A 72089-nucleotide genomic window follows, 5' to 3' on the forward strand; every position below is an offset into this window, starting at 1 on the left:
ACGGTCATAAAATAATGACAATAAAAACAAGCGAGTTTTTTCTGGTAGAAAGCTTTAGTCACACACGTGTACACACACATTTCGTACTGATAATGACATACATTTCGTACGATGTCGCATTGAAACCCATTAGTTTAATCGGTTTAATATAAATGGTTAATTAACTGTAACATCTTTTGACACCAGGTTTCGTTGTAGTGAAGGGATACCTATGGACAAAATGACAAAAGTGAAAAAGGGCATGAAAGTCTGCAGACTAACGGACGTTAGGGTTCCAAGGTGCTGGTGTCCCAGAGCAAAAAGGCGTAGCGTTAGTAGACCCCCTTTATCCAGGCGTGCATAGAGGGTATGCACAGGGTATGCAGATGATATAAAATTAAGAAAATCTCCAGTACAAGTTATAAATACTTTAGGGCAGGCTTTTTATAACTCTTACTATGCCTATCCATAGGTTTTTTTAAACTCACACTCTGGAGACTTTTTTTATCTACTTGACATTTTATATCAACTGCATACCCTGTGCATACCCTCTATGCACGCCACTGAGGTGAGATGATCATGATGTGAGAATGAACAATGGCCTTTATTAAACATGGACTGGACGTCTTTTAACAAATGACAGATTAACTTCTGCTCATATCTAACTAATAATACAGTGTTTCAGATAAGCTAATAATAAGTTCCTGGGATACCAGTATTACCTTAGAGCAATGCACAACAAACATCAGCGATAAAAGAGTGTCAATCGCTTGGAGTCAAAAAAAGAGACAGCAGCGTGTCAAATGGTAATAATAGAGGTGGAGACGTGGAGTTTGTGATAACTAGAGTGTATATAGTGTCTCTATGTTGCATTTTTTTTAATCTACACCAACTTAGCCCTTGACTGCAATCTCACCTGGTCGTAAGTGTTCATGCAATGCACGCCTGGTAGCTTATCTTTTTCGGTAGGGTGGTAACTGTACACGGTCGAAGCCTCCCACCATACCAACTAGGTGAAATAAAAAAAGGAATTGATTCCAAAAGTGGCCCTGCTGGGGGTTTAACCTAGTATCTCTACTCATATGACACAGCGCTAACCACTGCGCCAAGAAGGTCGTCAAAAAGATCGCTTTTTTGTATGGTATTCCATATAAATTTGTAAATATGCCAATCGGTGGATTCCATAGCTTGAGTTATTACTCTCTCATACGAGAGTGGGATTAAGATATTTGTTACTCAATTTTATTATTATTCGATATGTGACGTTTCTGTAGCGGTGATAGCCCAGTGGGTAGGACTTCGACTTCACGTTCAAACCGCAGCAAACACCTCCAACTTATCTAAGTTATGGGCGTTTTAAGCAATTGTCACTTGTTTCAATGTTCAAGGAAACCAACGTGAGGAAACCTTCATGCCCGAGAGTTCTCGACGATGTTTTCAAATGTGTGTGGAGTCCACCAATGTACACTGGGCCCAGATGAAATATACACCACGCATCAAATGAAAAATCGAACACTTAACAATTTTCGATTCGACCTGGGAATCAAACTAAGGAACTCGTTATGACCGTGGCCAGAAATTACCATAAGATCGAGGCATAACTTTACCATGAAATTACTGTCTAATATTACGAGTATGTAGATATTTTTATATATCGGATTTGAATGCTGAAATCCGCATTACAACAGCGCGTATAACAAAAAGACCGTTCAAGGAATCGGATTTAGGAAATAGGTGCTACTATACTTTATTTTTTAGTACACACTTTTATTCTGTACAACACCTTCCTTGTATAGAATTCCTGAAAAAGGTGTTAACTATTAAACCCTAGCAAAGCTACGGGCGAAATGTTACCAGGACACCAGATAGGCGCGGACTTGCGTCGAGTGTGCACGCGTTCTCAAACCGTGGATCAGTCGACCAACCGATCGGGCAACGGGTCCGGGAAAGCGTTCTGTGGTTTTTTTTCTGTGGACTGAAATGTTTAGTTAACTTGTGCTTTGTGGATTGTGAATGGAAAAGAGTAAGTAGTTTTATCAACTTTGTTTGTTGCTTGCGTCGCCATGAAATAGAAATTGGAATTGAATTTGTTTTCAGCTTAACGTTTATTTGTGAAGCTTGATTTGAATATCGAACTGGATATACGAGTTCAAACAGTTTTATTAGAATTCGTTATTTTAAGTATTCAAATTACTTAAATTAGATCGAACTTATAATGTAATACCTACTCATTTAAACAATTGCATTGATTAATTTTAATAATTAAATTATAAGATTTTTTTTACTAAAACTCTTTAATACGTTCTAAAGTCAAATCTAGCATTTTCTTCAGTGGAGTAGAAATGTTTTACAGGAGTGTAAACATTTCTTCTGTTATAGTATTATTGTTTACCCGAATAAAAAAATAATTAAAATACATACTACGACCAACACACACATCGCCATCTAGCCCCAATTTAAGTAAAGCTTGTGTTATGGGTACTAAGATGACTGATTAATATTGTAATAAAAAATATAAATAAATACTTATAATATACATATAAACACCCAGCCGATGAAAAATATTCGTGTTCATCAAGCAAAGATTTTCGAGTTGTGGGAATCGAACTCACGTCCTTATACTTAAGCTGGGACGCTGCCCACTGAGCCAATCAGCCGTCCAATAGATACCCATTCGTTTATATTTATGTGATTCCATTAGAAAAAAAGTTCATTCATTGTTCAAGTTGTTTATTTTATTTATATTTGAAATATACTAATATTATATTTTGATTATAAAGGTATATTTTATGAACGTTAGGTAGCTTTCTTAGTCAACTTAGTTTTTTTAACTTGGTATTATGACTAACTATTGCTCATCAAGAATAGTTTTTGCAGTTAAAAAAGGAGCTCATTATCATGATAAAAGCAAGAAACATTCGCAACAAGAATTCATAATAAGCCTGGAATTTCTCAAGCGGGCTGAGAATACTTGAGACGAAGTATTTTTATATAGAATAGGTTAAGAGATCTCAACAGTGGGTATAATTAATTCACTCAGCTTGGATAATGTATTCTCAAAGTGGAATTAAAATTCTTTGATATCCTTCTTGTTATCTACTCTAGCGGTAGCCTGCGAATTTGTCCGCGTACAACTTCTGAGAAGTTAATATCTAAACAATATATCCCGACCTATAGCCGCACAACACCCCCTGCCCTTTTATCCGGTATTCGGCTAACATTCTTCTTGACTCTTCTTACTTTTGCTCGACTACAGTTTGTATAACGTTATGTTACAAACCTCCCCTGGTGGATTTTAAACATAAACATCAGACTTTAAAATTTAACACCAGCTGCGATTTGGAGAATGCGTATTGCAGGAAACGTCATCGATTAATGTTCCCTGCTGGGCGCAGGAGAGCTACATATTGGACATAGGCGACGGCCGATTGGCGCAGTGGGCAGCCCTGCTTTCTTAGTCCAAGGCCGTGGGTTCGATTCCCACAACTGGAAAATGTTTGTGTGATGAACATTAACGTTTTTCAGTGTATGGGTGTTTATCTTTATATTATAAGTATTTGTGTATATTATTCATAAAAAATATTTATCCACCCATAACACAAGCTCTGTGTTATGATCCGTGTTATCTCCATTACTCTTTGCTATTTTTATTAATTCAATTTCCAAACGTATCTCTTCTCTCTATCACATGTATGCAGATGATATCCAAATCTATCGCCATTCAACCCTTGGTAACCTTGGTTCTACTGTTGCTGCTATTAACACCGATCTTAATGAAATTTTTGAGTGGAGCAGGCAGTATGGACTTAAGGTTAATCCAGCAAAATCTCAGGCTTTTATTATTGGAAGCCCTGGTATGCGGTCAAGGGTTGATTGGGGAAATCTACCTAGTGTTGATTTTAATGGTGTCACAATTCCGTTTTGTGCCTCTGTAAAGGATCTTGGCTTGCATCTTGATAAAGAGTTATCGTGGTCTGTGCAAGTCAGGGATTTGAGTAGAAGGACTTTTGGCACTTTTAGGTCGCTGTGCCGTCTGCGACCCATTCTTCCAATCCCGACTAAAGTTATGTTAGCACATTCTCTTTTTCTCTCTATTCTCGACTATGCGGACGCTAGCTATCTTAATTTGACCGAGGACTATCTTAACAAACTTGAGCGTCTTCAAAATCTAGCTATTCGGTTCATATTTGGATTACGCAAATATGACCAAGTATCTGAATTTCGTCAGAAGCTTAAGTGGCTCCCTATCCGCCGTCGCCGGGATCTTCATGTACTTTCACTTCTGTACTGTGTGTTATTTAATCCTAAGACTCCTTCTTATCTTAAGGAGAAGTTTAAATTTCTTGGAGTGCAGTCGGAACTTAGATCGAGTCGTGCGCTGACTTTGAGCATGCCGTTCCACAAAACGAAGTTTTATAAGCATTCATTCACTGTCAAAGCTACTGAATTGTGGAATGCACTCCCATTGATCATAAGACAGTCGAAGTCATTGGGCATATTTAAAAATGCTGTTAAGGCTCATTAGCTAGTCGCTCAGTAAAGACGACTATTATTATTTATTTATCTACTCAAACTCATATTTAAGTATTTATGGTATATTAGGATATGTATAAGTATATTTATTTTTTTATATTTATCAATAGTATTTTTAATTTTTTTTTATTTGTGTAGTCTGGTTTATGTATTAGTATGTAGATATTTGTATGTATGTACTAAATATTGTACCCCACCTATTTGTTTTCTTTTTAGTTTTCCTAATCCTAAGGTTGCCTGGCAGAGATCGCTACTTAGCGATAAGGCCGCCTTTTGTATCCTGCTTCATTCTTCATGTGTTTGTTCTTTTTTTGTCTTGTTTCGTTGCTTGAGTGGTGTACAAATAAAGAGTATAAATAAATAAAATAAATAAATAAAGCTCCGCTTACTTTGGGGCTAGATGGCGATGTGTGTATTGTCGTAGTATATTTATTTATTTATAGGACTTTATGGCATAGACCCCTGCTGCTCAATTGTGGGCTGGTGGGCTAAGGCGACTATCACACAATAACAATAATCGGGACGGAGACGATGGTTAAACGTGCACTCCAATGTACGAGGGTGGTCGGACAATTTCCTAATACCTTGTACAAAGAACTTATTATTACAAAACAAAATACATACTTAACAATAGTGTTGGCTCTATCTAGAAATCAGGACCATGTGTTTCATCAAGAAATGCGAACCGCATGCCACCCACTAGTACCTAGCTAAAACAACAAGCAAACGAACAAACCGAAACTTCGGCATTTATAATAATAATATAAATTCAACGATTGCTACTACATTCTGGTATAACATATTACCTAAAAAAGTACCCAGAAGTTATACGTACGCAATGCAGTTTTACCATTTTAGAGTCAGCTGTTCAGGGCAGACACTTCAGGATATTTTTTAAAGCCATAATAAGCCACCAGAGGTCGCCGTGGACGTTTGTTTTCAGGGTGGGTTTTAAAGATTATCATTTAATAATAGATATAAGTTTTTTTTTAAATCATACTGGGATTACTGCTTAGTTGTTTAATCGTCATTAACAACTTTTCACTGGCCCCACCCTTGTGACAGTGCTCGGCCGGGGAAGTGCTACAGCCAAGTGTATTTATATCTTTGTAACTGCTTTTTTTTCTTTGGTGTACAATAAAAGTAAGTGTATTCATTCATTCAAATAATTGTATTTCCAGTATTACGAAGATAGGTAGAATTTTTTTTTTAATTCACGAGGAATTGTTTTTCATCGAATAGAAAAGATGCAATGAAAAAGCGCTTCAAATCATTAATCTCGTATCGATTGCGCCCAAGTTTCTTAATTATACTCTTAATCGGTGCAAACTTCTACGAGTATAACTTACTTCAGAAGGCACGTACTTCGAAAGACAAAGGAGGGGAAAACGACAGTTATGGCTTTTACTATAAATCACTACCTACCTACCGGTAGCCTTAGTACATGATCGAGCAGTCGTTTTCGAATATTAAAACTCTGCATTGTCAAAGTACAATGGACCTAAGGTTACTCGTTTTAGAGTCGCAAATGTGCCTGTACTGCCTGTACTTCCGATATTTTTTTACAAACAGTTTGCCATAGCCCAAGCTAAAGATTTTTATGCAAATTTGAGCTTTAACTAAGTGCAAATAAGAGCATTTTACACCGACTTTCAAGTATTTTCGTAGTCGAAAAGGACTCCTCGATTTCGAGCGAGCAATCTTGTGTTAAGGCTACGAGTTACAAGGCTAAAATGGGCGGGGACATAGCTCTAAGGACTGATAGTGGGATTCAAAAGTTCTAGAGTGGCGACACCGAAACACGTAATTAGGTACCGCTATAGTTTTAGCGCTGTGGTTTAATAAATGAAAGTCCCGAGTTAGATCTACGGCAGGGCCTATTTGGGAATCCACAAATTCAGAATTTACTCTAGTCTGGGCTTTGGCCGTAGCTAGTTACCACTCTACGGACGAGGAGGTGCCGCGAAGTAATTTATCGTTCCGGTACGATGCTGCTTAAGAACTGATTAGGGGTATAGCAAGCGAGTCGCTTTTGTATATAAGTCCGGGACAGTAGAAAATATATGACCATTATTTTTTTCGCAATTAGTATTTGTATTTATTTATTATAATACCAATCTAAAAATAATAATTTGACAAAAATAATAATTATAAACTTACATTAATATTTAAAAAAAATATAAGCCGTCTAATGTGTGATTTATTGTCTAACATTTAATATATATAATAGAAGCGTTGATAGCGCATTTGGTGCGAACTCGATTTCACTTTCGGGGGGCCGAGTTCGAATCAGCACACACACCTCTAATTTTTCTAAGTTACGTGCACTTTAAGTAATTAAAATATCACTTGCTTCAACGGTGAAGGAAAACATCATCGTGAAGAAACCTGCATGCCTGAGAGTTCTATATAATGTTCTCAAAGGTGTGTGGAGTACACCAATCCGAACTAGGCCAGCGTGGTGGACTATGGCCTCACCCATTCTAACTGTGGGAGGCGACCCGTGCTCTGTAGTGGGCCGTTAATGGGTTGATCATTATGATTATGATTCATTATGAATATCCATTTATTGAGATGATCATGGTAATGATAATTTTTTTTTTTTCTATTTCGCTACAAGTTAGCTCTTGACTGCAATCTCACCTGCTGCTAAGTGATGATGTAGTATAAGATGGTAACGGGCTAACCAGTAAAGGGTATGGCTATTATATTTAACCCCTAATGGGTTACTACGCGACATCGTACCGAAACGCTTTCATTTTCGGTAGAGTGGTAAAAAAGCTTTATGCAAACTCCGTGCGAAGTTTTTGGTTCCGTCCAGCGTAGTTCAAATTATATTTTCGTCAAGCTCTGGCCGCCGCTTATTTACATGTCAGTTAACTAGTTTTTTTAGTTACTTCTCCAGAGAGTTAAGCGTCGGTCCTGGTTATATATATATATAACTCCACGCTCACGCAATCTCTCTCTTACGAAGTAGGACGACTGCAACCAGCACTAGGATTCTTAAAGGCTGATGATGGTGATGAAGATTATAAGAGTTATCACCTTTATGTTAAAAATCAAACAAAATGTTATAAAAAATTTATAACCATGTTTTAAACACAAATTTAAATATTCCACGATAAAGAAAAAAAACTCAAGAATGAAAGTACTTTCAAAGTCAAAGAAGGGTATAACGAGCGGTTACGGCTTTCGCCTCCATTACAATAAATCACAACCATAACCCCATTACGGAGTCAAAATGCGATTGTTAATTGCGACGGTTAATTATAAAAAGGATTTAAATTCCAGCTGAAGTCGCGAGCTATTGTCCTTTGGGTAAACGATCACACCGACAGAGGCCTTTTATTCAGCTGGGTTTTATACTATTTTTAATTGAAACAAACTGAACCCTGCATTGGTCTTCTTATTTTCCGCGATACTTTAATGCAATGCAAATAAAATATATTTCACTGTGATATTCAAGAATTTCCATATTTAAAAACGACTCCTCGGTAGGCATGATGACTAATTTTGAATCAATGCCCCTGAGGTTCGGAAGTATCTACTATATCCAATACTAAAATGTGGTTAGATGAGTGCATCTCTTCATTGACTATTTTCACAGCTTCTTCTTCTTATTCTTTCTCTGGGCTTGTCTCTGTACTTGGTCGGCCGGAACCTTCCGTTGTACGTAGTGCCACTAGTACACTGGTATTTTCACAGCTATAAACATAAATTACTTTATGAAACTAACTTTTCCATGCTCTAATTTGAGTGGAGTTTAGCGAAGGCCTTATCGTTAATTATTCAATATGATAACTATGTTTCTGCTGAATTTTACCAAGTGTTATAATTAATTAATTAAAAACGGCGAAACTCAACATCTCTTAGGGATAAAAAAAATAGGTGGAACATGAATTTGTAGGTTTTATGATGATACCTAAATTATTTCATACAATTAATCATAACAGGACTTTTATATGAACTTGCATACCCCATTTTATAATGCATACCCAAATATCTTCTTTAGTTAAAACCTTTTATACAGAAGTAGCTTTAAAAATAAGTTTTTCAAATTCTGATTACCGATTATAATTACATTCTAGTACTCTCCAGGCTGGTATCAGAAGAACTAATTTTGACTTCCAAGCCATTCAAACCAAGTACCTCGTGATCACTAATAAGTCAGAAAGACTGGATAACAAAATGTCTTTTAGAAAAGGAATACTAAGACACACAAAGTACGAGTACCATTACCACTCGATATTGATAACTCATTCTAATTTCAAAAAAAATTATATTAATAGTTTTTTTTTTTTTTATAACCCTAAAAAATGCTGTCGGCTTGTGTGTGTTTTGTTTTTATTTTTTTACACATCAATTATTTCTTACCGTAAACCGTAATCTTTTGTATAACGTAAACACAGCTGATGTTACGTAGGTTATACCATCGTGTTTTTTTATTAAAACTTTGATCCCGCCAAAAAATTTTTTCGCAAAAAAACTTTTTCACTATCCTGAACACTGTAAGTACTCTTTGTATATAATGCATATTATAGCTCCTAAATAGAAGCGTCAGCCTTCGCCCTGGATGGCGACAGTCTAATTAGAAGATGTCAGATCTCCAGCACGTCAGCGTAATGGATATAGCATTATATTAGTTTCTCAAGGCTAAATAATGGTTGTATAACATCTACGTTGAGGGCGATCTACACTAATATTTCATTAATACACTATACAATAATAATGCAAAAGTGTAACAGTTTGTTTCTTCATTAAAGCTTCGTTCAAAGCTTAAGAATTTGGCACTTATATACCTTGCATCCTGAAGATGGATAAAGGATACTTGTCTATCCAAAACATTTTTATGCCTGAAAAAAATATTTTTTTAGGCATAAAAATGTTTTGGACCCCTATTTTGACAAAGCTTTGAATAGTATGCCTTGTGAAGATGGAAATTTGTAAAGTGTTTTTTTCTTCCTCATAAGGTAGGTATAAAACATTGGCCCACCAAATTGCTGGTTGGTGAGCCTTAGGGATTATTATCACATGTAAGTGCCCGAAAACACCGACCCGGTTTCGAACCCAAGACTTCATGATCTGTAGACGCGCGCACGCTAAGCTAGATAGATCAGCAAAGCAGTAGGTTAACTATTAATAAGCTTAATTTTAAGCTCAGTTTTAAGATTTTGTTATCACCATCATCTCATAATGATATCGAAACATCTATGTATGAACGCTTTATAAGTAGGTACCTGTGGTAGACATGAATAACGATCTTTATTTTGAGATAAGCCATTCCATATAGATGATGCTAACTGAGATGGGTGGAGCAAACTAAACTTTGTACTACTTTAATGTCTCTACAGGTAACGTTTTAATATTAAGTGAGAGGCGTTGTATAAGAACACTTCAAGCAACAGCATAATTGCAAAATCTGACCTGCAGTTAATTTATGTAGAACTGTCCACCCCTTTAATGAAATTCACAAGCAGCTTTGAAACTTCATGGTAACTTTTTTAACTGAGATTATGCTATAAAGTTCATTAACTGTACGTAACTAAAAACTAAAATTAGTTTAGCTTGGATCACATTAGCTGCGAGAACTAACTAAAGTTAGTTAACGTTGTGTGTAAGTGAGTTTTGAATGAACGCTTTTTGTTTTGATAATAACATTATGTGGTTAGATTATTTTCATAAGCAAATAATCCTACACAGGGCTAACTTTTGAACCCTAAACGGATTACAATTTTTTTTTTACTGACCATATAAAAGCACAAACGTTATTGATTGCATGGCCCATGCCATGAGGTAGTTAATAAGGACTAACTTAGAAAAAGGAATTGTTACTAGCACACAACGTTTACTAACATACTCGTATTTTAATAAGTTAATCGTTAACTAATTTAAGACGGCCGATTGGCGCAGTGGGCACTGACCCTGCATTTTGAGTCCAAGGCAGAGGGTTCGATTCCCGCAACTGGAAAATGTTTGTGTCATGAGCATGAATCTTTTTCAGTTTCTGGTTGTTCATCTGTATTTTATAAGTATTTATGTATATTACTCATAAAAACAAGCATCAAGCATCTTAGTACCACACAAGCTACACTTACTTTGGGGCTAGATGGTGATGTGTATATTGTCATAGGATATTTTTTTATGTATTTGTATGATTAATATTTATTAAATGGAAGAATGTTGATGTTGAAAAAGAGCAACTGCTGAGTCTCATGCCAGCTTGTCCTTGGTAGAGTCTGAATGAATGAATGAATGAATATACTTTTATTGCACACCACAAAAAGTACATAAAAAAGAAAAGTATAACAAAACAATGTATACAATTTTTGCCTACCGAACCGGTTTTAGAATCGCCACAAGTAGACAGACTTGACGTTTCAAAAGTTATTTTATATTAGACCTACCCGAAATAAATGAATATATATTGTTTTGATAGAAGTGAGTGAGTGTCTTTGAGTTCACTTCAATGAAAACTCATTTTGACCCTCAAACTTTGCTTTTTAATTAATTAGGTTACTCGTAATTAACAGACATGTAAATTTGCCTTGTTTTTCTATCCCTAAGCTGGTGGTATATTATCATTGAAAAGGCTTTATAATCGACTTAAAAACGAAGAAGGCTATCAACTCGGATTATGAAAAGCTTATTGTGCTATACTCCGCGAAAAGCTGGAGAATCTGTATGGTTCAATAATTTTTAATTTCAACTTACTCCACACCAAACAAATAACAATGTAGGGTACATAGGCACGTTTCACTCCGACACCGAAGCATCCTCAGCAGATGTTGATTTTCCAATGAATAATTGTTATGAACAATTATTCATTGATAGAGTCTTGTAAAAGAGGCTTAATTTTCATAATATATAATGAAGGTGCATAACCCCTGCTTCTATCCAATATCCACTCAGATGTTTTTTTACCTCACTTATGTTTGGGTTTATACAGAATGTATTTACCTTTTAGTTTTAAATTAATTTTCTCAGCCTTTTACTATAAAACAACATAAGCATTGGTAATAGGCTTATGTCGTTAAGTTGAAAGAAGTTTACTTATTTGCCTCACTAAGTTTGGGGTTGGTCTTAGTTCGGAGCAAACACAGAAAATCACATGGTGTCAGTACTGTAATGTGTGTATAGCAAAGAATCCATTACAACGACCTCTAAGCACGCGCTTGCCGGGCACTCAGTCAAGAGCCTTTGAGGATGTACACTTTAAACATGATCTCGAAAGTTGCAACACGTAGAGAGTATCACTTTCAGCGTAAATCTATCCATCCTGACATTATAAAAGCGATTTGGGTTCGATTCCCACAACTGGAAAATGTTTGTGTGATGAACATGAACGTCTTTCAGTATCTAGGTGTTTATCTGTGCGTTATAAGCATTTATACATATTATTCATAAAAAAATTCGTTAGTCGTCTTAGTACCCATAACGTAAGCTACTCTTATTATGTTGTTAGCTGGCGATGCGTGTTTTGTCATATCATATTTACTCATTGGACTACCTGATGTTAAGAGGTAAACCATCATCTATAAACAGAGCAATACTTCGCAGGATATACCAGGAACACATAATTCAAAGTGTCATCTACACCAACATGAGGTGTAAATGCTCAGTCTCGTGTGTCTGTAAGTACACCGGCAACCACGCCCGTAAGACCGGAGTGCTGATTATGTGTCATACAGACAAAATACGATGGCAAAAATCGTACCGGAATACAACTTTGCAACAATGCTGAAAGGTAGCTGCATTGTTCGTATATTGGTATAGCCCTAATGCTATTATAGCTAGAATTGATCGTTTACCGTATCCAATTAGCAAACACTACCCCAGTGTAACTCGATACAGTATTATTGAATAGTCTTGAGACTTGAGCCCTACACCCGCCTTGTAGGTCAGTACCTACGAACTGTATATTGGGCACAAGTGGAGATTATTGAACGAGTATTGTAATACAGTTTAATTTATGTAAGTACTGCCTCGTTGGTTAAGAGGTAACCAGGTTTAACTAAAGGTCGGGAGGTCCCGTGTTTTATTTTTATAAGAACAAAACTTTGTTAGGTATTGTGTCGAGAAACTCTCAGTACCAACCAGATAGGTAATTTGATGACCTTTCTGGTTCAGTTGTTCCACTCAAGTATTATGAATGGAGGTCCCGAGTTCAATAAGCTAACATCCACTCTCCTATTAAAGAGGAGGATGTGCCCAGACGTTATTCAACTAATATATCGAATGTAGGACGGACATCAAATGACAAAAACGTTAGAATTTAACAATCTTTATTAAAAAATTCTTCAAATTAAGAAAACACCTTTACATTGATGCCACCCTTCGATGTCACAGACAAACTTTTAAACTTTTAACACCCTTCTTCTTCTTCTTTTAACGGCTTTCTTATAGCCGCCGGCTAATAAAAACAGTCCAATTACATATTATGAGTATATAAATAGGAAATGCCATTATCGGGTAAAATAGCGTCGACTTTTTAATATGGAGTACAGGCTTGGCGACGAGGGCCCCTTCAACTTCAACCGCGTAGGCGCTTTATATCGCGCGTCATCGGTCACGTTGTTCTGCTTTGTGGCGCTCAATTTGCTTAAATTACTTATTTCTTTAATGGAATCATGATAGGGCGAGAATTTTTCCTACATATATGCATAGACCTTCCAATGCATAATTTTATATACCGTCATAACTTATTTATAACATACTAACTGATGCCCGCGGCTTCGTCTGCGTTTACCCTTTGTGAACTCTTTATTTTCTCGGGATAAAATGTATATTAAATTTTACCAAGATAAGATACTTAAGAGCCATGCATATATAAAAAATGCTATTAATGAAATTGACTAACTGATTATCATGTGTTACAGTAAGTTTGTTGAGGTGGTTAAATATTTCAACTTTTAATCTAAACTTGACATGTGCCAGTTATTTCATTAAAATTATTAATATTTTTGCAAATATGACAAATAAGCAAATAATTATAATATCACTGATTGAATTGTTTTCAATAAATAAATAACTAAAATTGTAATTTATTCATAGCGCATTTTCACATTGTGTCTGTGGGTGGTGGGATATAGGTAAATACGGATGCATTAGCTTTACATTTCAGTCTTGTATTGAGCCTCACGAGGCACTAAGATACCTCCTGGAATTCCTTGTCGTTATCATATGGCAACAGTGAAATTTAAATATAAAAATAATAATATATAAATATATTAAGACAAAGCGCACATCTCTGATCTCCTTAAAGCCATAAAGTAAGCATAGTTTGTGTTATGGGTACTAAAATTACGGGTGAATATTTATGAATAATATACATAAATACTGATAATATACAGATAAACACCCAGACATTCATCAACATTCCACACAAACAATTTTCATGCTGTGGGAATCGAACCCACAGTCTTAGATTTAGAAAGCAGGGTCTCTGCCCTCTGCGCCATTCGGACGTCAAATATTAACGCTCCAAGACAATATTAAAACATAAATAATTCGCACACTCTTCAATACACACTCATACACAAGATTAGTTTTAGTTTATAACTTTAAATAGTAAATAGGTAGAAATCACTTTTGAAAACAGTATCTATACCACAAAGCAAGTAGAAACTATCACGATTAAATCGCTCTTTCCCATTTTATCTCTGTTCACAGTAAGTGAAAGAAGTCTTAATGCGGCGAAACGTGATCAACGAGGTCGCAGCGAAGTGCGTTCGTGATTGAAAGTTGAAGTGGCCTTTATAGCTGAGGGAGTCCTTTATATTGCAATGGCGACGAGACTTTGTGTAGAGCAAAATAAATACTTTTACTAGCCTTAGCCTATGAAAATAATACGGTTAGTTATAAACCTAAATTGTGTTGCGTATTATATGTCAAATACCGGATAAGAAATCCATCCTGATGTAAAAGTACCCACCTATATGCAAATTTGAAATTCCAAGGTGTATAAGTAAAAAGTTAGTTAGAAAGCCTAAAATAAAAAGCTTGGACCTCCAAAACTGCACCTCGAAGTCAAGAAGTTGTTTGTTGTGTTTTGCTCATTAGAATGGTCACAATGAGACGGTCTCATACCTCAAAGATAAATTATCATAATAAATAATAGCTTAATAGCGGTGACCAATTATAACTCATGTCAGGGATAATTGAAATTCTTTTTTTTTAATGATATGGTATTTTACAAATCTAGACGACTTATTTCCAGATAATGAACAAATAATTCGCAATAAAATAATATTGCAAATATAAATTGAGATAGGATATCTATCTCTTAAGTTGGAACACTTCGCAGGGCATATAAGGAGCACGTCAATCTGAGGTGAACCTGGGCTTAAGCCCACGTGCGTGTAATTTTTTTTTTAACGACAATACACACATTGCCATCTAGCCCCAAAGTAAGCGTAGCTTGTGTAATGGGTACTAAGCTGACTGATATATATTTTTATGAATAATAAACATAAATACTCATAAAATACAGAAAAAACACCCAGACACTAATAACATTCATGTTCATCCCAGAAACATTTTCCAGTTGTGGGAATCGAACCCACGGAGTTGGTCTCAGAAAGCAGGGTCGCTGACCACTGCGCCAATCGGCCGTCAGGACTACATTTCAGCCGTCAGAACTACACTAAAATCTTTTTTTTAATTAAATTTTATTTATTAGACAACATCTATTGTTATCAAGGCTCATGGCCCAATGGGCTTGCGGAAGTCTAAAACAATAATAATGTAGAAGCAGGACTCGCGCTTGGCGTGTCGCCAGCCGCACTGCCGTATCGGCGCCGCTTGATTTAATTCCGGAAATTCCGTAAGTGGTTTTGAAGAATCCGTAATTCAATTAAAAAGGTTACGGAAAATATGTAATGGTGCTCATTTGGTTCCACACAAATCGTGAACATAATGGACAGCTCTTGCTATCCTTTTTACTATTGTTACTTTTGCTTTTATTAGCTTGACTAGGTTGTAATAATGTATGAATACACTTTTATTGTACATCAACAGAAATAGAGAAATCAGAAAAACAATCACAACAGAGCGTATACAATTTAGCTACTTTACCGCTATATAGAGATTTGTTCCCCGCAGCCAATGGTTTAAGAGGCACAGAAAATAAGGAGGAGCATATGTAGCAATGACAATAAAAATACTAAACTAACATATATTACATATATTATACATGTTATAAATTTAATTACACTCACTTTTAGAATTCTCAATAATTTTGCACACGTAATTAATAGACGACTTCAATAATAAATTATCGTTACATCATGTTTTTTATTAAACGACTTCAAAACGTGGTTGTAGTTTTTTTATACTTGTTACCTCAGAACTCCATGTTTTTTTTAAAATGCGCTAATCTCTGGAACTGCAAGTCCGATCTTAAAAATCTATTTGGCATTTAATGATTTGACGAAGTTTATAAGCTGCGTGCCTGAGAGTTCTCCATAATGTGCTCAAAGGCGTGAGAAGTATACAAATTCGCAATTCGGCAGCGTTGTGGAGTACTGCCTAAATTCTCCACATTCTAAGAGGAGACAATTCATTACGCATTAAATTCATTTTGAATTAAATCCATTACGCATACAAGGCACGGGGCCTTGTATGCGTAATGGATTGATGATGATGATTACCATCTACACCCCTTAGAAGTCGAGTAATAAGTAAATAGAGAGAACGCCTAGTGTAACCAAATAGCACAAGCGTGCGGGCGAAGAATAGCAGATATAAAGTTCCATAGTAAAGTCAATTATAACCATAAAGTAAAGTTATAGCGTGTGTAACTTTTGACTTATACAGTAAATAAATCTGGCAAACGTTATGCGTGCAGTTGAGGAGATAAGCTCAACTGACAAAACAATATCTGTGCTCATTTATCATACTTGTGTGTGCGTACAATTGTACAGAGTAGGTAGTTGTGTATGTAAATCATAGACTAGCTAGACTCTGCAGAGTTACGAGTTTAATATAAGGGTTTATTATTGTTGTTCTGGTGGTTAGTGTGTTTAATGACGGTTAATGTTTCTTAGTTCAATTCGCTGTTAGGGTAAAAAGTATTTTATTACTCTAAAATATATCCCTTTACTGCAATTACACCTTTTGGTAAAGTACGTAATTATATCTGAGATGGGAACGGAGATTATAGCGTAACACTTCAGGTTATTTTTTCTAATAGTTATACTTGACGGGTCAAGCGGGGCCCATGTTAATGGTTTTGCTATGCGTAATGAGATAAAGGCCAGACCATCGCCGGCCATATATTACAATATAATTGGTGGAGTAATGACGTGCTGTCAATGTGATCGCACATTTAAAACAAAGAATGATTATGCCAGTCACTTGAGAGCACATCAGGTACGCTCATAATAGCTAGAAAGAGTCGCTGTGGTCGGATACGGCCAGTAGGTAGATATATATATATTGGTAAAAATGCAACCAATAAAACAGCAACACTTTACACAGAATGAAAAGAACACGTCCTAAAACATGCTTTCCTTTGTCGATCAACACCAGCCTAATGTGACTGTAATTGCACCCTTCAGACCAGAATACAGGAAATCTGCTTGATGGCAGAAATAAATATAGCAGTAGTACTTCGCTGGACGAGCTCTTGGACTAAAAACTACTACTGAACTGCAGATTATAAGTTTAGAAAAAGATGCCCCATGACGTAGGAGAATGTATATTTTATCAAAAATATTCAAAATTCAAAATTAATTTATTTCAAGTAGGCCTAATATTAGCACTTTTGAAACGTCAAGTCTGTCCGTGTGTAGTGTGTACTCTACCACCGGTTCGGTTCGGTATCATGACATAAAATGCAATTTTGCTGCTTATATTGATTCTATATTCTTTTGTAGAAGAGGATCGTTCATGCAATATGTAAATTGTGTTCGAGAGATGAATTTAAATCTTGTAAAGTATAAATCAGTAGTACAATGTGTATAACTTTAAAATGAGTTGCGCTAGTTCCATTTTACTCTAACGTTACATTGTTTCGACACAAAAACAAGTCTAGGATTGCAAGCTAGTAATATTTTGGAATGCAGAAGGGTTTATGGAATAAAATAACGACTTATTTTATCCCATCCAATTTGTTTTATGAATTACATTTAGAATATAAAATTACAATTTGCCAAGGTTATTAATCTAAGGTCATATCTAATTCTTATAATATTATCTACATCGTAAAACTGAACCACGTTCGGTCCGGTTGGTGGCACAAACTCTCCTATTTAAATCCTATAATTAATAGGGTAGGCGATCGCTGCATGCCTATTTAACAGTTTCCTCGTATTACAAATACATAAGCGCCCTGCCGGCAGAACAGACTGCAATTGTCACGAACCCTCTTCTCCCCACGGGTGTGATACGAGGCGAATTAGGCAATATAACGGAAAACGGGCAGCACCGTCCCTTACGCTTCTACTTCTATCTACTGCGTCCACAACCCGTCTTCCCATCGGCAGGGCTTTCGTCCAGCAATAGAATGTTATAGCCTATTGATTGAAGCTCCTTTGGCTTCATGTTTTTGTGGAAGTAGTACTTCGCGCAGTCACACTTGTGTATAACCGCTGGCTTTGCCTGTGTAATATGCGTGTCAATCTAATGAAAAGTATATGTACAACAAACAAGCCTTCAAAGACGCGGGTTTAAAGTTGCCGAGATATAAAATTTCGTGCAAACGCAACAAATTTCCATACCTATAAGGAATTTGACTTGTTAAGTTTGGTAGTCTTGAACTTACGGTTATTCGAAGCCTACCACTAACTGAACGTTAATTAACTTCTCATTGACTTACTAATAAACTGAGAGTGGTAAAATCAGATAAAATTTGTGCACCGCTAAGCTCATTACGCAAGATTCTTGATTATAACAAGTTTTATCTTACAGATTTCTTAAGAAAGGAAAGTCTCTACCACCGGTTTGTAATGTAGATTCTACTGTGAAGAAACTGAAAAGATACTCAGCAATTGTTCAAAAAACGTTTTTTATCAATCTTGTGAGCAGATAATAGTTAATCCGTTGAATTCCATAAATCTCTGTTATTCATCACCATCATCATATGAAGCCGTTATCGGCCCATTACAGGTCTCCTACCACAATGAAAAAGGGTTAGGCGGCGGTACAACCACGCTGCTGGCCCAGAACGAATTGTTGGTTAAGTTAATCAAATCGCCTATGAGAACATAATGGAGTGCGTGCTGGGATTCGAATTGGAACTTGATCCATCAATCTTTGCTAGTACATAAAACTGTAAGCACAATTTTAGACTCACGCAAGCATGATAAATGTGCACAGATATTGTTTGTCAGTTGAGCTTATCTCCTCAGCAGCACGCCTTACGTTTGCCAGATTTATTTGCTATATACAAACGTTCGGGATGCCTGTCAAAAGTTACAACCGACATATCTCACGACCGCAGGAGTCGAGTGGATTGCAAGTTTTCAGCTTACTTCAGCAGTCGATTCGTCTTGTATCAGTTGGGAAGATGCACACTCGTACGCTGCGGCAGTTTGCAATTTTGGATAAAAAAATAAAAATATTGTATAACTAGTTATACAATATTTTTACAACAATTTTCGTATAAAGTATTAAAGTATTTTTTGCAAAGATAAAAACCTATTTACCAAAATTTAACTTAATTAATTTATCTAAAAAGCAGTGATAGCCAAATGGGTAGGACTTCACTTTCGAAAGACTGAGTTCAAATCCCAACACGAACCTCTAACTTTTCTAAGTTATGTGCATTAAAATATCAACTAAATAATATACAAAGCAATTAAAATATCACTTGCTTCAACATCGTCAGGAAACCTGCATGTTTGAGAGTTCATGCATGCTGCATGTAAAACGAAATAAATTGTCTATAACACAAATAGTAAAATCATTACTATTTGTCATTCAATTACAATAACCAGAATTAACTGTAACAAACATTTAAAATCATATTGATTAATTTTATTTTTTGGACTAACGTTGGCCTGCTTACTCGTGCAAACTATGTTCGTATATAGGAGTTCTACTCCAAAAATCTATGTATCTATATATCTTTTCTGAGCTATCGTAATCAAAACTCCTCGGATCTATAATATGACTTTAGACAGGTATAGTATACAAGTAATAGTTGTACAAATTTACTTAGTTATTCAATAAGACATACTTTATAACTATCGGGGCAGCGTGGAGCATCTAATCTCTTAAACTCTGCAACTCTTGAGGTTGTAAGGTCTTTTAAAGATAAAAATGTTGCTTCAAACCATAATTAATAGCCACGAATAAGTGTGTTCAGTCTCACAAATAGTTAGCGCCAACTTTTCTATCCAGCGCAATCGCTTTCCACTTGTTTCACAGAATTTCATGCGGAGTTACCTATTTTTCTTTCTGTATTGTATTCGATAACAGATACGTAATTGAGGGAAAATTAATTATTTTTTCCTTTGTATGGATTACTGAAGCGGTGATAGCCTGGTGGTGAGGACTTCCGCTTCACTTTCGGGGGGCCGAGTTCGAACTCACTAAAATATCACTTCATCATACACATCGTGAGGAAACCTGCGTGCGTGAGAGTTCTCCATAATGTTCTCAAAGGCCTTTGGAGTCCACTAATCCGCACTAAGACAGTACGGTGGACTACCGCCTTAAACTCTTCCCACTGTGAGAGGTGACCCTTGGCCTATAGTGGCCTGATAATGGGTTTATACGACTATGATGATGGATTACTAGTAACATAATATTTTAATTAAATGATGATTTATGTTTCATCTTCATTAATCTTCAACGGCCGGGCACAGGTTTTATATCAGTATCTAATAACCTGAAGTCTTTAGCCTTATTCACATCGTGCTTAGGAGAGCACGTTCATCCGGTCCCAGTTATTATAGCTAACTTGTTATTATAGTCGTTAAAGCTAGCCAAACTACATCAGCGCAGCACGCTGGGTCAAACTGCTTTATCGAGAAGTATTTAGGGATTTGATCCAACACGCTGCTGTATGAAAAGGAGGTTTGTGCCCAATCTGTGTCTACCTCCCTGGCGCAGTTGTAACATTCATGTGGGAGGTCTCAGTGCGATCTCCGGTGGGGCCATTTGCTATCTATAAATTGCAGAATTTTGTGTGGTCTAACGACAAAGATGTGTCGCCAAGCGATGTAGCGTCCCGGTACGATGTGCACAGAAACCACTGAAGGATAGGCCATCCTTAACTTAAATAACTGCCATAACAGGTAAGCCCGCTATCACCTTAGACTGCGTCATCACTTTAGGTGAGATTGCAGACAACGGGACATTTTTAGGCTGATGATGATGGTATCTCGTACTACGATACAACTTTACAATCTTATTAAACAATGTACCAGTTAATTCTATAAATCTCTCCGCGCGAACCCAAGAATAATGTCGGTCAGTGACCCCATAATGTCAGTTTGTTTATAGAAACCGAAATAGATGCGTAATGACGTTTGCACAGCGAGACCACTGACACATTGTAAACATTTCGACCACTAATTCAGTTTAATGCTACTGTATGATTTATATCTCCAGCTAATGCTCGCTATATAGGAATGAATGATTGGAGCAACGAATGAATCATCGATTGAATGAGCGAGTGATACAATTTATGAGTTTATCATTGAGACAACAAATACATTGTTATTATTTCCACCGCAAATACTGTTTAATGCATTCATATTAGTTTAACATCTGTCATCATATTTCAATGAATGATCGAATGTACTGATACAGACAGCTTAAAAATAATTACATCACGTTCTTTACCGCCAACAAATAATTCAAAAATAGATTGTCAAAAACAATGTTATCAAAGATGAGGATGTTTACTAAATTTTGTTAAGTCAAGTGTGGTCAAATATTTCTTTATTCAAATAGGTACAAATATGGCACTTTTGACTCGTACATTACATGTTAAATATAACATAGAAGTTAGTTGATGGCGATGATGGTTGATGGCTTTTTGTTATCACCATCTCACATTGTCACTTGAAACTATTAAAGAAGCAACCTGGTTAGAGCAATAATTTACACCCAAGCATTTTTATCTTTGACGTAGTCCTTAATACTGTAATAGGACTTTTCTATAATAGTATATAGGATGTACTATATTTTTCTATAATATATATAGTAATTATAGGATTGAAACTGAAGACCTAATCCTTAAATGGACGGCCTGGATACACGGCGGCATGTTTCAGGACGTGCTCGTGCTGTAAAGTGTTGCTCTATTTACGAGCGATGGTCTTCCACTTACCATCAGGTGGGCCAAATGCTTAGTCCGTCAATTACTCCTTTAAACAAAAAAAACAGCTAAGTAAACAGCGCATTTAAAAATTACTTCATGAAAATGGCGTTGTGCACCTCCAAGCCTTGGAAAGCCTATTCAGCCAGCAACCTAATTTAAAACGTCAGAAACCCTTAAATCCTTCTGTCCTTAAAGAGGCGACCAGTGTCTAGCAGTTGGTAAACGAGTGGGCATCAAATGTATTTTTAACAATTACACAACAAAAGTAGTGCGTTCGATCAAAATTATCCCTTGTACCTACAATACTACTTATACATCAAAGTGTTCATACTTATATTATCTAAATTGTGCTAAAATAAAATATTATTAACAATAGTCTCAGTAACTCTCAGAAGCAGGAGTACTTTGGGGAATACCATGATATATTATGAAAATTAAGCTTAATTTATAATAATAAGATATCAACTTTTCTAAGTTATGTGTGTTTTAAGTAATTAAAATATCACTTGCTTCAACGGTAAAGGAAAATATCGTGAGGAAACCTGCATGCCTGAGAGTTCTACATAATGTTCTCAATGGTGTGTGGAGTCCACCAATCTAAACGCACTAGGCCAGAATGGTGGACTATTTAATGCTTCAATATTAGTCGTGTACACGGTTTCTGTATGTCCTGTATATAATCCTGTGGCCCCTTTTATAAACGTCAAGCTAGCCAAAGCCCGCCATTTTATTGAAAACCGATTTTAAGTTTAATTATCGCATCCCACTTCTGAGTAGTGATATATTAAATAAATGATAGTATGTTATGGCGTATGTTTTATGTTAATAAATTCCAGGGCCTTGCAGGCTAATGAATTTCAGGGCATCATTTATTGAGGCATCAAGTGTAAAGATAGTTTTTTGAAAGTGAACTATTTTGGAACTATTCCAAATCACGTCACCATTTAGCAGACCAGTAGCTCTTTGTACCGGCGCTGTAAAGCAAAGGCTATTAATTAGAGCTAGAAGTGCAGTTGCAGCTTGCGATCTGTCATGTACTTCGCTTCCTGCAGACGGACTGAGGTTTACACCGACACCATTGCATAAGAGATAGCGGTTAGCGTCAATGCAGATAGTGTTTCAACTTGATTTAAGACTAATTCTAGCACTCCATCCCAATCGCAACTATATTTAGTTATATATGTGTATCTGTTCTTTCGTTATTTTTTGTTGTTGTTGTTTTTAAAAAACCAAAATTTGTTGCGACAACAACTGTTTAAGATGATGAAGTTATTTTTGATGAATTATTCTTTATAAACTTACAATACATTGTTACTTAAAGATGTAAGGTTGAATACATTAGCTCTCACTAAAACGTATTTTTTTTACATTTCATTTCGACCCCCATCATAATAAGTGTAAATTTTACTTCACAAATATCAGTAACGAGTGTGTGCTGGTTTTATTACGAAATTTCATAAAAAAAATTACTGTAGTAAAATTCTGAATTGTATCCTAAGGAATAACACTAAACCTAAAAGAGAGATCTTAAGAAACCATAGATTTCAAAACTAGAGAAATAGCACGTTTTTATAGAGGACGGCAATTATACATTAAAATTGTACAGGTGATGCTTAATAATTCGAAACGTTCATTAATTGAGGAAATGAGGGATTGAGAAATCCATAAATATTTTTCCCTGTGTTCGGGCGTTACAGGATTGGAATTACCCCCGCGCCATTTAGTAAACACCAATCCGGTCCGGGATCCGGTCCGGATTGGTCAGACATTGAAGCTTTTTACGCCTTTGTTTTTATTTTGTGTATTGGTATTGAAATGCTAAAATTTTTGAGTTTCTCGATTTATCAGTTTATGCCTATGCCAGTAGGTACCTTTGTTAGTCAAGCCTACAGGTGGGTACTCAAAAAGTACCTACACGAGATAATTTTTTTGTTATTTTTACACATTTGGACCGTGTTGTATATTTTTCATCCAAATGGAGTGTACACATCCTCTTTGACGCACAATCAAAATGGTCGGTATACGCGTTACTATAAATACGTAGTATGCGGTCGTGTAGTGAAAAGCCCGACGCGTACACTGAAACGCGCAATCCTCACGTAGCTTTATTTTCACATTAGGGAGCATACTTTCATCGCTTGAGCAGTAATATTTTAATATGCTTGCTGCTCTTGTTCAGAATTATAAGCTTTATAAATTTAATATGCATAAACAAATTTCGGAGCAACAGGATTTTGTTTATATATGTTTACTCCAAATGTTTTTGAAAATGCTATCATCCGCAGCTTATTAACTCCCAGTGCTGAGCACAGGCCTGACCTCTTATAGGAGAGACAATATTTAGAGTATAGACCCACCATGCTGCTCCAATCTTGGGCTTCTAAAATACGTTAATAACATTATATAATCATCAATATTGTTATCAATATTGTTGAAACCATGTACTATATAATACGCTAATCGCTCCGTGTATACGAAGGTCCACCCTAAAATTATCAGTAAAGATGTATAATTTGCATCGTCTGACACTTGGACATTTGAGAAATTTACGGTTATTTGGTATATCACATTTGAATATTTGAATTATTATCTTAACATTATAAGATACTAGGTATAGTTTCCTTACATTGAATTTAATAATTATATATCTTTTGTGCAAACGTAGTAATTAAACTGCAGTTTCAGTATGTGATTTAAAATAACTTAAAACTTTATGCTTAAAATAAAATATAATAATAAAATATATTCAAATAAAAATATAATACATATTTTTATTTGAATTGAAAAATCATGCATTAAATTCACTTGTTTTTTGTCTGTTTGTCAGGACTTTTCGTTGAAACGGCTTTGAAAATACTTGTACATAATGGTAGAACATTATACGAAAAGTGATATACGCAAAATTTCAGTAAAAAAGTGGTAAATTTGAAACAAAACTCTTTTTATTTTTTGTGTTATTCCTCGTAATTAATGCAAATTTAATTAAATTTATTGCAATAAATTTAATTAAATTTAATTAAATGAGAGATATATACTTTTTCTAGCTATAAGATTAAATTTCAAGAAAATATTATGGCATTTAAAAATTTAACGACACTTAATACTATGTGACTAACCTCTAGTTTTAATCTCTTAATCTAGCTAGCTAGGCATAGGCGTTCTCTGTCTTAAAATACCGAGATTAAAAGCTTAGATCTACCACTTCAATTTATTAGGTATCCTATTTTAGTGATAACTAGCGGACCCCCGCGACTTCGTCAGCGTATGAGTCAATTGAGAAGCTAGAATATATCTAATGCTAACATCATAATCATCGTGGGTAGCTGTGTACCTACTTTTATTTCACGTGGTATTTTAGTTGATACATACATCCATCCATACATCCATCCTCACAAACATTCGCATTTATTATATTAGTAGGATGGTACGCATGCAGTCGATCATTGTCCCATATACCTTACGACTCGCTATTATGTGTGAAGAGTTATGTCCATTATCTCCGACAATATTTTTAAGATCCTTATTAAAATAAGATGATACGTGCTTGATAGTATACACTTTCACATAAAAAAAGATTGATTAAAATCGGTGCAAATTTAACAGAGATATTAAGTTAAATTGATAAAAGTTTTCATCCGATTTCCCGGAGGAAACTTATTGTTTATCGGGATAAAAAGTAGCCTATATGTTGACCCGGAATATCAACTACCACTATACCAAGTTTTATTTGAATCCGTTCAGTAGTTTTCACGTGATGCCCGGACAGACAGACAGACAGACAGACAGACAAAAATGAAATAAAAATCTGTTTTGGACTCAGTATCGATTATAAAGCATCCCCCGAACAAAATTTTTAAAATATATTAAATGTACAGAAATCTTTCAGTTACAGTTTTATTATAAGTATAGATAACTTTGAGGAATAGGTTTCCTCACGTTCCTTTACCGTTAATGACAGTAATTGTTATTTGCTTAAATTAAAGACAAGGGGATCGAACTCAGTCCCCAAAAAAGGATACCACTAGACTTTCACCGCTCTTTGTAAAAGGTAAATAGTTTGTGCTAGACATCTAGGACATTACAATTTCCGCATTCATTTGTTGACCAAGGCTCTAAGTTAAACGTCGCTGCAACGTCGCTAAATACTACAAAGTTCCCGTCCTCGAATCGAAATGCACCCTATTTGGAGTGACCTTTTAGTTAAGTAGGACTTTGCAAGTCGCTTTGACTGTTGTTTCTTGAAATGTTTGTGTTTTTTTATCACTCATTTTATGTCTACAGTACTTCTGCTTTGTAATAATATTCTTCCTGTGTTCAAGGGGTTTAATTGTTGTTCTTTGCTTGTAGTTCACTGATCACTATTTTTTATAGTCTTATTGTCGACTTTACTTTTGTAAGTTCTTTCTAAAAGGGTTTTTGGTATTTAACTGGGGCTACATTTAATGTTCCAAATCCATGCTTTAGTTCTGTTCTCAAACTAAGAACTTGTATGAAGAAATCATTCTATTTCGAGACTGTTTGTGGTGAGGTTAGGTTACACACGACATTTTTGATTGCCAGTTTTCAAGCACATAGAAGTTTCATACAAATTACTTTCTAACTTCTATAGTCTTTACTACCTGTTGTAGATTTTGTCTATTTTTTTTTTTAGGATGCCTTAGAGTTTAAAGACATTTAACTATAAATTATCTATTACTATCCGAAAATGAAGGAGAGGAGGAAGTTAAAGTATTTGTATCTGTCTTTTTTTTTACATATATTATAGACATGGTACCCAAAACGATGGAGCTATTGCTAGGCTTACTTGTTATTATAGAAAAAAAAATATTGTCTATCGCGCCATCGTCTGAGACGCAAGCGCCGCAAAAACGCAAACCCTAATTAATTACAATAAAGTAATTATTACTCATTTTCAATATAAAAACTCTGAAAACGCGACACCAATCTCGGAGCAATTAAAAAATAATTGCTTCAACTGAATGTTTCGACTACCTCGATTTCAAGGTCCACCGAATATGCATTTATTGCTGAAAATTCCAGAACTGCGTTAGTTTTATATATGAATAAAAAAAGGTGTTTTATATTTAACCACTCAATGTCATAAACAATCAAGACATCGAGACTATGCCATTGTAACTTTAAATAAGGAGAGGAAAAGGAGAGCTAGTAGGTCGGAGATCCTAGGAAGAACCAGAGTTACCAATATAGCAAAACGAACTAGGACATTTAGTTCGGACTACCGATGGGCGTTGGGTCCGCGAATTACAGTAAATCACTGGACACAAGCTGCACAAGGCTTAGTAACCTAACCTAACAGCCCAACAGATAAAATGCAAACGGATAATGATAAATGTCAAAATTCGTAATTTTAATAGAATATTTATTGAGCATTCTAGATTTTTTAAAGTGTTTCTTTTATAACATAACATACATTTTATAGAAAAATTGTATGGAAAACTGATTTCTCATGTTATCTTCACGAAACTTGACACTTGTTTCAAAGTGTTTGAAAATACTATGTCCAAAAGGTTGAAATAGGAATGTTTTTAACTATCCAAATTAGAACTCGTATGTTGGCTTTCGGTTGAAAAATAAAGAAGTACTACGGATAAGTAGTACTGGTTTTAAAATTTCTACTATGCTAGGCATGAAAGTTTGTAAAAGAGTCTTTACCAAATTTACATCCAATTTGGTATTTTGACTTTTATTTGCCTTAAGTTTTACTTGCAGGTGCAGTTGCTCGCATCCTGTTATTTGATACTCATATTGAGGGAATTATGAAATAAAAAAATGTGTCGGCCGCCATCTTGGACCGACTTTTCAGCAAACTCAAAATCGGTTCATCAGTTCTGGAACTACGATACACAGACAAACGCACACACACACCGTCGTTTTTAGATTAGGGGTTAAAAAAACAGCTTCAACTGTCCGCCAATCTTGTAAAGTTATAATTGAATGATAGAATGAAACGTTTTGGAAAAAAGAGAAAAGAATAAAAAACGTGTTATTTATAAAAAATGTTATTTACCTAAATATATACATTTCTTTAATTCCCACTAATAAGTAACGGGAAATAACATTAGATTGAACCATAGCGTAGCGGGTACAGCTACTACAGGATTTATCTCTAAGCGCATTTAATAAAACCTTGAACTCTCTTCGAAATAATAAGCACTTACCTACATCCTGTAGAAAATCCACGACGTAACGCTAAATAAACCTTAATGCCCAGAAATAGTGAAAAGAATCCGCATTGGCTTTTAAAACTGCGGCTTTGAGTTCACTAAGCGCTAAGTTGTAATTAGAACACTTCTAAAAGCCCGCTTTGACGCGATTTCACACTAAATGTAGTGAGAAATTTTGTTGAAACGTTTTTAGTTTTCATCACATTTCATTGGCAGTTGTTATTTTTACCCGCGACAAAACTGAAAAGAATGTGTTACCTTTTTGATAAAATCGTATATATGTATAAACGTATATTATACTTGAGGCGGTAATAGACCAGTGGGTAGGACTTCGGCATCTCTTTCGAGGGGCCGAGTTCGAATCCCAGTACACATTTCTAACTTTATTAAATTATGTGCGGTTCATAGCAATTAAATATCACTTGCCTCAACGGTGAAGGAAAACATCGTCATAAAACTTGCTTGAGAGTTCTCCATAAACTGTTTGAAATCCACCAATCCGCACTGGGCCAGCTGGTGGTCTAAGGCGTGCGAGAAGACCCGTGCCATGTTGTATTTTAATGAGTATTTTTGCATCAACCTATAATATTTTTCTTATTCTTTTTTATAACGGCAGGGAGGTACTACATTAGTTTTTGACTATGTTACTATCTCAGTAGATTTTTCCTTTTTAAACTACAAACAGTCGGACTTGACCAAAATTGATTGAATCTTAGAATTTAAAATATTGTTTTTATTTCTTTGGCCCTCGAGAGGACCGAGTTAGATGACCAGCACGTACCTCTAAGGCTCTAACTCACTTTTAGGAGTGATGTGTGGTTTTAATCTAAGAAATAAGAATATCACTTATCTTTTTTAATGGTAAAAGAAAACATCGTGAGGAAACCTGCATGCGTTAAAGTTCTCCATATAGTTGAAGTGTATCTCAGACCCGGGGGATTCTACAAATCCGCACTTAGCCAGCGTGTTGGACCACAGTCCAACACACGGAGAGAAGACCCGTGCCCTAACAGTAGTGGACAGGTTGGACAGGTTATAGGTTCATTATTATAAAAGCGTATAGAAGACATGTCGGACTTTTCCGTACTGTAATGAGACACTTAATTGGATTGGTTATGATATAATGGATCCAAGGTGAGATTCAACTATCCAACATCATCACCAGCATTTTTTGTTCATAGTTGAATACCCTTCTATCCTAATTATGTGTATGACACGTTAGTAATTATTACCGGGACTGACAGCTCACCTATTTTTGACCAAATCAAAGACATCGTAATGAAACGTCAAACATGTTTAGCAGTCTATCTAGGCAGTTTAATCGTATTGAACATGTTGGTATCCATCCCACATTAAGTCAGCTATAAATAAATGAACTATAATCTCATCAACAATGAAATAAGGCTTCACCGACATTTAATTCATGAAACATTAATAACTTCATCCAATTACACGCTTTTTTGCTAGAGTTTCATAGCCTAAGAGTTAATGAATGAATGAATAAACATGCTTTTATTGTACACTGCAGAAATACAGAAAGAAAACAAGCTTAAATAATTCATACAACTTGGCGGCATAATCGTTATATAGCGATATCTTCCAGGCAACCAATGGCGTAAGAGACTAAAAAAGTAAAGTAGAGTTAGTAACGATTTCAAATAAAATCTTTATCAATCAATTGATTATTAGTGTAACACTTTACTCCTGGACTAAAAAATGGTATGTATGGTTTGCACATAATCAACACGCCGGGCAGATCGATTGGTAATTGCAGCAGCTGGTAGAAGTATTAGAAACAATAGTGTACAGTTGTCAACACCCCTCCTCTTACAGCAGGGGTGCGACAACTGTACACTATTGTTTCTATCGGCGATCAAGTAAAATTTTAGAACACAAAAACTGCGACTTAACTATGATAGTTAGATATATTCACTCGAGGAATTAAATTACTTAAGGATCGCCAATAAAAAAAAAATTGCTTTAAATGTGTTCGTGATAGTTTCGCTTTCTCTTCGTGAAGAAATGGTTAAAATCGGTCGGTACTTTCCGAGCCCATGTAAATAAGAATCTTTCTGTACTAACATTATAAATATTTTAGTGTGCCTGTTTGTTTCTGTAACGTTTTGGTTAAGTACCTTTATATAAGATGGCTTGCATTCTGCAAACGAGCAAAAGGACATCTTTTCAATCCTGAAAACTACCGACAAGTTCAGAACCTAACAATCGTGGAAGGAAACTATAATACTTACCCGCGTTTATAACCCGCGTTAGATTAACGCCCATCCATCCATAACCACTTATCGATTTAAGGTCAAGCTGTCACGGAGAAAAACGACAATGACCAAAAGGTTATAGACCTAGGTAATATTAATACAATTATTTAAACCCATGTTGATACGCAAAAACGTTGTTGTGTAAATACGATTTCAAGCTATATACAATTAGTTGGTGATAGCCCAATGGGCAGGACTTCGACTTCACTTACGGAGGCTGTGTTCAAACCCAAGCACGCACCCCTAACTTTTCTAAGTCATGTGCGTTTTAAGCAATCAAAATGTCACTTGCTTCAACGGTGAAGGAAAACATCGTGAGGAAACCCGCATGCCTGCGAGTTCTCCATAATGTTCTCAAAAGATGTGTGGAGTCCACCAATCCACACTGGGCCAGCGTGGTGGACTACTGCCATAACCCCTTCTCATTGTGGGAGCAGACCCGTGCCATGTAGTTGGCCGGTAGTGGGTTGATGATGATGAATTTCTCTTATTCAAATATTAGTGTGACTTCTTTTTACGAACTATCCTTAAATTAAGCAAATCTCTAAATTTGTTTAGTATTTAAATTGAAATTACACGTTATGTGCTTTGAGAATAGAGTACCAGGTCACTTAACCCTTAACAATACACTAAACAAAACTAATTTCAGCATTTCACATAGTCTATTCCAGAATTGCTTAAAATTAAACCGGTAGGTACTAACAGTCATCCTCCATTAAACTAATTTCCAAACTATGTAGGTAAAACAAAAGTTTTACCTGGTAACTAATTTCATCTAAACAAACCTAATTTGAGACTAATTCTGTAGTAACTAAAGCAACGAAAGTCTAGATGCACGTGACAATGGTTTAAATATTGCCCACCTCGTCAAACACTAATTAAGTGAGTGGATGGGAGCTTTAGACTTTCACTTTGCATTTTTAAAAACGGGTTAAGCTATGTGGCTGAGATCTGTAGAGTATAACCTAACTTTGCTTAAATACTAGTTAAACTCGACTCAGTTACCTATCTGTAAATTATTTAAGAATGTATATTTAATTAGTGGATAGCATTATATAAATTCAAAGGCCCAGTGGGTAGGAGCACGACTTCACTTTCGGGGGCCGAGTTCGAATCCCAGCACAAACCTATAACTTTCTAAACGAAACATCGCGCGGAAACCGGCATGCTTGAGAGTTCTACAAATGCTTTCAAATGTCAACTGGGCCCGCGTGGTAGTAAACCTCTCTTATTGTGGAGGAGGCCCGGGCCCTGTAGTTGGCCGGGCCTCCTCCACAATAAGAGTACGAGTATCAACCCATTAGGTTGATACTCGTATGATGATTATATACTCGAAAATAACAGTAGACCTACCCTCATTAAAAATAAATGTAAGCGAGTGTTACCAGTGGTAACTTTCTCCAAAATGTGGTCGATAACTGTAGTATCATAAGAAAGTTTAAAGTCACTAAACAGGCGATACAGAGAGCTATTGTCTACCTGATCAATTCAGGAGATTTGTAGGAGAACCAGAAATTCTTACATAGATCAGATTCGCAAACGTAAAGTGGCAATAGGTGAACACAAGATGCCCCTAGAGCTTGAAACTACAAAATACCCATATATCCAGCAGTGGACAGACATTTATTGATAAGAAACTTTGTTTTTTTTAAGCGGTACCCCCCGGTTTCGATTCTCGGCGCGGCTAAGTTGCTCAGTTGTGGGATGGTGGGAGTCTTTTGCTGTGGCTAGTTAGCAACCGGCCACCAAAAACGCGTCTCCAAGCGATTTAACTTTTCCATGATAAGCAGAAACTGATGGGGTTCCATTCTCCAAACAGATTAGTCCGCTACCATCTTAGACTGCAACACCATTAAAGTTACCACTGGTAACACTCGCTTACATTTATTTTTAATGAGGGTAGGTCTACTGTTATTTTCGAGTATATAATCATCATACGAGTATCAACCTAATGGGTTGATACTCGTACTCTTATTGTGGAGGAGGCCCGGCCAACTACAGGGCCCGGGCCTCCTCCACAATAAGAGTACGAGTATCATACCCATATATCCAGCAGTGGACAGACATTTATTAATAAGAAGATGATTCATTGATTATCTGCAGACTGCCGTTATCTACATTTTTAAATTACTCGTAACTCCACACAAGCTCTTACACTATAAATCAGTACGACCATAGTTGTGGGGAATCTTTAGACATAGGTCAAGAGCTGTACACAAACAGGTCATTCAGGTTCATCCCCATACAATTAACTAGTGTTTGTTCCAGGTCTAATAGAATTAGAAACGGCTATCAGACGTATTCATAATGTGGAATATATTCAGAACATATTCGGAATATACGATAAATATATATGGAATCGAAACCCCCCCCCCAATTAATAACATTAAAGTTAATAACATCTGTTTAGTCCATCAATTATTACTTAAAAAAAAGTCTGAGGATAAGAATAATAACAAGAATGTAATTAAAAAACACGACGGTGCCAAACACAGTACAAATTTTCATGTTTAAAAATGGCGCCGTACAGACGCCATAGCAAGTGACACTCGTGATGATGCAAGGTTACTACATGCACCTAAAGCCTTTCAGGCATTTAGTTAATCCGTGCATTGAACGTGCAACAAAGGCTATTTTTTAAATCCTGCTGGAATATATCTAAGGTATATTTTTTTTTGATAAAAATCCAATCCATCTATCGGATGCCAGCTATATATAACTTGGTATATTTTATCATAACATAAAGAAAATACCATACAAACAAACAAAATGACACACTGCCGCATTTATAGCATTATTTTGGATGTAGCCATTATTATCACTGGAATACATCTTTTAGGTAGGTTTTTTCTTTTATTACAAATTAGCTCTTGAGTGCATTCTCACTGTGGTAAATGGTGTTGCAGTCTAAGATGGTAGCGGACTAATCTGTTTGGAGAATGGAACCCCATCAGTTTCTGCTTATCATGGGAAAGTTAAATCGCTTGGAGACGCGTTTTTGGTGGCCGGTTGCTAACTAGCCACAGCAAAAGACTCCCACCATCCCACAACTGAGCAACTTAGCCGCGCCGAGAATCGAAACCGGGGGGTACCGCTTAAAAAAAACAAAGTTCACTACTGCGCTTTGTAACAACAACTTTCCAAACACATGTAGATTCCGGAGAAACTGAATTCGGAATGGTGTTACTTTTAAGTGCCAAAGATTTGACCGCACTTTTCCAGATCAAATTAAATTAAATTTAAGGAGATTAATTGGCCATTTCAACGTTTAGTTTACAATTATTCCGTGCAATTATTTTATGAAATAGTTTCTTTAGTGTGTGATGTTTATTTTCATGTGCTGACGCTTTTAAGTATCCTAATATCCCGCTACTAGCACCCTGTGTAATCACGCTCTGCAGGCGACATCTTAATTGCGAACTCAGACCACCTGTCCTTAAATACTCCCGTTAGTGTAATATATGCAAAATGTAGCATAATATCAACTGTTCACTTCTTCAGCGAAATTAGTTTACGTTGTTCAACTCGGAAAATTTACCAGAGCTCTATTAAGTATCGGGCCCTTTTATAAATAACATAAATAAATAATATATTATCACAGAATAAACCTCGACCCGTTGAGTCGCATCGCCTTAGTCTGTGTATTTATTAAGTCACACTTCAACTGAGAGCACCTGTCAAAAGAGCGTGAGAACTCATAAAGCGCTGCAAACCTACCTATTCCGACATAAGGATTTTTAAGTAACTAAACTAATACACAGTTTTATTATTATTGTAAATAAATAAGTAACTATACTACGACAATACACACATCGCCATCTAGTCCCAAAGTAAGCGTAGCTTGTGTGCCTGTTTTTACACTGGTAATCACACTCAACACAACATTGCAACAATACTGGCGGCAGAAATAAGCTTGACGGTTGTACTGCTAAATTAAATATCTAATCTTCATTACTTTTGTCTGGATCTGGCACAGCCTAGTACAGTGTATGGTAGAAGATCAAGTATCGAGTTAGTTTGCATAAATCTTTGATTTTCTTACACTTAAAACTTATTTTAAATTCGATATCTATTTTAATTAACAATATCGTCAAATATAAAATCTTCGGAAAATATATGTCATATTTTCCACGGATAAACATTTTCAATACTACAGTCTAATGATGTCAAGAAGGTTTCATAACATCTTGCAGGCGCAGGATAATTGCGAAATCTGAGCTAAGGCTTAATCTATGCAACATAATATAAATTGTCCAACGTTCTGACGAAATTAGTTTACGTTACTCAACTCCGAAAATTTAACGGAGCTTTAATAACGGTGGCATAATTTTATGCAGCGCCTTAAACGATCTGGGAAAACACATTAAGACTCTAGTCTACTTTTAACACATTTTCTAGTTTGTATAAAATTTTTCCAAATCTTATTGCCATACGGGTACAATTTGATGTAATTTTATGTGCCATATTTTGTTTACAACTGTCTCATTTTTTTATTTCAATACTACGCGTATGGCGGACCAATAACCTGGACTTAAAAATAAAATGTTTTTAACGGCATTTTAGGAATTTCGTTATTTCTATTATAAATGTAAATATGTAAAGTTATCAAGATTACACTCTGATAATATCAAAGAATTTCTTGCAGACGGCGAGGTGATAGCAAAGTATGTCTCAAGAGCTTGAGCATAACATATGCGTATTATGAACTGCCCAACGCTTTAATTAATTTAGTTTACGAGTTAATTTTCCCTCTCTAAAAGTTTTTGTTTGGAAAGGCATTATGTCTTCTATCTCAAATTTGGTAATGATAAGATCACATTATTAATCAAAGCTACAAATAGGTAACTCTTATGCTATCCTTATATACTCCGAGGATGCAACACTTTTAAAACTAAACTCTAATTATGTTAGGGACTCCGTCACATCTTGCAGGCAACAGGGTAATTGCGATATATGAACCAGAGCTTGCGCGTAATATATGCAACATAACATAAACTGTCCAACGCTTTAATGAAATTAGTTTACGTTGCTCAACTCCGAAAGTTTAACAGAGCTTTATAACGGTGGCGTAATATTGTGCAGTGCCTTAAACGACTACCGTATACACATAGGTGTACACACACGACCTCTACATTAACCTTTTTTTTCAGATAGCATTTCATTACTTTTTCTGGTGCTTTATATATTGCTCTCTCTCTTTCTTTCTCTCCCCCCCCTCTCTCTTCTCCCTCTCTCTCTATAGTGAAAGGAGACCCAGCAGGCGTGAAAAAGTAGATTGTTCCCTATAGGGTAATGCAATGTTTTACGTCCAGGATAAAATATCACAAATGCAAGGGATTACAGTGTAACTCCCGAGTGTAAGAGGGTGTTGAGATAGAAATACTTGAGTGTAGCGAGGGTATTAAGGTATATTCAAGCCAAAGACAGCGTTACCCCTGCATTAAATTCCATATATTTTGCACATAAGTGTTTAGATTAAGAATAAAAATGTTAGAAAAGTATGTTTGACTTTTATGTAATACCCTTTGATTTTCTATATATTCGTTTATTAGTTTTTACTACTACTTCGTCGTCAGACTGTATTCGGTTACCCGAATGCCACGTCCGGCATTCCGGTCGTTACAAGTTTTTTATACTGATACTACAAATTCTACTATAGACTACCCATTAACATCTTGGAGGTGTATCTTTAAAATTTCAAATTTTGTATTAAACGTTAGCTTATAGATAAATCCTATTATAGTATAAAGGACTACGTAATCGATAAAAAAGCTTGAGTTTGAATTATTACTCTAACCAGGTTGTTCTTCTAATAATTTTAAATGACTATGTGAGATCGTGATAAAAATAACACCCGGCTAAGTTGGTTTCGGGCTTCGTCTTAGACCAGGACGCGTTTGGAACCATCGTAGCTATAGTTTTAAGTTTACGACCATGGTTATTGCCATAACTCTCAGGTAATGTACGCATCAAAAGTGCCACCTACTTGAATAAAGGTAGGTAGGTAACTTCTCTGAAAATGGGCAACGGCCGCAATGGATAGCCTGAATTCCATAGGTACACCGAATATAGTCATAAACAAAGAAATATGTGGTTTTCGCACATAAGCTTAGATTGGGTCACATTCCGTCAAACAGTTTCAGGTTCTGGGAAAGATATCTTCACCTGACTCTGTTAAGTGTGATGTCAGAGACAACTTAGGTAAGTTGTCTATGACAATGACAATGATGGAATGCACTCGATATGGCATACTAGTAAGGAACCAATTAATTGAGTAACTTATTTTAAACAACCTGGACTTTGGCGTATTTCGCAACATAAAATGAATCTGTAGAATGAAATTTTTAATTTCTACAATTTCAAGCAAAGCTCGATCATCAGGTACTGTTTACTTAAGCAAGATCACAAGTTCTGAACCCAACTTATTTTTAACCCCCGACGCAAGAAGGGGTGTTATAAGTTTGACTTGGCTGTGTGTCATGTGAGTGTGTGCGTGTGTGTGCGTGCTGTGGCATCGTGTTTCACGAAAGGATGAACCTATTTTGATTTTGCGTTGTTCGTTTAAATAGTGAATTTGTCGGGAGTGTTCATAGCTTTGTTTGATGAAAATCTGACCAAGATGGCCGCCGCCCCAAAATGGAGAATTACATATTTTGTCACAACTCCTTCAAAATGGGTATCAGATGACAGGGCTCAGTTAGTAAACATGACCAATTTCACGTCCAAGATGGCCGCTACCACAAAAATGATGATTTTTTTTAACAACTCCCTCAAGATGGGTATCAAATTTATTTATTTATTAATTAGTAAACAACCTCTTACGATTACATTACTGTACTCAATAACGATTACATTATAATAAAATCTCATTATACTTATGATATATGAAAGGGCTTGACTAATAGAATAATAATATACATTTATAAATTTAATAAATGTATTATTATATAGATTTATTGTACTGAAATTATATACCTATTATTATATTTTTCCTCAAACCCACTGTTAAACTTAAACCAAACAAAGAAATTTAACGCAATTTTACCCATTACAATATAATCGAATCTACTTTGCCTCGGAGCAAGTTCTTGGAAATATTTTATGATAATGTTATGATACGCCTGCATTAGATTGCTGCACTTAAACGCAAATTTCACACTTCTTTTGTTACATTGTTCATCCTTTATACCCTGTAAAGCCTTATTAAGCCACCAAAAACTATAATCACTTCACTAAAATGGTACACTCTGTATCAACACGTATTCACACCCTCCCATTAACCTTAACGGGCTGTATAATGGTAAAGCCAAACGAGCGTTCGTATTCTCCGCAAATAAACTGCTAAGCCCTTTATTTGCCACAAAGTGCATCGAAATTTCTGGTGTATAATATTCCACTACGCTATTCTACGGTTATTTCAGGGCTGTCAAAAACATAAAGGCAAAGAAAATAACATGTTGCGCGTTAGACATATTCCTAATCTATTTCGATCCAGAACCGTAAATAAATTACTTGTATGAAATACGATATATGTTTTGATACTGTTTCAATTGCAAAACAACCTATCAACAATATTTTGTGCTGTTTAAACTTTAACTGTTGTTCCGTTATATTTTACATTTTCATGTTATTATAATTTAATATATCTCAACATAGATTTATTTTAGGCCCTTAAGAGCAAACTACGTGAAAGCGTGTGCAATATTATGTAAAATATCGAATTAAGTTTCAAGGTTTCATTAACATAATATGAAGTCGTACGCGGACAAAGTCGCGTAGAACCACTAATTATTAAATTTTTAAGACCAAAGATGGATGGAGCTTAATTTTCTATATTTTGGGGAAAACAGGAGAATCTGTACGGTGTTATTACCAAGCACATCTAACTATGTACTCCTAAGGTGCATTCTCTGGAGATGTTGACTTTACATTGAGCAATTGTTAAGACACCTTGGGTTGCATCTAATATGATATTAATTATAATTTTACAGCCCTAACTAATACAACTGTAACAAAATTATCATAGCAAATATTAATAATACAGTCATGTAACCTAATACAGATTTACAGGTAAGTTTCAAACGTACCGTGTAAACTTATATTAGGTTTAGTAGTGGTAGATCTTTTTGTGATAGAGCTCGGCAGGGGAAGTACTCCTGCAATGATTTTTTCTGTGGCTAAGCAGTATTGAATGAATGAGTACACTTTTACTGTACACCACATAAAAATACAGGAAAAATTATAAATAACTAGTCTACACGATTTATACAATTAGGCAGACTTATTGCTACATAGCGATGTCTTTCAGAAAATCGATGGCTTAAAACACAGCTTTAAACGAGAGGTAGTTGGTGCATATAAATATATAAACACTAGCTGTTGCCCGCGACTTCGTCTGCGTTAGATTTTGTTTTTTGATTTCATGCATTCAATTTAGTTGTAAAATTTTTTTTTTATACTACGACAATTATACACACATCGCCACCTAGCCCTAAAGTAAGCGTAGCTTGTGTTATGGGTACTAAGATGACTGATGAATATTTTTATGAATTATATATACATAAATACTTAAAAAAACATATAAACACCCAGACACTGAAAAACACTTATTGCTCATTGCAAACAAACATTTTTCAGTTGTGGGAGTCGATCCCACGGCCTGGACTCAGAAAGCAGGGTCGCTGCCCACTGCGCCAGTCGGCCGTCAAAAACGTACGTAAACGTATTAAAAGTATTCAGTATCGCTAAGCCTTTAAATGAGGGGTTTGCTGCTGTCCGCTGGGGAGTTCTGTCCTCTGTCTGCAACCATATTCAGATCTACACAAAGATTGGGCAACATTAAACACATACTATAACCTCTATAGTACAAAAATAATTATTTAAATCGGTTATAATTTGTCGGAGTTATGGTGTAAACCCGATAAACACTTTCATCCCCTCTCCCAAAGGAACCGAGCTTAACGTCGGGTTAAAAGTACTATTAAAAAATGCATTTAAAATAATAACGTTTATCATATAATTATTTAAACGAAACCTTAAAGCATGCAAAAACATTAAAAATACGTAATAATATATTTGTTGAACTGAATTAGCATTTTCAAAGAATTTTAATCTCTTTTTGACTGAATACTTTAAGTAAATGCAAACATACACTACTCGTAATTAAGCTTGCACATTAAGCCACGAAAACGTTTCTTTGAAAATAAAAAACTTATTTCCAAAAGCAGTGCCTTTTAATATTACGAGTAAAAAGCTCTAGGCTATGAACTCACTCTGCAAATAACTATTCATTTCTCACGTCTCACGGTACCTAGGAACTTGACCGTTCACTCATTTAAATTACGGTTATAAAATGTAAAACATCTGAAGAGAAATGAACTTGGTTATATTCCTTGACATTTCGTAACCCTAGACGCAAGCAAACTCGGCTCAAAGAATTTCCCAAACGAAAACTTAATTTATATTTCTGTCAGTTAACGTAACCAATTTATATAATGAGCTATTGTGTTTATGATTTCCTTATGTTTTTATAGTAGTATATAATAATTGATGACAAACATATGGCTCAGCTGAGAGAAGTTAAGTGAGTAACCATCATGCATGGAATACGTTCTATATAGTGCCGTCTTGTGCCCATCAACCTGAGCCGTAGGTGTTAAGCCACATTTGCCTGTAATTGCCGGCACCCGCTTCCGACGAGAAAAAATCAATGCTGATGTTTTCTCGTGAATGTATAAATATATAGGTATATATATATCTTATTATATATAAATCTCCTGTCAGGATGTTCGTCCGCGATAGACTCCTAAACTACTTAACCGATTTTAAATTAACTGTAAGCAGTCTGGTCCAACTTAAGAGATAGGATAGCTTAGATCTTTAATTATTGTCGCAATTTTATCTTATTGCAAATTATTTGTCTATAATTAATTGACAGTCACAATTATCTGTTAACTCCAAAAGATTCTAACAGATATCACTGCTATGGTAAACCGACAAACGTGTCATATGATAAGCTAGCTAGTAATATTATAAATGTCAATGTAAGTTTGCTTGTTACGCTTTCACGTAAAAACTACTTAACCGATCCTCATGAAACTTTGTACACATATTCTTGGAAGTGTTAGAAGTAGTTAATATAGGAATATAACCAAGTTCATTTCTCAATTCAATGCATTTTCTAATAGTATTTTTATATAAGCTAAGCTATGACGATGATAAAACGATGATAATATGATATACAATACCTTAAGTGAAGTTCTATCTCAATCATACGATGATTTCGTCTGCGTCGTCGCGTCACACGCGTTTCATGCCATTCTCATTTAACCGTTAGAGAACTCAAAATACCTTTGTAAAGCAATTATTCAATCAATGTTTGGTAAGGCACTGGCCCCTAAGATACGGGATTTCCTACTTTAGGGGTCAGTACTCCAAAGATTTATTGTACTAAGTTGTCTAATAAATATTTTCTATATTCTTTATTTTTAAAGATATTGCAAAGGTTAAGCTTTCCGACAAAAATTATATTATAGGACTCTTATATATAGGCTCTTATATCCTTCACGTTGTATAGGATTTTTCTAGAAGCTAACGTTTTATAAAAACTTTGAACTGAACATAGATAATTAGGGTTTGTCAGTGAGTGATAGGTATTTAACTTTAACATTATACACAGATAATGACAAAGCCAAAACGCTTTCCCTCTTTCCCCGTCCTATAAAAATAAAAATACGATAAAAGTTGTATCGTTAACGACCATAATTACCAAGTTTATAGCGCGAGCATCATTACTTGCTATTTTATGGCGACGTTCGGAGTCTCCAATAAACTTCATAAAGCATAGCTTACTGGTAATGCTATTGGTGATGGAGCTAATGGTATTCTGTATTCAATTAGAAAAACAAGTACAAAATTAAATTACATAAGTTGTCCGTGAAGAGGTTGATGTCAAATGCAGGCATGACGATATAAGAAAGCAAGACGAGTTTTAAATCAAACAACGTAAAATAATTATTTGATTAACAATGAAGCAGTAATAATAGCCTAGTTTAGCGGTGATAGCCTAGTGAAGCGGCGATAACCTAGTGAAGCTGTGACAGCCTAGTTTAGCGATGATAGCCCAGTGAGGTGGTGGTAACCTAGTGATGCGGTAGTAGTCAAGTTTAGCGGTAGTAGCCTAGTGAGGCGGTGATAGCCTAGTTTTAGGGGTTATAGTCAAGTGTATATGACTAAGGTTTCCCTTCTTGAGGACTGAGTTCAATCTATGGTATGCGAATGTAATTTGTCGAAGTTATGTATTTTAAACAATTGAATATAACTTACTTTAACGGTGAATGAAAATATCGTGAGGAAACCTGTACATCTAAATATTTTCCATTATCTTCTAAAGCGTATGAAGTCTACCAATTCGCACTTGGCCAGCATGTTTTTTTTTTTGAGCCGGTAATTGTGATGATGATATTTTGGTTAATAAATAATTATAAGAAAATTGGCCGCAAAACAACGGGCGGGTATTCAATATATATATATAATATATATTCATTTCCTATAACGTTTGGTATATACAACGTTACATGTATATATCTCACATGTGCAAATCGATTTGCATCTTCCTTCCTTACACGTATAACGAGAGCTTGGAACACCTTCGTGAAATCTGTTTCAAAGTCTTCTTTTACGTACCATCGTCCATCCTTGGTCGACCCATGTATGACATTATACTGTTATTAAAGAAGAAAAAATATTGTTAAAAAAGGATAATATTGTTAACGACTTTTAATAGTATGTATATACTTACTCATTTATTGTATGTTAAAGTATTTAATTATGTAAGTGTTGTTATTATATATATTAGTTTATTTTTATATTTATTTATTTATTATATTATTTACTTTTTATCTATTTATGCACACTAGTTTATGTATTAGCATGTAGTTATTTGCATGTATGTATTTTAATATTTGTACCACCAGCAGTCTATTCTCCTCTTCTTTTTTTTCCTAATTCTAAGGTTGCCTGGCAGAGATCGCTATTAAGCGATAAGGCCGCCTTTTGTATTACTACTTCTTTCGCTGTTTCTGTTTTTGTTATATTTTAAATGTTGTGGTATACAAATAAAGAGTTTAATAATAATAATAATAATAATAAAGTAAAACTAAAATTTAACCCATACTAAGATTATAACTATACAGATGTATTTGTTTGTCTAACTAAGTAACTAATCAAATGGCATAGAGTTTGTTGAAAGACGGAGTAACATAGACGATTTATCCCTGAAAAAAATAAACGGTTTCCAGACGTATTGTGAAAAATCTTAATTAACGCGGAATACAAAAGCGGGAAACAGCTAGTAATAATAAGTGTTGTGAGTAACTATTTAAGGTTTTGAATATATCAGGTTTTTCCACAATTAATGATACAAAAAAATAATGCACTGCTGATCGCAACCAAATTTCTTTTTCTATATTTATTAAAGTTATCTGATTGGTAATAAATGTTTTTATTTTTCACAAGCACTAGGGTATTATTAATCGATAGAACCGATACACTATTTATTATAGCTGACTTCAGACTCTGTTACCGTTGAAACAAATGTGAATAGGCATTATTTAGTTAATCGCGTTCCATCTCAAACAACATCCACACTTTCCCCTTTCCAGTGAGATTGCGGTTAATCTTAATTCATTTCTAGACTGGACTGTCATTACCTCCGCCATTGCTGTGATAGGCACGTTGCAATACCAATGCCGCTTAGACAGTATTAAGGGATTGTTCTCATTCTTCTGTTTATTTAAATTTGATTTTTGAATTGGTTTATTTGGATTCGATTTAATTAAGTTTTATTTTATTTTTTATTTTACTTTTTAAATTTAGTTTTATTTACTTTTGACATGTATTTATTTTAATTGCATTTAATTTGATGTCCTAACTAATCTTAAATTTTATGGGTAAAGCCTGAAATAAATGATTATTATTATTATTATTTGGTATCACCGTCAGTCAATAATCTCTCTCATAAGAGAACAGGTTTCAAGGTTTTTACAAGAGCATAGACACCCCTCGTTGCTCCTATTTGGCAAGAGTTTTTTTTGTCGCGGTAGGCATTGTGGCTACTTCAGTCTTCAGGCAAGATAGAGGATATGTACCCCCACCTCTCTCCTCTAAGATGGGTATATCCGAATCAAAGACGACCACAGCATGCTCTTCTTGCTGGCTTTGCTAAACGCCCGGAAAACCTGATATATACGTATCTGCTTCCCGGACGTTAGAGCCTAGGTGTAACTAAACAAAGCCTAATTGAATAGAAAACACCATCAGTGTCAAATTTGACATCATAACCCGTGAACTAAGCCTGATGGAGTTTAATGACATCTTCGAACGATCTCATAAACTAGCGAGGAATGAGGCTCGTGCAGTAAACTTGGTAATTATGATCGCTATGAACGTTAGCGACTCATTTTTATTGTGTCTTTATTTTTATGCTTGCATATGTTTGAAAGGGGTCGTAAACTGGGGGTATATTGACTTTTATGTTATGGATTACAGCCGCTACATAATAAGTCTATGATTATAGATTACAGCATGTTTATTTCCTAGCTTGAGGATTACCAATTTTTGTTAAATGACGCTTTAAAAAAAATCTACTTCAAATTCAGATTAAAAATTACACTTCAAGTAGGCCTAATATGTACATTTTTAAAACATAAAGTCTATCTGTTTGTAGTGACTCCATCTTTTCTTTCTTACTGGGTTGGTTGGCCTTCTGAACGGGTTCAGAAGGCCAACCAACCCAGTAAGAAATTTAAAAGTTGCTCTTATCATCATCAAACACGCGATAACGTGTCAGCCAAGTTCAAGAAGATTTAATAATTTTTACAATGATAATACGGATTATGCAAATAGCCTCGCGAGTAATCGAACTAGTGACCTAAATTTATAAGAATACAGCGTCACCACAGGCGTCGAAGGGTAACTGGCAAATAATAAATAAATATACAACGACAATACACGCATCGCCATCTAGCCCCAAAATAAGCGTAGCTTGTGTTATGGGTACTAAGAGAACTTATGAATATTTTTATGAATAATATAGATAAATACTTAGATTATACATATAAACACCCAGACACTGAAAAACATTCATGCTCATCACACAAACATTTTCCAGTAGTGGGAATCGAACCATTATTTGACATACGTTGGCCGTGGGTTCGATTCCCACAACTGGAAAATGTTTATTCATCAGTTATCTTAGTACCCATAACACAAGCTACGCTTACTTTGGAACTAGATGGCGTTGTGTGTATTGTCGTGGTATATTTATTTATTTATTATTTATTTATTTATCCATTATTTGACATCATTATTAGTCATTATTCTCATTCTATACGTCTTAAAGCCGAAGAACTAACGACCACGAGTGTTTTTATATAACCTTCAATTACGGAATTTAACAAACTTAGAACTTGCCCATTATCATCACAGCTTTTACAACAATGTTGTTCTAACGTATAACTAGCCCCATAAATTTTTAGATTCATAATTCATGTTTGTTTCAACTGGCCTAGAAAGTTATGCTTCTCACATACAAAAGCAGCATACACTAACTAAGTTAGAAATTTCCCCAGAGTGTAAAATGTTTTCTACTTTAAATTATTTTAAGGAAGTGATGTAATTTACGGTGCACTTTGCAAAGTGCTCGCGGAAAGTTATACTGATATTAGAAAGATGGGAGATTCATGGTTCCCAGATGTGAAGACTCTTAAGTGGGTGTGCCTAGGAAATTAACACTCTTATTCCTTCTCCACTGGTATAGCAGAGAAGAACGAGACGTCAACGAAAACTGCAAGTTAATTTGTAAAATATGAACTGGGAAATGAAAATTAACCCAATTCTGTAACGGTGTATGAAAATTAATATGAAAATTATAATATTATGTTATTCACCAAGTACTATGTTATTCAGTCAATCAGTTTGAATTCATATGCAGGCAATAATTAATAACAGGAATCCCCACGAAAATCTTTGTTATTATATTATTATTATTATATATAACGTTATTTTGTTCAAAATCTCAATGAAAAAAACCATAAATGCTCATTTGACAAACAGATAGCTTGATAATTAAAGTGGCGGATATTATTTCCAATAATATCCCCATTTTATTTTATAGCTTGAGCAAGGTACCTATAAAATAAAATAGTTGCAATACGTAATTAGTAGATTAGTTAGTACATACAAATTTGATTCAATTTAAATTCTCAATTTAATTTACAATCAACTATGTTATTGTAATTTTATGATTAGTTTTTTTTTTTCGACGATTTAATGTATTTATGAAACACAAGTTAAACTTATGGCATGTTAGTTATAATATCTATATTGAAAGATAAGTGTAAAAAACGCAAGCAGCATCATACCGAAACACTAAAATGACTGGCACGTTTTTGTTCAATTTTGGGTATAAAATAGCAAAGCTAACATTGATAAATTTAGCTTTACTATTTTATGTTAGTTACATTATAAATTCAATAAGGTGATAAAAATGAAATTAAATTCATTCAATTAGTTTATAAAATTTATTTAAATTCGGGATAAAATCTCTCCTGATTTGATAAAGCGTCAAGGAGAAATAATTTTTTCCGCAATAATTATTAATATTCTATCTTACTTAGCATTACCATGTAAATATAATCAAGTAAAACAATGTAATCAAATCATTTATTAAAGTTACTTTGGACTTACGAGTACCTCCTTAATAACAAACATTGTAAACTGGATATGCAACCAGTTTATGTACCTACGAAAGAAGGAGATAAAACGCAGGTTTTGACTCTTTCTTTCGAACGTCTAATTACTGATAACGCATAGAAAAAACACAATGTGTAACTGATCATGAGCAATACAACGTTTACTGGTAGAATAATAAGAGCTTTTATGACAGAGCTCGTCCGGTGAAGTACTACTGCCAATTGCCACGACTATTTCTGCCGCCAAGCAGCATTTCTGTTTTGGTCAGCGTAACGGGTTTAATGAGGCTTCAAACCTGTTCCGTAGATTGTTGAACGTAAGATACGTACACGAGCACGTGTTTCTTGCATGCCCTGCAAAGAGTTGCCCTATTTAGAGCCAGCTTCTAAATAGGGCAGGGTATATTGATAATATTTTCACTAACCTTTAGCTGGGCAGTCTGCTTCTTTATCTGCATCTGATCTTCACCTGCATCTGGTTCGTCAATTATTTATTACACTAATAAATAATTGGCGGACCAAATAAGGGCCTTAATTTTTTTTTTGTTTATGACAAGGTTAGTTCGAAGCATTCGTCGTGACTATCTTAAATTAGAGATGTAATAACGTTTATTAAATTGGAGATGTGTACATTGTAAAAGTACAAATGCTGAATTTCTTGCCGCTTCTTCTCACAAAAACGTGCCTTTCGAACCGGTGGTAAACCTAGAAACAGACGTTTCAAAAGTCCTTAAAAAGAACTTCCTGCTTGAAATAAATGAATTACGAAATTTACTAAAGAAGTTCAAACAGCGTCGTTCCAGCAAATTTTGAATTAAATAAATTAAAATCAAATGCACTCCACTCCACAAACAGTATAATTAAGGAAAATTGCGAGAAACACAGAGGTCTCGAAGTGTGCACCCTGTTTTCTATAATTAATAGCGACCACTTCACTTTGTATCGCGCTGACCTATCTACACAAGTACTTTAGTCACCAGTTCGAAACAAGGACGTGATGCTAGATAAGCATGCTGCTATATTTACCTACAGGTCAACAAATATTATAGTTTAATTAAGAGGTAGCAGAGCTTTTAGTGAGGTGAACCACCGAATCCAACTCGGGTGGGGAGCGTTCGGGAAACCCCGCGATAACTTTTCGTGCAAAACCCCTCAATGTCTTAAGACTAAAGTCTTCCAACAGTGCTAATTACCAGTGATGGCTAAGAAGCGTGGTCGCTGAATATGGGTCTCATAAGAATGCTCAGAGTCACTCATCGAGCGATGAAGAGAGCTTGGAGTTTCGCTACGTGATCAAATCATTAGGCAAGTGATCAGTCGAAAAAGCAGAGCTACTGACATCGCTTTGCGAGTCGCAAAGCTAAAGTAGCAATGGGCGGGACAAATAACTTGGAGAACCAAAGGACTTACTGGCCCTTATCTAATTATAAATATATCTAAAGGTATTCTGTACATATTCAAAAATTAAATTGCGCAACCCTGCGAAAGATCATACATGCATACATATAAGCTTGTGGACATCCAACGACGCCCTCTAATCGGTTTATCGCGAAATCGTACCGGAACGGTTGAAGACACGTCTTTGTCAATAAGGTGGTAACTAGCCACGGCCGAATCCTACCGCCAGGTAAAAGAACATTCTCTGGTGGAAAAGGAGCGCTCTGGTTGTGTCTACGTATCTCCTGCAATTTCTGATTTGATCACGTTGTTACTTTCATCATTTACCCGTTGGATCATATTCTCCGTGCATAGCTCTCTCTTTATTAGGCGTTAGCTTAACGTCGGAATAATACTGTCTTAAGGTGCTGGAATGGCAACCAATCACCGGTAAATGCCGCGTTGGTAGACCCTCAATGAGATGGACAGATAAATGATTGTGACCATACATACAAGTCTATTTTCTCCTCGCAAGTTGAAAAACATCTCATGAAACGGCTGTTCATTGATCATTAAATTGTCGGCAGCAGTTGCCTGCGTTGTGCACTATACTGTCGCAAGTGAAAGGTATATAGCCCACTAGCATCATAATGAACTATTATTTCCTGAAAATCTTCAAAGTATCAATCTTTTACAAAGGTATCGCCTTTTAGGAGGTTCTTACGTATTTTCTTAGGTCTAATAACATCAAAGGGTGCTGGGAATGTTCGTAATTAAAGGGCTTTTTATTTTATGTATTTATTTTTAATTTTTCTTAGTTCGCTTCCACTTCTCTCAGCTAGCTCGCATATTTTATAAAAAGGCTTATTAAAGGCGTCTTTGCTTCGCATCTTTGCCCGATCTAGTAGATATCTATATCTACTCTAGACGCCGGTCAGCAAAAGCAACATGTTTCGAGCTTATTACACAAGTTTACTTGTTTTATATTCTATAGTACAAAGGAGGTGGATTTGTTTAACAAATTGTGCCTATAAAGTTAGTAATTAATCTAAAGAACGGTCCTACTACCACTTCAAACTCTAAACTTGACACCAATTTTGACTCGTGACATCACTAAAGCAAAATTTTAGTTATATAGATAGACTTTGCTTTGAGCTTCACTGATTCAAAGTGAAGCCGTAGCAATTAATTATTATTATACAGGTGATATACAAGCGTCGAGTGAATCGTCTGATATTAAGGTGTCACCATCGCTTTGTTGTCATATATTATGTTGAGATGTTGCACAGTTGATTGTAACAGAGATGTAATAGATCCATCATCATCATTGTTAATACGGTAATGGCACTGGTCTCCTCTTAAAATGATAAGGTTAAAGGCCGTATTCCTCCATACTCGCCAAGTGCGGGGTGGTAGACTTGAGAGCGTTGTGGAGAACACAAGGCATGCAGGTTTCGTCGCGATGTTTTCCTTCACTGTTAAAGCTGTTATTTTAAATCCTTTTAAAAAGGAAAATTTAAATTATATGATGAGAGAGAGATTGCATAGCGAAAAATATTGGTGGGAAACATTTTTACAACACTTACTAAAATAATGTAAATAAATATAGAAAATAGGTGTACGCGAACGCCGTTGAATATTTAGTGTGTATGTTTGTGCATTAGATTGATACCATTTTTGACGGCTGATTGACACAGTAGTAGACGCAGTGCTTTTTGAGTTCGAGGCTATGGGTTCGATTCCCACAACTAAAACTGGAAAATGTTTTTTTGATAGACATGAACGTTTTTTTCAGTGTCTGGGTATTTATCTTTATATTATATCGCGGGGTGTAAGGCTTTTTGTTTTAAGCGACATTTTGTGAAAGTTACAAGAGAGTTTAAAGTTTTGAATTAAAGAAAAAATATTAAATAAAATAGAAATAAAAAAACTATTAAAAAAAGTTAATTAGGAGAAACTATGTTTTAATAAAAAAAATCCATAATGTTTTTTGTTTTAAGATATTAAATAAAACAATGTTTCAAAAGTTATTGTCACTTATTAAAAAAAAAAATTTAAAATAGTAAGGAAAAACGATTGAAGTAACCACTATAAAGGTTATTTGCAGCTGTCTAACGTTGAGTAAATCGTCTGTGAAAAAGATGTTGCCATTGCTTTGTTGTCAACCATAAACCTTTCGATCGGTTTATGATTATGTAGGTAACATAGGTAGTTAAATTATATAAGACGTGCGACTTTGAGTGAAGTTAAATTCATTTATCAACTTAGTGAATATTTTGATATAGACGCCCGAGAATATTAAACACGAGTTGTCATAAGTAACGCTAACTAGCCAATGCGATTCCATTTTGTTTGCTCGCTCGCTTCACTTTTTTGAGTTAAGGTTCTTAACCTACCGCATAAGCATTAAGTAGTTTCACTTGAACAAATACTCTTAGAATTTGAATTGTTTACTCCGAAAGTAACTCATGGTATACTTCTAGTTAAGCTATAGTTATTTATCTATTTCATTACTTCTGGTGATGTAGTCTACGATGGAAGCATGATCAACTGTTTAGGGGTATGGCAGTTATATTGACGGCCGAGTGGCGCAGTGGGCAGCGACCCTGCTTTCTGAGTCCAAGGCCGTGGGTTCGATTCCCACAACTGGAGAGTGTTTGTGTGATGAACATGAATGTTTTTCACTGTCTGGGTGTTTATCTGTATATTATAAGTATTTATGTGTATTATATTCATAAAAAAATATTCATCAGCTATCTCAGTACCCATAACACAAGCTACGCTTACTTTGGGGCTAGATGGCGATGTGTGTATTGTCGTAGTATATTTGTTTATTTATAAAAAAAAAAAAAGTATTAAACCCATGCTCGTAATCAGTTAATACGTACGTACCACAACGATAAATCTTTAGGCGGCGCATCGTTATCGGTAGGGTGATAACTAGCCACATCTCAAGCCTCCTGCTAGATAAAACCATAGAAATTAAAAAGTCTCAAATTGCCTCTGCCGGTCGTACTTATGAGATATCAGCAATCCAGTGCGACCGAGATTTTGACTATTTTAGTCGAGTTGTGTAGACTTAATTCGATTTTTACCTCACTGATTCAAAGCAAAGCTTTAGTATTTAATTATCATAACACATGTAACGTAAGCGTTAAGTTAAGTGAACCGTCTGATGTCGAGGTGTAGCTATAGCTTTGTGTCAACCTATGAAACATCCAATGTCTTAACAATATGTCGCAGAGTTCTAATAGAGACTTGCGTAGTTGGGTATGAAGGGATTCTAATGTTGGGGTGCAATAACTATGTGAGTCATTAAAATCATGCTGTAAAAATTGGCTATGGACATTTGGAATTATTTACGTTGAAACATCTTAATTTACAAGGCCAAAATCTCAAAAGAAACATCAACGAATGCGTAAAATTAATTAAGCGCACCATATTTATCTTTTACTTATTATGTTACAAGTTAGCTCAGTTACTGACTGCAATCTTACCAAGAAAAAGTGATGATGATAGCGGGCTAATCTGTTAGGGTTTATGGCAGTTATCAAACTCGTACACCTAACCGGTTTTTACGCAGCATTGTACGCTGAATCGCTTTGCAGCACATCTTCGTGGGTAAGGCTAGTTATAAAACTAGCCACTGCCAAAGCATGCTATCAGACCAGATAATTATTATTCCGTCTTTAAAAAAAAGGTTTCAATGTTATTTCTTGGAAAGAAAACTCCCAAGAACTATTATTACCACATCCGATTGGCGCAGTGCTGCTTTCTGAGTCCAAGGTCGTGGGTTAGATTCCAACAGTTGGAAAATGTTTGTGTGATGAACATGAATGTTTTTCAGTATCTGGGTGGTTATCTGTATATTAGAGGTATTTATGTATATTATACTAGCTGTTGCCCGCGACTTCATCTGCGTTTGATTTTGTTTTTTGATGCGGCATTCAATTTAGTTTTAGTTCTAAAATAAAGTATTCAGTATTAGTAAACCTTAAATGAAGGGTTTGCTGCTGTCCGCTGAGGAGTTCTGTCCTCTATCACAAACCACATTCATTAGATCTACACAAAGTTGGGGCAAAATGAAATACATATTATAACCTCTATAGTACAAAAATATTTATCTAAATCGGTTATAATTTGTCGGAGTTATGGTATAAATCCTCAAACACTTTTATCCCCTCTCCCAAAGTAAGCGAGCTTAATGTCGGGATAAAAAGTATCCTATATTACTTTTAACACTTCCAAAAATATGTGTACAAAGTTTCATGAGGATCGGTTAAGTAGTTTTAGCGTGAAAGCGTAACAAACAAACTTACATTGACATTTATAATATTAGTAGGATTAATAAATATTCATCAGTCATCTTAGTTAACCCCATCACAAGCTATGCTTACTTTGGGGTTATATGTCGATTTGTGTACTGTCGTAGGATATTTATTATTCATTTATTAATTAAAGTTACGGTACCTACGTTATGTGACATATTTCAAATAACTTATTTCATCTTCAATAATTATCGGTCCAATTTCAATAATATCATGCCAAGAAGAATTTAATAATTTTCCCTAGAACTGCATGATGTTTCACATGAACTTTCTCCAACTTCTCCTCTACCATCAATCCTGGAAAAAATTTCTTGGAAGGAATAGGTCCTTTGAAAATAAAATAATTTCGTACGAATAAAGTGCTAATTTTTAAAAGCTTTTGACGCGGGTTGACTTATGATTTTGTATATAATAGCCCCTCAAACTGAATGCCTTGTTAGGATCTAATTAACATCATAATCGACTCGAGGGGCATCCATATTAATACGTGTTAATGATAGCCAATTTATCAAGTGGTTGAAGGGTGCGATTCAATCGAACTTTAGGTAGGTATCGAACGTCATAATATCAACCCATTACCGGCCCACCTCAGGGCACGGGGTTAGTCCCACAATAAGAAGGGTTTAGGCCATAGTCCACTTTGACCAAAAGCGAATTGGTGGACTTCACACGCCTTTGAGAACATTATGGAGAACTCTCAGCTCTCTTCACGCTGTAATTTTTCACCGTTAAAGCGTGTGATATTTTTATTGCTTGAACCGCACATAACTAAAAAGGTCAATCAATGGTGTAGTAGTTTGCAATTTCGCCTTTTTAACAACGAATACGAGGTTATGAGGTCAATCCCGGATTGCGTCAAGAAGCGTTAGGAATGACCTTTACTGTTAAAATTTGTTGATATCAGCTCACCCTATGTGCTGCTGCTAACGATGTCGATCCCGGTTATTACCATTAACGTGTGGTCAATATTACTTAATACAGAAGGTGAAGGGCACTGTTAAAGTGTAGTACTATCGTTTAGTTTAAGTACAAATCATAGAACTACAATTTGTTTCATGTGATAGGAGTACTATACAAATCACAAACTAAATACTTTTATGAACGATGTGTTAAGGTTTTATTTCGTAAAATTTGTATCTTATTAAGTTAGGTATAAGATACGTCGAGTAAGTCATAAGAAAAATACATAAAAAAGGTTGTAAACTAGAAAACATATACTTGTATTATTCGTCAGTGACCCAAAAATCAAAATTAAGTCACTGATACCTGTGCACACAACCATTCAAGCTATATACACTGCTCAACAATGAAATGGATCTACATTATTTAAATGTAATGAAACTCTTTCTTTATTTTCAGGTAAACCAAACCCGAATCTGATATGAGATGGGCATTCGAGAACTATGGTGCGGATTGCTGTTGGCTGTCCTAATAAGTCCCTCGGGAAGCGACTGGTTAAGCTGCGGCCATATCTCCACGTGCCACTGCAAATGGTCTTCCGGCAAGAAAACAGCGTCATGCGTCTCAGCCGGTCTGACACAATTACCCCATTTGGCAACCGAAATACAAGTATTGGACTTACACGAAAACCCCTTGAACGAACTTCAACACGACGCTTTTGCGAGCATAGAACTATTAAATTTACAACGCCTCAACCTCAGCTCAACAAGTCTACGCTACCTGCATCAAAATGCCTTCAGAGAACTGCGCATTTTAATAGAATTAGATCTCTCAAGGAATTACCTCACCGAACTTTCACCTGACACGTTCAAAGGCAACGAACGTTTGAGACTTCTAGTCCTTAACGACAACCCGTTAAGTAAATTAGTTGCAAAGCAATTCCCGCCCCTACTACATTTAAAGAAACTAGAACTTTCGAGATGTCGGCTCCGCAAAGTTCACCCGTTTGCCTTTGTGAATCTGCGGGCCTTAGAAACTATACACGTACATCAAAACTTGCTGTCATATCTACACCAAGATACATTCAACTTGCCCGCGCTTAAATCTTTAACACTTTCAGACAATCCGTGGCTCTGCGATTGTAAATTGAAGGAATTCCACGAGTGGTTCCTTCGCAGCAATCTTGGAAATGAAGAAGTGTTTTGCGCGAGTCCAGAAAACAAAGCACATGTCCTATGGTTAGATATGAAAGGGGAAGATATGGTTTGCCCTCCATCGACTATAACGAATCCATCCGTAATACGTACTGAATCTGGAGCAGATATCTCTTTTGGATGTTTCGTTAGAGGCGATCCGAAGCCAACGGTGACGTGGTCTTTTCGACACACAAAAGTTACGAATAAGACTATTAGTGGTAGTGAAGTTGTAATCTTTAAGTATTCTGTAAGGCATTCGAATGAATATGGTGATGAAATGGTTAATAATAGTGCACAATGGTTTAATGTGTCTATAACAAATGTTACTAGTGATTTAGCTGGAGAGTGGAGATGTAGTGCCAAAAGTCCTGCTGGTGAAGCTATTGCTTATCTTACACTTTTCTTACCTAAAGCGCGGACTGCAACTGCCAGAAGTGCTCCAGATTATTCAAAATTCTTCATAGCACTTGGCTCAGTAGTAGCTATGGCTGGTGCAGGATTTGTAGCGGCTTGCTTCTGTTGGAAAATACGTCGTCGGAGAGTACCTCCGAGTAGAAGTTTTACTGACCAAGAAAAAAAATTGTTAGATACATCTTTGGCTGTCAGTTGCGACAGAACAAGTGTAGAAATGGGTTCGTCTTATGGTTTTGAAATGTTTGACAGATCAATGTCTATGGAAAGCGAGGATACACAACGGTGCTTAGAACCAGTCCAGATAACAATAGAAGGCCCTTCTGGATCGTTCCCGCCTCCACCAGCTGAGTTCGCGATTCCTGCACCGTATGGAAATATTTTTATATCAGTTCATGTAACCGGTCATAACGAGGAATACCCTGATTTATTGAGTGGGGGATCAACTTTGCCTAGACGAAGCAGAACATGTTTTTTAAAGTCTACGTACGATAATATGGGACCGCGAGTGACCGCTGCTGGTAGCTCGACCTGGTCATTACCGGGCGCTAAGGCAGATGGAAAAACCAATAAGGAACCTTCCTCTAATATGCCATTGTCAACATTTTCTACAGAATTTACTGCTCTTTGAAATATTATTATTGTTAATTTTTTGTACTCTTAGGCTTTTTAATTGCGGTAAAGTTGTATCCTTAGTAAGAAATATGCATGCTCGCAATTGAAGAGTCAATTTTGCGTACCGTGCCCGATTATAATGGCAAAATAACTATCTAGTATTTTTTTAAGATGCAGCATTCTGTACGACTGTTTATTATCTTACAAATATTCCTCTTGGTGTATCTGGCCATGAACCTTGGAAGTCTACACAAAGTTAAGCTTTGTATCAAAGTAATTAGGTCCATTTTATGGCAACGTGACGTTGTTTTGGCACTCTTAATAATTATACTCTGCAATCGCAAGCTTGCAAAAATTGTAATACTAAGGATTCTGATGTAAATACTTGGTTGACACATAAGTACAGAGAGCATGATAATACTCGAAGTTTTGTTCCCATGTTTATACGCAACGTAATATGTCTGCATACGTTGTAGATACAATCTTTATTTCTATTTTATTTAATTGGCAATTGATATTTTCTTCTCTTAAACACTTATCTCGTAGATATTAGATTAATGACCGATTTATAATAACGTATCATACTTAGAAAGCAGAATGGCATTCGAATTTTCCCTAGTTTTTATTGTTTCACAAGGTAATACAGAATAATAATTACTAACCTAATATCAGAAGCATCGCTAGAAATTCCTATCTCGTGTGCATGTTGACAAGCTTTAAAATCGTAACACAATAAATTGTATGAAAGGAGATTTATTTAATTTAATACAAGATCTCTTTTTTTCCTACCTATTTGTTCTTTTCATAGCTAAACAACACCTCTTATGCTGTCAAAAACGTCAATTGTACACATGTGAAGATGATTAGAGTCGTTATACAGATTAATACGAGTTGGTATTTGTTACGTGTAAACATTATTAAATCGAGCAAAAATCACCAATAAAAAACACAAAAATAAAAAAGTATCCTATGTCTGTCTCCAGGACGCGAGCTTGCCAAATTTTCTTAAGATCAGTGCAGTAGTTAAACGACATAAACAATCAGACACTTGTGCATTTGTATTATTAGATAAGTATTTATTATTAAGTACCAGAGCAAAGATACCACTATGTTCATGTTTTAAAATAGTTTAATTCCTTTTTTTTATTAATATTATTAAATATTTATAAAAAAAAGTTTAATAAATCATCAGGACATATCAATATTAGCAAATGCGTGCTTATTTATTATTATTAATAAAACTAATCATATTTTATGTGAGTATTTTAACTGCATTTATGTTAACGTAGACACGTGTGTACATTAAAAATAATAATAAATTAATAACTTAGGAATAGTTTATTACTAATAGTTTTAAGATTTTGGATCCGAAATCTTGCTTTAAACATCATGAGAGAACAATTAATAAAAAATATCAGTAATATTTTTAGTTTTATTTCATAGTTTACAATATACGCTGCTGAAACACAATTGTGGCCACAACAAGTAGGTACTAAAAAAAACCTAACATAAAACAGATGTGCAATAAATAGAATTATCGTTGGTACCCACAAAAGCCTTTTGATTTTATTTTATTTTCATAAGTACCTTTTAAGAAGTAATTTATTGACCACTGCGACATAATTTCTATAGCAGATTTGGGGCCCTGATCTATATATTTCCTCCATGCCTCCGGCGAATACGTATATAAATCTGCTACGACCATTATAACCAACATATAATTTAATCGTTTACCAAGAGTCTGAGTTCATGACCATTGACCAGCAGTGAGACATCAATAGTTATTAAAAAACAATTTTTAACGACTTTTATCACAAGTAAATGATAATAACGGGGGCCGAGGCACAGGAGTTGACACTGTAAATTTCCTAGAACATTTAAGAAAATACCTTACACTTCATGGCTCGACCTGAGATTTGAAACCAAGATCTCGTGATCCGTAGTTCAACACAAGACCAACGTGATAGGGAAAAGTTGATGCATAAAAAATCTCAATATTCCTTACAACCAGAGTCACAATATAAACATCAGACGTGACGTGACGTGATATCGAGTGGCGTTTCGTAAATATCTTTCAAGCATTATAGAAAAAGAGTAACAGCACCGTTTTCTTGGTGTCCAAAAACAAGTAAATAGGGTACGAAATAAATTGGACAGCTGGAAAATGGAAAACCGAAATACGACGCTCTTAGAAATGGGGAAAACTTATAAATAAAACTCGAAATCCTACGGCATACTAAACTCTGCATTTGTTGCACTACAAAATAGCTGTGATGCAAACATTTTGTTCTGTATGTTAAGAATTTATTTTGGTATTTTCGGGCTGTTAGCAGAAAGTTTATTTGCTAAATACAGTGCTGAACATCAGTGATTAGTGAAATTATTCAAATTCGCTACGGTTCGGCAGCGTGCACCTTAATTATACCAACCATCTATACTACTTAATTTTATAAATGAAAAATTGATTCTAGTTGTTGTTTTTTTGTTTTTGAACTCGTCGAAATTTTGCATAGACAGCCTAGAGAAATGATACATACAAACAAAACAAATGTTTACGGGCAGATATGATCTGTTTTTTGCATCCATCCTACAATCAACTACATTTTGAACCGACCTAGGGCTGAGTTTGACAAAAGCAAGTTGCCTGAGAGTATAAACACATAGCACTTGTAGTTCTGTGAACAGTACAATTCACGCCCACAGATATTTAGCAACAACAGGGCTGAATAGCTAGCTAATCTGTTCATCACACCGATAATCCTTAATATATCCAAATAAGATCAACCTAAAAAGTATAAAAAATATCATTGAAATGAGATCGCATAAGTTGTTGTATCTAGGAGCCCCTTTTCCTCTTTGAGAAGGCAGTATGCCTCCCCTATAAAATCACCGATGACAAAAAAGTCAACAAAGTAGTAAAATGTAGATACGAACTTCTGTTGTAAAATACGATCTGTGCAGGAGTACCAAGAAACTGACATAGGAAAGGAAATTTTGGAAATAATATAAATACTTTGTTATCAAGACTTCAAACTTACTAGTTGTATAAGAATCTTTCCACTGAGAGAAATAAGAAGACTAGATGGTATGGCGCTCTTTTCTTGGAGATATGAAAGGTGACTGGCTTGAGATACCACCTGGTCCGAACGAGCTCGTAAACGCTAATATGAACACATCAATGGAAACCTAATTTTAAGTGCCTGACTGTTTTTTTTAAAGAACTATAAATTAAGATGCTTCAGCCAAAGAGAAAAGTTTTAAATTCAATTGTTGCCATAATTATGAGCCTGTCAATGGTTCGGAGCCATGACCCTTTCAATGGTTTTATTAAGATGGTATTTTATGTTATTTCCGAAGACAATTTTTATACGAAGAGATGTTTTTTTTCATTTAGTTTGCAACATCCTTTTGAAGTTTAAATAATTAATTAATAATAACTTTAATTATTATTAACGCACGTTAAGCCATGGATTCTAGTTATCATTGTTATAATAATCATGATTACACGCTGACCCGCATTTTTAGGCTTGAAAGGACTATAACAATACTAAGCTCTGAAACTCTTTCAGGAAGAGGGCATTACAATCCTCAGGACGATGATGATAATCCCTATTTTTAATTTTAAATGAGAACGTACCGCATCTTTACCTTTTATAGAACGTCCATTTAACTCATCGTCATCATCAACCCTACAACCGATTGGCGTCCATTGCTGGACATATGTAGGGAGTTCTAAAGTCCAAGGTCCAGGGCCGCTTGTGTCTATCCAACCCTTTGGCGGCCGACCCACACTGGGTTATTCAATGCAACAACTTGTGGCCCCTACGTCCATCGGTTCCCCAAGCTATGTACAGTAGGTGGACTACTGCCAATTAAGCTACGCAACTCAAATGTTGCCATAAAATTAAGCTACAATGTCACGCTGCTGTGAAATCAAGATCTTTTCAATGGTTTTAGTTAGATTTAATTTTATGTTATTTCTGAAGATAATTGAGATACAAAGAATTATTTAGCAACATTTCCTCCTTATAAGTCATTTAAAAGCATAAGCTATTTAAGACGTACGATTTCTTTGCGGCGTAATCTACATACTCGGGATTAACTTTTGTTTTCCTTGCGGTAAGTAAATACAAAATTCTCACCACAGCGTAGATATAATGTTTGCGTATTATGCGGTGTATCGAACTGTAGCGAATGAAACCCATGTTCCTTCCAACTTCTATCGGGAAAAATAACTTTCGGGTCGTAATATAGTTGGAAAACTTTTAGAGATACGTATTAGGTTTCCGTTTGATAGCCAACATCGATGGAAAGCGATACTAGTGATATGGGATAGATTTTGTTGATAACCTTTCTATTTTTAAAGGTATACTTTACAGAAGTACATTTTTAATGTAAGCACCAATATAAGTGTTTTATAATTAGTATATTTTTTTAATAAACCCACGCAAAAGTAGTTCATTAATTATTAAATGCGTAGGATTTTGATTCATAATATTTACTGCGTTTGAAAAGAATCTTCCCGGAGGAACAAGAATAGATTATTTTTCCTTATAAACTTCACAGGTCGTGTGGAAAATGCGACTGCGAGTGTTTCTGAGAGTTAGTGTATTACAGGTAATTTTCTCTGAATCTACTGAGTGAAAAATAATTGGTACACTCAGAGTGCTAGGCGGTCCGGTACATTTTACTAAAATAATTTATTTGGACTATTCGTTATGAAATGATATAAATTTAAGAGAACAATGTTAAGGATGAAGACTATTTCAATTTGCACTTATATACCTACTTACCTACCACTTATATATACTTACTATACTTGTATATACTACTACTATTTATTTATTATAATACTAACGTTATTGCAAGAAATGCCAAAATTTTGATTTATGAACTGTATGTTGTATGTTTCGCCAGCCAATGAGCTTGATGCAAAATTTCTTCTTTTTTTCTCATTGCAATAAAACCACAGCCTAATTTCGTATGGGGATCGAGCGTTGACATTTCAATTTGCTCAAAGTAATGGGCGCCATTGGCGCATAGCGTACGCTGCGTGCGGAACATATAAAGCGCAAAGTAATCGAATTTGCGTACCAAATGTCGGGGAGAATGGCGTGTATCGAATGAAAGCCAATTTTCCCTTCCGATAACGTGGCGATGTTTGTTTCCCGGCTTCATATACAAGGGCGCAATCAAACAACTTCTCTAAATGGCGTGCATCGAATAAATACCAATTTACTTCTTAGAAGACGCGGAATGTTTGTTTTTAGGATTTCTACTTAACCTTACACATTCATAGGTGTGCTTGTATAAAATATGTATAGGTAATAGATTATACCAAGCAAGCGTATTTTTTTTTCCTTATGTCCGCTAGAAATAGGTAATGGTTAGCCAAAAACATTTTTTTATTTGTAACAGCTAACTTTAAAAAAAAAAAGATCGATTTTTTGAAAAGTCACATTTAAAAAGAAAAAAACAGTAGCTATTAAAAAACTTTGCTTTTTTAAAAAGTTATAAACACTTTGCAACTATAAGATAAACATATTGATTGCATTTTGACAAGGATACAATCAAGTGGCAATATATTTTTCTTTCTTTGTCTCTCTATTGCAATAAAACCACAGCCTAATTTTGTATTGGGATCGGGCGTTGACATTTCAATTTGCTCAAAATAATGGGCGCCATTGTAAGGCGCGTGGCGTACGCTGCGTGAGGAACATACAAAGCGCAAAGTAATCGAATTTGCGTACCGAATGTCGGGGAGAATGGCGTGTATCGAATGAATGACAATTTACCCTTCGGATGATGCGGTTTGTTTTATGATTCCTACTTCTTCTTCTTCGGCCATTTCCCGCACGTAAGCACGTCGCTTCTTGTTTGTCGAGCTTTCCCGCTGTTTTTGCTCGCTCGCTCCAGCAAGCCGCCGTTGTTAAGAAAATTTTTCTCTACGGGGAAAGAACAAAAAAATATATCTTCTGACAGTTGTATCAACTCTCCAAGCATTGGCGCCGTTATGGAAATAATATCCAAGTGAAGCGGTGATAGCCCAGTAGGCAGGATACGACGTCACTTTCGGGGAGCCGGGTTCGAATCCCAGCACGCACCTCGAACTCGAAAAAATACTTCACTACGGTAAATTATTCAAAAAGTCTACAAAGAAAATATGAATTTTCGAACCGAATAGCGCTGTAAATGTATTAGAGTACGCACTAAAATGGAACAAAAAACTCTTTGTATACTCCTAGAGCCCACAACCGCTACGTAACAAGAGATTACTCGAGTAATAACCATGGCTCAATTTTGTATGATGACAATATATCTCACATTTATTAAAGACGTCTATAAAATAAAGGGCGTTAGTAGGTTGTATGAAAGTCCTGTTTTTGAGAGTGACTTTTTGTAAGATCTAGTTAAAAAAGTGTTATTTTTCTGCAATCACCATTGTTTTCAATTAATTTAGATATTACACCCAACATTTAAATCGGAGTAAGATCAAAACTAATAAATATGTTAAATCAATGTAAAAATCGTAATTTCGTATAAGAAAAAAAAAATTATATTAATCATGAAAAATGGCTAATTGTTTTGCTTCAATACAAAATGGGCCAACGAAAAATCCACAACCATGACGAAAACGCCACATGCCTTAAACGATAAACGTTATAAAAGTTTAAAAATCAAAATACTTAAGTCATTGAGTCCTCAAATTTGTATAATTTTGTGTCACATATATAAATGAGTATAGAAATGTGGCTTGTTTTGCTGTGGCTGCTAAGTGCAAAAAAAGTCGGCAAAAAAATTTAAACCTGACTCAAACGACGGAGAATTTTTTTTTCGCAAATATCGCAAAAAATGTCGCCTAAACCGCCAATATTACGATCTTACCTTCAACGGAGGTAGTATTTATGTTATATCATAGGCTGGCAGATGGACTCATAGCCTATTGTGTTTTACACACAGTGGCATCGTCGAATATTTTTCGCGGCATTTTCGGGTTTCATACAATTCAAAGTTAGCTTCATATTTTCCACGCAAGGCAGCTGAGCTGAGTTATTTGATAATAAATTGTATCTAGGTGATGTACTGCTTTTAAGTTGATTATTTTATGAAAGCCGCACGTGCTTTTTTAATAAGACTTTTCTTTAAAAAATAATATGTACATACAATGCCTATGTTTTTTTATGTAAAACAAACCTGCTCACCAGCAAGTGAGATTGTATCGAAGGGCACTTGTAGTGAAATAAAAAAACTACACAGGTATTCATACAAATATTCATCCCCGTAAAATCTAGCTCGGAAATAGCGCTAGCTAGCGCCTTCGGTACAATGCCAATGGGTGAATATCTGGAAAGCATATACTCGTATATTTGTATACAATTTTGAAATCATTGTATCCCTTATTTATCAACATGTGTGTTAATTTTTTGTATATATGAAGATCTGATTAAGAGTTAAGGAGAAGGACAAAAGAACTCTTCAAAAATGACAGCATATCAATCGCAATTGTTGATATCGCATGCAATGTTCACGTCAATCACATCACACCACATAGCATCACGCCTGTACGCTTTACGCAGACGTATTCCGTTGATCGGAGTACATTTTCTATCAAAGTTAGACGTAATAGCTAATGAATAAATAAGCTTGATTTGTAGAAAAATGTATATTACTTTTTAGTTGGTATAAAATGTATTTTAAAGTCGTTTTTTTATTACTAATTTTATTTGTGTCTGTAGGGCCCGACACTAACGATGTTCGTTTTTGTCAGGCCCTCAATTTGAAGTTACTACGGGCTAGTCCCTAAACTATGAGTACAGAAAACCATTTCGATTGATCGACTAGAAATTTCTAAAAAGTAAATATCATAATATTAAAACTAATTTGATTAGTCACCGGGTTACTAACGGGGACTTCCCGTATACTTCGTTAGTTGTTCTGCGGTGATTGCCTGACCGAATGAGTTCTATAAAGAAAAATAAAGAAATTTTATATAGATGTCACTTAGACACCAAGTTGCGGCAGCTGGTTTGCTGGCGTGTGAATCCCCTGGGAAAGAGTCTCGATATTGAACGGTTACGGAGCTAGGAAATTCTATATAAAGTTTAAAACAAGAACTACGTCATCTAGAATTTATAAGAACGGAAATAATTCCATTTAAGTTGTACACAAACCTCGTTTCTGCAATATTATAGGTACTTATTGTAAAACTCAGACACTCTACATATATATATAGAGTGTCTGAGTTATAATATATTTATAAACGTGTATTAATACATTTAATTATAATACTTTTTTTTTAATTTGTGCCAAAATTCAAGTAACAAAAGGAGCAAAAAAAATAATTAAGCGATAGTTACTTAGTTGTGATTTATTTTTTTCCCTCTATAAGTTAGCCCTTCATTGCTTCACGGTAAGTGAAGATGGTAGAGGGCTAACCTATTAGGGGTATGGCAGACCACAAAACCACTTGGAATCACTAAGCACTGGACCAGGGAGCGTCTTAAATGTAATGACATTTTTTTTGACATTGTATTATCAATTGTCTGTCCTCGTTGCAAAGTGGTCGTAAATAAGCAAATCGGTGCACCAAACTAGAATAAGCCATATTCTTTCCCTTAACTGTAAGAAGAAAGGCTAGGTTAAACTATCAATTCCGATACTAATAATCACCCTTAACATTTTATTATGACTAATATAATTAATTGTTCTATAAACTCCCTAAGGTAACTAAGAGTTGTTTAAATAGTTTCTGTACATAAAATAGATCAAACAAATAATACGTGTAATACAGTAATACAATAGAATCAAGCAAAGTTTCCCATTTATCAACGTCATTCAGACACTCAAGTTGTGGAAACTTGCTATCTTATTATCGTGTGCATTCCGCAAGACTGGAACTCTGAAGCCATGAAATTGAGAAAACTGTTAGTAAACTTGAGTACACCAAAGTATTATTTTAATCCAACCAACATTGTACCTACACTTAACAAAATGTTGGAAATGGGTTAAATGTTCGTCCTCGCAAATTGCGAATACGCGAACTACATAAAATTATTAAGCCCCCAAAAAAGTTTATGGATTTTTAATTAAGTGTGTGTAATTTTTTCCAGATTTTATCATTCACAATGAATAGTCTCTGGTAGTTGGCATTTTCTTCTGCGGATCTCAAGGTTCCGTGTTCGATACCTGGGTTGAGTAAACAATTATTACCTAACCTTTAACCCTTCACTAGGCTTACGAATAGTTATTTGTTTGTTAACATAAGGATAAATTGGCCGCACTGTACTCAGTAAACCGGTACTGAAGTTGAAATTGAATATCGACATATCGTATTAGCAATGTAATGTGCCTAAAAGCGACTATATTGAGCTCTTGACTATCAATATCACATCTAATCTTAACTATGGGAAAAGTATCTATAGTAAGAATAATACTAAATAAATAAAAAATAACATGCTACGAAAATACACACATAGCCATCTAGCCCCAAAGTAACCGCAGCTTGTGTTATTGGTACTAAGATAATTGATGAATAGTTTTATGAATAATATAAATAAATACTTATAATACACCGACATGAAACATTTTCCACTTGTGGGAATCGAACCCACGGCGTTAGACTCAGAAACCGATTTTCGCCGGCCGACTGCGCAAAGCAACCGTCATCATTGTAGTAAGAACTTATGAACATGATAAAGTTGATACTCCTATCAGTAAAACCCAGGAGCATATGGAAACCTCTGCCCCTACAAGCGATCTAAGGTCACCAGGGGATGCCCATGATTCGTCACAGTGATGATGCATAAAAGAAACAGCTATTAAATAGTTGCGACTTGTATTTATTGCGACAATGGCTCGTAACGATGCCAGGGAATTGGTTCCTCGGCAGAGAAAACTTGGTAATGGAATGGACCGCCCGGGGAAATCAATGCGGTTTTATTAACTTAGCCCCAAATTAAGATTCTTTCGCCCTTTTACAGTTTGATGTTTCAATTAGTTATTTTAGAGTTTAAATTCTCGCGTATACTTTACATTCATTATTTATTTTCTCATACCGCTTATCACCGCTTAGTGTTTAAAGGTAAAAGGGAGATAAACGAAGAGCACACGCGACTGAACTGCGAATATTGAGATGGATTTGTGTGTAACAAAAATGGGAAAGGTAACACACAAAGAATCGATTATTTACGCGAAAACCAATTAACTGCAGGGGAAGTGAGAGGTTACTTACATTTTGACTGCACGGAAATATAATCTCTTCGTATCTAATGATAAACTGGTTTGCTAAGTTTTAACACAACATGTAGGAGTAATTTAAGTTTCATTGATAGGATATTCACGTCGAATTAGATGTTTACCTTCAAGATGCAGTATTTCATAATAAACTTCTCTAACTAAATTAATTAAATAGACTGAGATGGTATAGTAATTTGAGTGGATGAGAGAAAATGATATTACCAGTAGAATTTAAAAAATAAAATGTACACAAAGGGTCACTCAGCAGGCGATGGAGAGAGCTATTGTGTATATGCTTTGAGTATCTACGTGAATAAGGAGATCTGTTGAAGAACCAGAGTTACTGAGTTAGCTCAAAGAGTCGGGAAGCTAAAGTGGCAGTGGGCAGGGCATATAGCTCGGAGAATCGTTGGAAGTTGGGGTTCCAAGGCACTAAAATGGCTATCTCGCATCGGTAAATGCAACGTTGGTCACGAGGTTGACGGATGACATCAAGCGAGTCGCAGAGTTCTTCTGGACCCAATCGGCACAAGACCGTGATATTAAGAACTCCATACTAAACACCTATGTTCAGCAGTGGACATCCATTTGTTGACATGATGGTGATGCCATAAAAGAACAAAGGTGTAAAGGGAGAGCATAAAAAGAAATGTAGTATTGCGTGAAAGAATATAATATATCTGTATAAGGAACGTGTTATTGGTTTTGGCAGATAGAAGTGAGTGAATAACAAAACGTATAGTTGTGCCAACCCAAGGAAACCTAAGTATAGCAATTTTTGACCCAACCTTTAAATCGGACTTAAGATCTCATGTGTTGTTGAACATAGACTAGACCAACAAAGTATGAAATGAATTTTATTCAAATGAAATAGTAAGTTGGATTTCATTGTATCACCTCTATATAAAATGCATAAACTTCTGAAACATTCATTTATTTAAAATCTTGTTAGTACGGCAGGGCCACTTACACTAACTAGATAGAAATATATTATTTATGGATAAACTATAAGACAAATGAATGAAATATGTCATTAAACATTACAAACAGTGTTACAGGAAAAGACCACGAATAATTTGTTTTTTCGTAGACGTAGGTTATTGTCTTTTGGGGCACGCATGAAACACAGTCAGTTATGAAGATCCTGAGCATCGAAGTCTCCTCGTAAGATTTGGCATTATTTTTAGTTGTTCGGAAGTCCATCTGACCTCCATGGTGTTTAATATTAAACAACCTAAAAGAAATTTGGTTGGGTACATAAACCCATAGCAGCGCTTGAACAAGTATCTCAGGAAGGCCTTCTGCACTTTTTCTAAAATTAGTACGTATTTAATGACATATAATTCCATTGAATTGAAACCATTTTTATTGCCTGAGAAATGCTATCTTATGTCCCTCCCATTTTTAACATTTATATTTTTACTAGGATATACTACCGAGTCTTTATAAGACTGTTAATATTTTTATAGCACAGACCAAGCACAAAGGCGTTGCGTTTTTTTTTCGTTTCAGTCTTCTGTGTCTCTTAGGATAGGGTAGTATTGTAATGGCGATAAGCTATTCTAAACGCTCGAGGGTTGCTTTAAAAACGCTTGTAGAGGTATTTTTATTTAACAAAAATTGTATCAGCTTACTGAAAATTTTGGAGTCCTTACATCATACCTATGCCAGCAGTGGCTAATGAGGCTGTGATAAACATTTTTTTTTTTAATTAGACGATAATCATGATCTTACCCGTTCCCAGCGTGGTTATTATTGCATATAGATTAGATGACATGGGAATGACAAAGAAATCAGAGCCCCGCTCGCCAGCGGTCCTACGTTTCCATACTCTGCCAGCGGTTAGGGTAAAGTCAGGAAAATGGTGTTAAAAATTTCCAGCGTTGGTACACTCTCTGTTCGGTAAACATACGATGTCAAACAAACCACAGAGAACTGATGGACGCTAGCGGCATAAGGCCGTTGAATTTGGAATTCCCTACAAAAGACACGTGTCAACTTGTGAATATCCAACGGTTGAATGATAGTTAAACTTTCGTACAAAAAAAAACTAAAACATCCAATAAAACAAAAAAAAACTCTGGAGCATGTTACAACAACTAAACCTTTGCCAAAACGACCACAGAAAAAATAGGTTTTAGGAATTTTGTGCAAAAAGTCGTATAGCGTTATTCTGCTCGTAAAATCATATTCGTGAAACTTTTTCGGTGTTTTACTATGTCGTTAACATTTTTTTTCTAGCCTATATTTAGAGAGCTGTTAGTTTTCCTGTAGTGCTTTTGAAAAGCTTTGATGTACCTACCTAATTTTGTTTTAGAACAAATTTCACTTGCCGCTCCAACTGAACGAGAAGAGTTTGTTTATCATAGGTAAGGTTAAGTCAGCTTGATATCATTGAAACACTTACAAAATTTTCATGTTAAATTTTGAAATATAACTAGGGTTCATCACGAGACCGAAATACTGACCGATTAATAATGTACTGCTTCACATTTTTGTGGTATTGTAAACACTAAAGATACCATGCGTTATCTGCAATAAGGTCAAACTTACAATAATATTATGATATATTATGCCATGTTAGCGACACGGTATAGTTAAGACCGTCAACAACTTACAAACTTTTTGTTTCAACCACGCACTTTAAAGAACAAACTTTATCTATTTTAGTATTAAAATTATATATTTTGATAGAAATAACTTAATACTAATAATAAATAGCATCCAGATGAAATTTATTTCCAGTTATCTTTTTTGACTTAATTGGCTTCCAGGAAAACAATCCACATCTGCTATGGTGAACTTTATTTAGAACTTTTTAAGCAAACAATCCCACGATACATAATTATTTTCGTCTAACTGTATCGGTTTATGGAGCTACACAAAAAACACCGCTTTTAAATGGTAATTTTTTTGCTCTTCGTATTTTAACGTGGTCTATTGGCTAGGATGTTTAACTACCAATCACGAGGTCTTGGGTTCGATACTTTTACCAACTTTTAGGTATTTTGTTTTTCTATTAACGAATTCCCAGCCCGGTGTTATGGAATTGGCAGGGTCAAAGCCAACAAGAGGGACATGCCGTGGCCTGCCCAAGGGTCGAAGGTAGCAATAAAGCTTTTCCACCACGCCAAAAAAAAAGGGGTCAACCCCCGTGCCTCAAAAAATTCTTTAAGCAATCTAATTGTGAGAATGGTCCTTGAAGCCCGGTAGTTGGTAAAGTAGGACTTTAAATAGTGTCTAAAAACTCTATGTCCTGATCAGAGCCGTCCTCTTTTATAAAAGAGAGGGTAATGGAGCAAAGACCGACCATACTAATGACCGGGCTTAACGTGCTCTCTGAGGCACGTAGTGTATACCGCCAATTGTATATTATTTTATAATGTGCTCTTAACTCAATTACCGCGGAGTATATTCGTAAAATTAAAATTAATAGTTGCCATTACTTTAAATTAATAGGTGCAGGCTTTCCGTGTTCGCATTATCTCATTTGTAACAGATGTACGCTGTAAGTTGTATCTTTATGTAGTTCAATTATTACTAAAAAACAATTGCCGTTAACCACGTACGTGTTTGTTTCGTTTTTTTTTTTTAAATATCCCGCTGGATCGTTTATAATCTATTTTTAATACAGCTCAAGGTCCTACCCCAATGTATAAGCTGTATTCCAAGGATATAGATAATCCTTTTATCGTCGGACCCTTTTGCTCCAATCAAACTATAGTTACCGTAAGCAATATTTAAAATAATTGATGTTTACTAAACTACTGATTAAAAATTACCACATCAGTACCCATTTTTTTTTTGGCTTGATTAAAAAACTTTATTGCTACCTCCGACTCAAGGAGCAGGACATAGGTTATGTGGGACTCCCCCCCATAGACGGGTTATACCCAAACTAAAAACCACCACGGCCTGTACCTCTTGGTGGCTTTATTAGACGCCCGGGGACAATTTAGTACCTTGCATTAGTTGGCACTAGTAGTAGCAATTTGAATATTTGTTTCTGCTGCATGAAAAGACTATAGTTAATTGAATCCAAGCGCATACTTACCCTGGATATAAGATGCTTCTAGAACACCAAATCAATTATTTAATTTCCTACTTCTTTAATATATTTCTCCATTGAAAAGTTAATGGTCGACAGATTAAATGAGCCACTGTGATATGACGAAAATGTTGTTACGACTTTATTTGAATAAAAATAAAAATTTAGATTCTAACCAAAAACCATACTGTGTACAAAATACGCCAAAACTGCACTGCCAATCTATCGGATTGAGATCGAATCTGCACCACAATAATACGTACCTCCATACAATTTGTACTGACCACAGTGTTAACGTATACTGTTAGTTATTAGAATAGCACTTTTACGATTGCATGCCGATTTCATTTTACAATACCGACATTTTATGGATGCTAAAACTTTTTACTTTTTACAAATGTTTTGAATACATAAAGCTGATATTTAGTATCTAAAGCTAAAGATATGTCCTTTAGCATTTTGGAATGCTAATTCAAGGACGCTTGCTTATTTCTTCCGCCAAGTAGCATTGCTGTATTCCGGTCTGAAGAGCATGGTTGCCGGTTTAATTGACGGCCGATTGGCGCAGTTTGCAGCGACCCTGCTTTCTGGGTCCAAGGCCGTGGGTTCGATTCCCACAACTGGAAAATGTTTGTGTGATGAGCATTAATGTTTTTCAGTGTCTGGGTGTTTATGTGTATATTCTAAGTATTTATTTATGTATATTATTTATAAAAATATTCATCAGTCATCTTAGTACCCATAACACAAGCTACGCTAGATGGCAATGTGTGCGTTGTCGTCATAAAATAAATTAATAATATCTTTATGATTTCAAATCATGTTTCAATAAAGATATTCCACGCCTTTCTATTAGGTACAAAGGTAGCAAAGCATCGGAGCGCGTTATAATGTTGCCATACATCAAGTGAAACCGTTCCTAGCGGGGTTCTAAGATATGATAAAATGCCTCCAAAGTGTACGGAACGAAAGTTCAGCCTCTGAGGAGATATAACGCTGGAATAGGAGCGAAAGGTGGATTTAAATGTGCAATTTTATACTAAAATGCAACCTAAATTGAGTCGCTACTAAACGGGAAAATATTTCTTTTATATTTCCAGCTGCTAGCTAGGTTAGCAATCATTTTGTAGCTTGCACTTAATCTTTTTTTATCGTCTTGCATCGACAATCCTTTCAATTCATCCGATTAAAAGTTTATGTAAATCTTTATAAAATATTCAAAAAGTACTTAAATGACTAAGTACTTGTAGTAGTACATTGATAAATCATCATCTTCCTCTTAGATGAATGACTCATTAAGCATTTAGACAGTAGAAATTCGTACCAGCTAACGCTATCCATCAAAAGTGGCAAAGGCTTTTGAAGTGAAAACTTCGTAACTGTTAAGTCGTGTCCAGTCGTGATGTATCGCTAGACACACATATATTACACATACACTAATTAATTGTGTAACAAATATATACACTAATTCATTGTATATAATCGACAATATCATATATGTGTTTGACTTTTTCGATGGGTTAAATTCTTGTGATTTCGCGTAATAGCGATAAACTTTTGTTAACAACTGTAAAAGTTAATTTTGGCTATACTGTGTGTTCATTTAATTGTATTTTCAATAATTATTATATGGATTTAATTACATTTTTTAATTTTAAATAACTTTTTTCAATGAAAGAAAACAAGCACGTTAAGCCGTTGATCCCAGTTACTATCACTAGCAAAATGCCGACACTAGAATAATGTTAAAGCCCAACAACCTACATTGGAGAAGAGCGGTGGGTCACTTATGTATGAAATTAACAATCGACTTACCAGAAACGGTCATAAATTAGTGATATCTGCATATCGTCTGCGAAAGGTGCAGAACTCCTTTGTGGGGTTGAGTATACGCTTTTACAACATGATTCCTAAGGAAATTCTTGACCTACCAATGCATACATTTAAAAAATGTGTAAAAACGCATCTAGTACAGCGAGGTTACTATACATTTGATGAATTCCTCAATGACAAGGTAGAATGGAAGCAGCCAGCCTCGCTCTCATCTCCCGCAAGATAGCAAAATGATTGTAAATGTTGATGTTGGAAAAGAGCAACTACTGAGTTTCTTGCCGGCTCTTCTCGGTAGAATCTGCTTTCCGAACCGGTGGTAGAGTCACACAAACATGCATACTTGACGTTTCAAAAGTGCTTATATTAGGCCTACTTGAAATAAATGAATTTTGAATTTTGAATTTTTTTTTTTTGAATATGCAAGTCGAGGCTTGTGCATATCTGTGGGGTATTAATAGGCTGTGGATAGAGACAATGATGACATTTACTTATTTAATAGGCTAGCTAAACTAAAGTCACTTCCTTATTAAGCGATTTTTCATAAGAGACTCTGAATGCAACCTGACCTCAAAAAAAGCAATTTCATTTATATTCATTGGATTGTTACAAATGAAATCGCATGATAATGCGCGACGATAAAATACGATCTTGCTATAAAGTTAAGATTCAATTGCCTTTACTGGAAACGTTGCAGTTTGAAAGCTATTCTATTAGGGCCACGACTTAACATCCATTTTAATCCAAACCGATATTATAAATGCGAAACTGTGACTGTTTGTTTATTTGTTAGTTACCTATGTTTTGCTCAACCAGTGCACTAATCTTGACGAAGTTTGGAACGTTTATCAACCAGAGCCGCAGGTTTTAACTTGCCGGTAAATTGTGGTGTAATTACAGGTAGTTACACCGGCTACCTCGCTCTTCAGACTGAACTATTAAAAATAATGTCAGGTGTTGCTCAGAATGGGTTTGACAAAAGTCACTCCCAAACAAAAATTGTGAGTGCACGCGACGCCGCAGGGAACTGTATGTATATACTATTTAATATAGGTATCATTACTTAAGGTCATAAAGTAACAACAGAAATTTTATGTGATATAATTCATTTCATTGCCACAATATATGAAAGTGGTGAAACGCAATTTAATAAC

General features: G+C 35.3%; 1 protein-coding gene across 1 annotated transcript; it reads left to right on the forward strand.

Annotated features, from left to right (window-relative positions):
* The first annotated feature begins 1959 nt into the window (after positions 1-1959).
* Positions 1960-54837, forward strand: LOC120625199 (leucine-rich repeat-containing protein 24-like). Its single transcript, XM_039892183.1, has 2 exons — positions 1960-2002; positions 53059-54837. Exon 2 carries the CDS (start codon positions 53086-53088, stop codon positions 54835-54837), a length of 1752 nt encoding a protein of 583 aa, XP_039748117.1. The 5' UTR covers positions 1960-2002; positions 53059-53085.
* Positions 54838-72089: the final 17252 nt, after the last annotated feature.

The sequence above is a fragment of the Pararge aegeria genome, chromosome 7 (genome assembly GCF_905163445.1).
Source record: "Pararge aegeria chromosome 7, ilParAegt1.1, whole genome shotgun sequence".
Classification (NCBI taxonomy): domain Eukaryota; kingdom Metazoa; phylum Arthropoda; class Insecta; order Lepidoptera; family Nymphalidae; genus Pararge; species Pararge aegeria.

Coding starts and splice junctions, on each gene's coding strand:
- LOC120625199 (XM_039892183.1), top strand. CDS start 53,086: ATGGGCATTCGAGAACTATGGTGCGGATTGCTGTTGGCTGTCCTAATA.